This window comes from Zeus faber (assembly GCF_960531495.2).
Source record: "Zeus faber genome assembly, chromosome: 12".
NCBI lineage: Eukaryota > Metazoa > Chordata > Actinopteri > Zeiformes > Zeidae > Zeus > Zeus faber.
Window position 1 is genome coordinate 4432931 of NC_137196.1, and position 61873 is coordinate 4494803.

Sequence of the window (61873 nt, forward strand, 5' to 3'; positions counted from 1 at the left end):
CAATAACACTTTTACCGAAAATAGGCAAAGACCGTCTCCAGTGCGTCTCCTATCATCCCATCTCTCTATTGAATATAGATTATAAAATATTATCGGTAATTACAAATGGACAACGATCTGAATATTTCCTTCTTGGCAGAAGTTCTCACCAGGGCTGCAATTTATCCCGTCTTCTCTTCGCCATTGCGATTGAACATCTAGCTATTTCTCTTAGACAATCCAACGACTTTCTGGGCATAGAGCGAGGGGGCCTAACACACAAATTATCCTTATACGCAGACAACGTTATTTTATATGTTTCAGACCCAGTAAAATCTGTTCCTCAATTTTGAAAAAAGTTAAATGTTTACCATTATTCAGACAGCTGGTCTAATCCCTCCTTCATCTTTTCCATTTAGAATTGTCAGTAAGGTTTTTAATATCTCTGAGTCAAGATCACATCCACTTTCTCATCACTTTTCACCAAGAACTTTAACGTTCTATTTGAAAAATGTGAGAAAGATATGGCCAGATGGATGAACCTCCAACTGTCCGTAGTCAGGCAAATTAATCTGGTAAAAATGATTGTGCTACCAAAATTCCTTTACCTTTACCAAAACATTCCCATTTTGATTAAGAAATCATTCTTTTATTCACTGGAGAAGAGCATATCCGCATCCATCTGGAATGGTAGGCCACAAAGAATTAAAAGAAGTTCCCTTCAAAGACCTAAACTTGCTGGCCTGGCCCTTCCCACCTTTATTTGTTATTTATTACTGGACATGTAACAAAAAGGCGATGTTACACTGGATTGGCAGAGACCTGCCGGGTAAGTGTGAGGCCTGGGTACAAATGGAGTATGCCTGTAGCTCACTTAACCTAGCCTTCATATTATGTTCTCTCATTCGATTAACCCAAGTCTAACTTTTTTAGATATCTTCAAATTAGAAACTTTGTCCGGAAAAATATTACATCCTTTCCAGACCTTCCGACAGGCAACACTATTGATAACATTCTCTCATTGTCTCCTCAACGCAAGGGTTCCATTTCCATTCTCTAACAATATTTGTGATCTGATCCCTCATTCACTGCAAGATGTGAAGAGACTTTGGGAGAACGATTTGGGAGAGGAAATAACAGCAGATCAATGGGAGAAGAGGGAGCTTGACCTAGTATATACCTCCTCCCCGTGTGCTAGGCACAACTTGATACAACTTAAGGTTGTGTTGAGATCACATTTGACTAATGCAAGACTGGCGAAAATCTTCCCTGATGGAGACCCCTCATGCCCTCGCTGTAAAGGTCAACTGGCAGATATTATACACATGCTAAGGTCCTGCCCTAAACTCTACACATTTTGGTCCAACATCTTTAGCGCCTATACAGAGATGTTTCGAAAATAATTCACCCCTACTCCTAAATCAAAGTTCAAAGTGTTTTCTTTGTCAAGTGTACAGTACAACACAAGGTCATTCAGTATAATGAAATTCTTGGGGCATGACAGGCAAGAACTGCGTAGTGGGCATAAAAAATAAAATAAGGCAAATATAAGGAGGAAATAATTGTTTTTTAAATAAAATAAGAGTCGAATATCATTTTTTTTTTTTTAAAGAGTAAGAGTCGATGTAACAAATACGGGCAAGAGGTCACAGCTTATGTACATAAAATGAAAATAAGAAAAATAATCGTGAAACAGACACTAAAATAATTGGAACATTGTAGCAGTTCCAACAGAAATAGGATAGTCTATTGCACAAGATATGGATATAAACATAAAGTGAAGGAGTGCCGGTGGATATGTACATGTAGTTGTGGTGATGTACATTTAATTTACATAGGTGACTACAGATGTTGCAGGCTGAGAAGCCTGATGGCCTGAGGGTAAAAACTGTTTGTGAGTCTGGTAGTCCATGCCCGGATGCTCTGGTAACATTTACCAGACGGCAGCAGCATGAACAGTCGGTAGCCTGGGTGGCTGTAGTCCTTTATGCTTTTCCGTGCTTTCCTAAGGCTTCGTGTGTGGTAGATGCCTTGCATGGAGGGGAGGCGGCAGCCAATGATGCGCTCCACTGTCCTCACCACCCTCTTGAGCGCCTTGCGATCAGCAGCGGAGCAGCTGCAGTACCAGGCGATGATGCAGCCAGTGAGAATGCTCTCAATGGTGCATCGGTAAAAGATGGTGAGAGTCCTGACAGACATGCCAAACTTCTTGAGTCTCCTCAGGAAGAATAGGTGCTTTTGGGCAGTTTTTATTGTCGCGTCCGATTGCCTGGACCAGGAGAGGTCATCACTGATGGACACACCGAGGAACTTGAAGCAGGAGAGAGCACTCTCTCCACTTCAGCTCCATCGATGTGAATGGGGGCGTGCCCCCCCCTGCTAACGTTTCCTGTAGTCCACGATCATTTCTTTAGTCTTGCAGACGTTGAGAGAGAGGTTGTTATCTTGGCACCATGTGGCCAAGACGCTGACCTCCTCTCTGTAGGAGGACTCATCGTTGTTGGTGATGAGACTGAGGATGGTGGTGTCGTCCGCAAACTTCAGGATGGTGTTGGTGCTGCGCATAGTCACACAGTCATGTGTGAACAGGGCGTACAGGAGGGGACTGAGTACGCACCCCTGCAGGGCTCCAGTGCTCAGGATCAGTGCAGAGGGGGAGATCTTTCCCATTCTCACCACCTGGGGTCTACCCGTCAGGAAGTACAGGATCCAGTTACAGAGGGAGGTGTTAAGACCCAGAATCCTGAGCTTGGGAACAAGCTTAGCGGGCACAATTGTGTTGAATGCTGAGCTGTAATCTACAAACAGCATCCTCGCGTATGTGTTGCTCTTGTCCAGTTGGGAGAGGGTGGTGTGCACTGCCTGGGCGATGGCGTCGTCCATAGATCTGTTCCGGCGATATGCAAATTGAAGGGGGTCCAGGGTGTCAGGAAGGGAAGAGCAGATGTGGGTTCTGACTAGCCGCTTGAAGCACTTCATGATGGTAGAGGTCAGCGCTACGTGGCAATAGTCATTCAGGCAGGTGATGGATTGTTTCTTTGGTACCAGCAGCACCTGTTTGAAGCAGGTGGGGACTGTAGACTGGATCAGGGAGAGGTTGAATATGGAGGTTAATACCTCCGCCAGCTGGTCGGCGCACGCTCTGAGGACATGGCCTGGAATGCCATCAGGCCCTGGAGACTTCTGAGGGCTTCCACTAGCCTTGCAGCCGGGATGGTGTTGCTCGCCTCAAACCATGCGGAGAAGGTGTTGAACTCATTGGGAAGAGAGGCTGCTGGCTGGGCATCACTCCTGATGGTGTGCAGTCCACACCACATGCGTCTGGGGTTGGAACTGTGGTAGTCCGACTCCAGCTTGACCCTGTAGGCTCTTTTGAGATCTCTGATGGCTTTCCGAAGGTCATATCTGGACTTCCTCTAGGTCTCCAGGTCCCCAGAGCTATAGGTGGAGGACCATGCTCTGAGCTTAGCACAGACATCACCATTAACCCAGGGCTAATGGTAGTTGGGGAAAGTCCTGACCTTGACTCTCGGGACGACATCATCAATACACTTGTAGCTGTAGGCTGAGACAGAGTCTGTGTATGCATTGATGTCCCCATCAGCTGCAACACAGAACATCCGCCAGTCCGTGGTTTTGAAACAGTCCTGGAGAGTGGCAGTGGATTCCTTACTCCAGCGTTGGACTGTTCGACAAACCGGTTTTCCTTGCTTTAATTGTTGCCTGTAGGTTGGTAGGAGAAGAATGGAGGTGTGATCCGCCTTACCAAAGGCATGGGGCGGGGGAGGGGTTTGTAGCTGTCCTGTAGTTGTGAATAACAATGGTCGATAGTCTGATCATCCCTGGTAGGAAAGTTGATATGCTGGTGACATTTACTTTCCTCATATTAGCCATACTGAAGTCGCCACAAACAATAGAAGCTGCCTCAGGGTGAGCGTTCTCCAGTCCATTGATTACTCCGTAAAGGTCCTCTAACACGCACGTTTTATCCACCTGCGGGGGTATGTAGACTGCCGTGATTATAGCGGAGCTGAATTCCCGTGGGAGGTAGAAGGGACAGACTTTTCTAGTTAAGAGCTCCAGGTCCGGAAAGCAGTGTTTTGAAAGTACGGATATATCCGAACCCCAGCGAGAGTTAACCATAATGCAGACCCCACCGCCTCTGCGTTTACCTGACTCTGTGGTTCTGTCGTGCCGGTAGATGGAAAATGTGCCCTATATGGATTAACCCCTGAAACTAGCTCCCTTAAAAGCAAAGCTTGTATGATAATTGCATTTACTTCCTTAATTGCAAGATGTCTTATTCTTCTTTCTTGGAAGGAACAAGCACCTCCTAATTTCTCAAGATGGGTTAGAGATACCATGCATTTTTTTGAAACTTGAGAAATCAGATATACTCTTAAAGGCTCCTTGCAAGAATGTAGAGAGATTTGGACCCCATTCTTAGAATACTACAAGAGTTTACAAATACCATTAAATAAGGACGATTAGAATACCATTATTAAAGTGAGGCAGCAGAGGACCGACCCTCCCCCACCTCCTCCCTCCTTTTTTTTTTTTTTTTAACTTTTTGTATTTTTTTTATTATTACTATTATTATTAGCTATTTAATTATTGCTTTCTTTGTTCCTATTTTCTTCTCTCCTTTTATCCATACACTTTTTCTGCATCCCTTGGTTGGGAAAACTCTTCATAAGACAATTATCCCTGTAATAATCAAGACTTGAGGGGACAAGTGGGCATGGTTGGTTGGATGGATGGGTGGGTGGAGTGGGAGGGAACGGGGAGGGGGGGGGGTTCTTTATATAACTTTAAGTATTTGGATAACGCAGCAGATCCATGCTTGTGTACATTCGAATTTCAACTCAGCTGCAAATGTATGATGTTTAATGAAAAATCAATAAAAACTGTTAAAAAAAAAAAAAAAAAAAAAAGGTTTGATACGGGCCTGTAGTTACCTCAGATACCACAGTCCAAGTCAGGTTTCTTCAATAGTGTTTTCACAACAGCAGTTTTAAAAGAATCGGGAAGGAAAAAAACGTGGTCTCAAGAAATTATTTTCAAAGCAGAGCTTGAAAAACTATTGAAAACCCTTTTAAAAAATATAGTTGCGACAGGATCAAGAAAGCATATGGAAGGTTAACTCTCTATTACAATCCTACCGAACTCAACAGAAATAGTCCTCAAGATCCTCATGGATGCTTTCCTTTTATAGGGTTGACTATTGAAGTTTCCATAACTGGTAAGTAATAAACGCCCTGATAGCTATTATTTTGCTTGTAAAGAACATAGTAAATGCCTCACATTTTGCGACAGATGCTTGGCTTAAAATATCAGGACTAGGGTCAGGATTAAGCAGTTGATCAATGGTGGAAAACGGTATTCTAGGGTTACTCCCACTCTGTAATAATCTTTGAAAATGTGTCTTTTCTTGCAGCAGGTACAGCATTGTTATATACAAATAAGGATTCCTTCTAAATGCTATGATGGACCTTAAGTCCACATTTTCTCCACTTCCTTTCAGCCGCTCTACATGATCTCTTGAGCTTCTGGACAGAGCTATTTATCCATGGTGATGATTTACCACTATACCTCTTTTTGACCTTGAGTGGAGCCACTTTGTTCAGTGTAATAATCACATTGTTATTGAAAGCATCAGCCATTTGAGTACTAAGCAGTTTAGATGACAAGAGTCCAGTTCTCTTATAAGCTCTGAGAACTTCAGTTCTGCTATTGCATCTAGGAATCCTTTTTGATCTAGTTTCTTTCATGTTCCGGTTTACTTTCAAATGAGAATCAAAGAATATACAATAGTAATGAGAAACATTGATATTAGACACTGTAATGTGGTTAATGTTTAACCCTTTCGTCACAACCAGGTCAACCAGTGTGTTACCGTGTTTATGTGTAGCCTCAGTGACATGTTGTGTTAGTTACAAACTGCCCAGCAGGTTGATGAACTCCATGACCTAAGGCTCAGCCCTGTTGTTTATGTGAATGTTTAGATCATCATTCAATATTATTCTATCATAACTGGTGATGATAAGCGATGCAAATTCAGAGAATTCTGGGAGGAAATTTAGTGAAGCTAACTTTGAAGTGTTAATAACAAGGCCTGAAACTGATCTTGTGTGATGAGGAATGCATATCAAATTTGATAGGTTAGCAGAGTGAGTTGAGTACATCTTGTTTGGCCTGTTGCTAGTTAAAGCAGGAATGGGGAAGGTTGCATACACTGTCTTTCAATGTTGATAGTGGGCTATGTGTGACTCAAGGGCTTGGTATTTGAGAAGTTGTAGATGTCATCTCTACAGAAGCAGGGACCATTAAAACGTCAGTTGTTATGTCTTCTGGGATTGATATGTGTACTGTTGGCAGCCGGTGGTGATGAACACAGAGGAGAACAATGTTGTGGTGCCGTCAGGATGGAGCGGAGTGGGCGGCATTGAGCTGGGCAGATGGGTGATGAAGAGAATAGTGAAACCCTGATCTGTTTGGACAAAGGCCATCAGGTAACTCCAGATAAGTGCCATTGGGAGAAAATTGGGGGGAGAGGTAGGAAAAAAGGGGGGAGCATGAGCTGGAGGGAATGGGGCTGATAGTTGTGATCTAAATGAGGGTCATATGGGATATCCTGGCTCTGAGAGTGCCCCTGGTCTGTTTGTTGTGGGTAGACTGGAGACAAGTCAGAGTAGGTGGCCTAGAGTTGCTCATACTGGGACGGAGCAGTGCATTAAGGCGAGGGACAGATGAGTGTCGAAGGGAACAGTGGAAATTCCCAATGAGTAGTTTCACCCCAGATCTATTTAGACAAAGGCCATAACTTCCAAAAAAGGTTTTTGCGCCCTCAGAAATGATTAAAGTTGTCAATAAAACTCAGCCTTTTTGAAATGCAGGTTGTCGAAAGCCGTGAGCTAAGCGCCAGGAGTCCACTGAACTTCGCCATTCCTCTGTCCACTGACGATAGGGGACCACTGATAATGACTGAATCTTCAGTTGGGTGAAGCTGTCAAGCGATTTAACAAAGTCCTGTTTTAACGGTTCTGAATGCTTTCTTCGGGTATCATTAGTCCCAACATGAACAATGATTTTATCAATCCTTGTGTAATCAGACAATATCTTGGGAGATTTTCACATTGATGTCACTGACCACGGCACCTGGGAAACAACATATTTTTAGAATCTTAGCACTAATGTCTCGAATAACAATCTCCCACGATAACAGCGGACAGCTCGCTCACTTGATCCAATGGGGATTCACAGTTTAGTCCTTTGACAGGATGAGCTTTTTTTGGTTGTTTGCTGTTTGTTTGCTTTTTGGAATGAGCTGGCCTTAGCGCTGTTCCATTCTGGATTACAGCTCTGCTTTCGTCCTTGGATTTTGCTCCCAACTTGTGCCAGGAGTTAGTATTCTCTCGAGTCGTAGAGGGCTTTACTTGTACTGGCTCAGTTTTAACAAGCTAGTTATAGTGTCAGCTCACCGATAGGAGACATTGGTAGTGTGTTGTGAAGTTCTCCAAATTTTCCCAAAACGATGATCCTGGTTTAGAGCACAGCAAACTACTATAACAGTCGAGAGCAGTCTGTGCACGTTGACGACTCCGAAGCGAGGGGAGCCATACTTTGCCCACACACCACACTGTAGCTAGTGGTGGTTTAAAAATAAAGGGTAATCCTTTTTAAGCAGTTTTAAAATAAGTGACCAGTTGTTAGATTGAGCCACTGTTTCTTATTTTTGCAGCACAAAACAAGTGCTGAAATTGGCAAAAATAGAAGCAAAGCTGGGAGCAAGGCAGAGAGAGGAGAGCAAAGCAAAACACGTCTGCTCTGTGTGAAGGACATGTCTGATGACATTATATGAAAGATGTGTGCAATGGACACAGTATAAATAAAGATATTTGGTATGTGCAGGTCAAGTACAAATATTATAATTTCAATTGGGGCGTCAAATCGAGTTTTAGCACGTTTCTTAGCTCATAATTTTTAGATTTTTTTAATATTATCTCTTTATATTATCTTTTTTATATTACCTTCTATGAAAATTCTAAAGATATGGTGTGAAACCTATGCACCGACAAAGTGCACAGTGTGTGTTGTGTGTTGACATTACTTAATTTTGTTGTAATTTGTGTTTGTAAATTTGATTTGAAAAGATGGAAAAGCCATCTTTTAAATCTTGTTAAAAATGTGAAAATTATCTGTGTTCTAAACCAGATACCAATTAAGTTCCTGTTAAATGCCTTGTTTTCTTTTTCACTTTGGGACACTGTTGTGTTATATCTAATTGAGTCTTAAAGGACAACTTGCAGGTTGGCATACCCAGTAGGGCTGTATCCGACTCAGAATTTTGTAAGTGGAATCGGATTTCGCTGTTCTATGAGAGCACAGATTGTGCCCCCATCGCCCCCTCTCCATAAGTGATGCACTGAGAATAAAGCTGTCTTAATTCTGCTCTTAATTTGTTTTTGTTTTTCTCTTAAGAAATAGAAAAAGAACCAATAAGAGTATTGTTAAAGTACAAGATCAATAAACAGTATTGGTAAGAGTAGTAGTACCGTTAAAATCTTAACGATACCCATCCCTACTAGTGCCCCGTGCCCCGTCCCCACACTGTTTTTAGTTGTTATATTTGGAGGAATGGGGCACGGCTCACCGCGATCACGGTGCACTGAGAGTTGTGTTCGCGTCCGGACGATTCACACAAATAAAAATATATTGATGATTCCCCTTATTTATAATTCTCCATAGAAATGTTTTCCCTGTGTATTTTCTGTAAGTTTCTATCAGTTTCATCCTGTTATTGTAATGCACACTGACTAAAAAAAAAAAAAAAAGCTGCTCAACTTGAAGAATCTCAGTCTGATGATTGGACTCGTCGACTTTCAGGGGGCAGCCCTAATACTCCGTGAATTGTGTGGGGATATTATGTAGCAATTTGATGCAAGAATTATTTATTTATTTATTTTATTTAGAATTACAGCTGGACTCATTTTTCTAATGCAATTAGCCATGTCCAACTAAAAATCTGACATTGCCTGCAAACTTGAACGTAAAGTAACAGGTGTGAGACAGGACAGAGCTAGTGCTACAGTGAATGGAAACTTGCCAAGTACAAGAGATGTGGAGAGAGAGACGCTCAGTGTCATTTTATTTTAGATGATTTTTTTTTTTCCGAATTTACTACATGTATGAAACGAAAAACGTAAAAATCCTCTCTGTCCCACCCGGAGTGCAACGCCCTGTCTATCCGGGAAGAGAACTTCTTTTGCAGTGATCTCTCTTGGGAGATGGGACTCTGCGTCATCTCTTGCAGAGTCTCCACCAAAGACAGGGTGTGTTTTTATTTTTATTTCAGATTTAGATGTATTTGTTTACCTTTGTTTCCTACTTGAACTAGGTAAACAAAACCTTTGTCTCACCATTGTTCTCTTTAACTTTACTGCAGTCTCCATTTGTATGGGACTTTATTTTGAAATAAATTGATTTTTTTTGTGTAAATACTCTTTTACTTCTAAATAATAAATCCTAAACACAGCACTTCACCATCCTAAATAGCTGTGAAACTGACCGACCTGCTACTGCACTGTGGCAGTGAGACGACCACTCCCGTCGTGATGTTACCAGCCGAGATGTAAAGAAATTGCCTTTTTTACCCGCAAATTTAAAGCACTGTATTTTTTCCTGTATGTTTGCCCTTTCTGCCTGTAAAAAGGTTTAAACCATCTTCTCCATGAGCCCAAGATTGTAAATTCATGAAAAAAACAACAACCTGATAGTTGCTCTTTAAGACTGCTTCGCATCGAATTTGTGATGTACCTGACAGTCAGATCATCCCCTAGTGGCAATGGGATAAACTGCAAGTGCAAGAAAAAAAAAAAAACTTATTTCCTCAAATAGTGATCGAGGGTACCAGGCCTTTATTGGAAGAAGGCTTATGTTAGAGGCAGGCTATTATTTCTAATTCCCTCTGTTTAATAAGTATTTTTGATCATATTTTAGTATGAATTTTAAATCAAACTTCCAACTAGATGCCATGCCATGCAAACACACATATATAGGGAAAAAAAGAGAACGAGTAGCTACCCTAAAAATCGCACTTGTGGTGGTAGCCAACGGGGTAATTACAGTTTTCCGAGTTACACCACTTCCTGCTTGGAACGCTTGAGAGCAGCAGCGCTCAGAGTCGGGCATTTGCCCCAAGGAGTGATCTGTGATTTGCTATGCAGCAGTAGGAAATGGAGTAAATTAAATTAATCTAAAATAAAAACACACTGTTTTTATTTGCTTTGTTTGGGAGCTGAGCTCTGCACCGGAACAGTGCCACAGCTCTGATCAGTTTCCTCCACCCCCGGTCTTTATTTGAGGCGACTATGGCGGGCCAAGGGGGCATGGTCAAGCCGCCACTGCAGACAGGCGGCTCCACCCGGAGGCCGCTCAGCTGCTGCTGAACAGGCGAATCAACGGAGGGACTATGTTCAACTCGAGGTAACATCACAGAGAAGAGCGTCTGGAGGTTGCTTACGCATACCTACCTGCAGCCAGGCCACGAGCTGATGAACCATCGGTTCCTTGGGCAGGGCCGCAGCTTGTTCCTGAAGTTTCCGTCTGAGGTCCTGACACTGACCCCGGGACAGGAGGGGGGATGAGACAGACACGTTGGGAGGGCAGAGAGGGTAGAGCGGGGGCAGATGGAACGAGAGGCTCACCTCCGCCCTCCTCGCATCATGGCCCACCGCCGTCTTTATCTGGACCACCAAACCATCCACTCCTAGACGAATGAAAATAACACGTTCGCCATTTGAGCATTTATTCACTTTTTCAAACTAGTTGCAATTTTGATTAAACTAGTTAGAAATGTACATTTGGATATAAAAAAACATACTGATGATATCAAAAACAGACATTCTTAATATCAACATTTCAACTGCTGATAAAACATTTTTAAACCGCTCCCCATTGCTTTCAACGCAGAATCACAATCATGATATCAAGAATGTGTATTATTGATATCAAGAATTCCATGTTTGATACCAACAATTGGTATTGATATAAAAATCCATTGTTGACATCCACAATTTGAATTGTTGATATCAAAAGTTTTATGGTCAATATCAACAATCCCCATTCTTGATACAAACAATAGGAACTTCTGATATCAACAATTGAAATTGTTGATATCAAAAGTTGTATTGTCAATATCAACAATATACATTCTTGATATCACAATTGCCTTTCTGCATTGAAAGCAATGGGATGCGGTTTCAGTTTCTTTATGTCAAAAGATCTGTTTATTCATACTGAAGTGTACATTTACAACTAGTTTAATAAGTAATTGCAACAAGTTTGAAAAGAAAATTAATAAATGCTCAGACAACTTTGCCATACTTAGACACACCTTAGACACAGATTTGGACTATGTAATTGGGTGCAGTTGGTTATGGAACGAAATGAAATGATAACAATGAATTCTTAAAAAGCATAGAAAGTGAGAGACAAAAACATATTGTGAAATTGTTAGAAATGTAATTAAGGAATTAATGTTGAAGATGGTGTGGCACACTCTAGTTAATGACTGCGTTATATCAGTCTGCTGTTGGATGGATGGATACACTGAAAAGGCTGTTATTTCTAAAAATCCACTCAATTATACACTTTTTTGGGGGAATTATTGTACAAATTGTTGGTGTATAAAAAGAAAGAAAAAGCTTTTTTTTATTGTGCCATTCCCAGTTATACCACTAGAGGGAGTGAATTGAGTCACATCCAAACGTGTTAGCAATGCTAACTTGGGTGTTTTGATATGGATTATGTCCTTCTCTTGTATGTTAGCGTGCTAATGCTGCGCCTTTTATAACGACATTTGAACTTCTTGGATCTTGGGGGTAAAATTAAAAAGTGAAAAGCGTCATACCGGATCCGTGTATCAACTCATACTCTCCCTCTCCGCAGTAAATCGAAGATAAAGCTGCAATCTCTTCTAGAGCAGCTTCAGACATTGCTTGAACGTTCGTCTATAGCAAATACATGTATTTTCTCCATTGACGTTCTGTTGTTAGCGGTGTCGTTTGTATGTTATGTTCCGGGTCGAAGAAGCTGAAACGTTTCCATTGTGTGCGCAGTGTTTATATGTCCGACGAGCGCTGTTTCCCGGTTATCATGGTTCCGCTTCATTGTCGCCAGATGCCCAAAAACAAATAATCGTAAGGACTCCAGAATGTTCGTATTTCAGGGCAAACTATCGGACGTACATTCAGATCCAGACTGCGGTGCAACGTATATGAATTAGGAGTAGGCGGATCGATACTACCGATACTACGTCTAGTTTTGAAGATCGATTCTAGCGTCAATAGGATCTGTTGAAAAAAGGGATCAGTTTCTCTCTCCAAAATAAGTAAAATGTTTTGTTTTTTAATTCTTGAACGTTGCTAGATTTGGCTGAAATACAAAAGCCATAAGTGGTACTCTGCTTTACAAATTCCTGTAATTATAAACCATAAACCAAAATTTCGTAACTTCACTGTAACATACGGGCATCTAAACAATTTACTACCAGTTCGGACTCAAACTATCAGCCCCCCACAAAGCCATACACCCAGAACAATAAAAATGGCTTAATTAAATTGTCATGAGGCCCTGCCTGTCCTGATCCCCTGTCTGTTGCCTGGTCTGGGTTCTCTGGGTCTTCTCAAACTCCTGTCAATACTCCTTCAACCACATGTCTTGCAATTGGGTTCCTTATCCTGACCATCCCCCCCTAACAAGGATTGACTCAATCAATACAACATAGAAATTAAACAGGTCAGACAGTCATTCTTCTCTAAAATCATTAAGGAAAATATCAACAATGGTAAAGTGCTCTTCTCCACTGTTGATCAAGTTATTAATCCACCATCTACAACCCTGTCAGATGCTCTCCACTGAAATGCGAGGTGTTTGCTACATTCTTCAGTAACAAAATGATAGCTATCAGACAATTTTAGTACCTTTAAAATCCAGAAATGAACCTACCCTCCAGTTCTCCAGTAATATGACTGCTGCCATGTCTCACTTCATCCCCCTAGACTTAAAAAGACTGGATGATATTGTTAGTCAGCTCAGGTCCCCCACCTGCTGCCTTGACCCCCCCCTCCCTACCACATTTTTAAAACAGTTTTTAACTGCCAAGTTCATGAGGTATTACACATTTTAAATGGCTCTCTTTTCATGTATATTTTCTGCAGCATTTTAAAACAGCTGTCATTAAACCACGCCTGAAGAAGTGCAATCTCGATGCAACAGATATTGCCAACTATAGGCCCATTTCCAACCTGCTGTTCCTCAGCAAAATACTTTAAAAAACAGTTTACCTTCAGCTTAACAACTATCTAACCTCAAACAGCCTTTTAGACACCTATCAATCTTTCGACCTCACTATAGCACAGAAACAGCATTTATTAAAGTTCTGAACGATCTACACAAACACTGATACTAAAACTATCTGTTCTGCTCCTGGATTTCAGTGCTGCCTTCGACACTGTTGACCATCATCTTTTATTAGCAAGATTACAAATAATGGGTTGGCCTATCTGGCCCGGTTCTAAACTGGTTCAAAACCTACCTACAGGACAGGCAGTTCTTTGTGTCCATTGGGGCTTTTGTGTCGAACAAAGTGGAGATAGAGATATATAGAGATCGATAGATAGATAGATCCTTTCCACTTGTGCGCAAACAAGGTCTTGGCATCCGTCTACCCGTAGCCAACTCACGGAGCCCACTTGAACGACACAGCATTAATGCTAACGGAAGCGCCTCTGCCCAATTCAGACCTGTGTGACAGATTTTATCAATACGATTTTACAGCACACCATTCATTTTTTTTCACAAACACCTTGGCTTTGCGGATGATAAACAGCGCCTAGACATTGTTTAATTCCCAATTTCTGCAGAATTAATTTTACTGTTCTATCCACAAACTCTTTCCCGTTATCTGAGGATATGCGATCTCACAACCAACTCACGCATAGTACCTGTCAGAGTTGGCATGTGACTGGGTGGACCATCACACCCCTCCGAACACTGTTTTTAAGACAGATTGTACATCTGCCTATGACATAAATTTGCTCAAGCAAGTACGGGTCCCAAAAGCCATTCACTTTCTTGATTTTTCTCCTTAGTTCCCCCTTGCAACATGGGCTAACCCATGTGCTTCCTGAATCATCAGACCTAGTAGGTCAGGGGTTGCTACCATCAGTCCTTCATGATTTCTCCACAGACCAGGAGAATCTTGTGTGGCCCCTCGGTCCAACCATAATTGTTTATCAATGGCTGACACAGCTTCTTGCATCAACCATCTCTTAGCGTGTGGTTTTTTTTTTTTGTTTTTTTTTTAATCTTCCAAATCCACTTCATGGGTGACCAGAAGAACCTTGCCTGCTTTATTTGCTCCTGTAACTGCTTTTGCAGCCTGATCAGTTTGTTACCTTGTGTAACCCTTGACGTGTCCATTTTGTGTGGTGCACACTTAGCTACAGCTATTTCCTTTGGCTTCATCATTGCATGCAACAATTTCATTATCTGAGCATGATGCTGTATCGAGAACCATCGGTTTTCTTAAATCCTCGATTTTTCCACACTGATCCAAATAAATGACACATGTGCGTATGCAGAATCTGTATATATTGTCACTCGCTTGCCTTCGGCCAATAGACAAGCTTCAGTCAGGCCCGCAAGCTGTGCGTATGCAGAATCTGTATATATTATCACTCGCTTGCCTTCGGCCAATAGACAAGCTTCAGTCAGGCCCGCAAGCTGTGCAGAAGCAGGTTGTGGTATTACTTCTGCTTTCTCAACAACAAATTCAGTTCCCTGGACTTTGACTACTGCATAACAGCACTCAATGTATCTCCTATTCGATAACAGGACCCATCAGTCCAATACTCCACATATGACACATGCAGTGGGAAAGCTTGCAAGTCTGATCTGAGCTTTTCATATCTCTACTTCCTGAACACAATCATGTGGCTCTCCATCCTCTGGTGTTGGCAAATTCTCAGCTGGATTTACTGTGGCACACCTTACTAAGGTGTCCTCTTCTTGCTCTAAGCTTTGAGATCCATGGACGTGCTCCATCTTGAAGAGTGGGTAACTTTTCAAGTATGTTAGGCATGTCTATTCTATGTATTCTGCCAAGGCTTGTACTCTAAATTTTGTCCGCGAATTATCACTGAACACATTTTGTCGGATCTCTTTCCTTTTCTTGGACGTAGTCATACCTCAAAGTGTCTGGCTTTTTCTTCAGTAGTTTCTTCTTTATTATTTGCAGTTCTTGTAATTTGTTTTTCCAATACTTGTTGGACAGGTGGAGACACTTGGGTCCCTGAGGCATTTGTCTATACTCCTCTCAATCTCTCTTAAAACCATGCGTCTGTCATCTCCTACCCCTGTACTGGCTGCTAACGGGAGAAAACAGGAAGGACCTTTCTCCGATTCTGCATCAATTTCACCCTGTTCACTCTCATCCGTGTCGTCCGTTCCTGGAACCATTTTCCTCACTGGTCGATCTCCTCTTTAGCCAACATCCGTCTGACTGCTGGGTCGTATCCCCCAATAGCTTCGTCTGAATAACTCACAATTTCCAGACTTCTGACTCGTTGTCTGCTTCCCAAATGGTTCCTTCTCTTTGTACTGTTGGAGCTCGGGTACATCTTTATGGTTGTTTTAGCCTTGTCCATCTCTATTTGCTCATCCTGATCTTTGAAGAGATCATTGCCCTCCTGTGTAATCACTGGAAGCTGGGGATAAACATCAGTGAACTTCACCTCCTTCTCATAAGACGGGGGCTTCTTTACAGATGCAGTATGTGAGAAGGGTGCCTTAATCTTTTCCATAATTTTTTCTGTTTCCTTATTTTTCTTTACTTGTATACTCCGTTGCCTTTTTTATTTTGCAGTTTCGAACAATTTCTCTCCCTTTTCGAACAGCTGCAGAATGCCAAGTACTGTTTGTCTTTTCTCCGTGCATCTTTCCTTCCTTTTGATTTACTTTATACGTGGCCACAAGCACCTGCATTGTTAATCACATCCGGGTTAAGAGTTCCTTCAACTGGCCACGGTTGTTCAATGTCAGGCCAACGCTTGCTCCTTTTCCTGATATTTTTGCAATATCTTTAAGGGGATTATTCTTTCGCACTACATCAACAGGAGTGATTGCTTCTGTAATTTTAATATCCATTTTTGACATAACCTTTTTTCTTTTATTGTAAATCGAATCAAATGATTTATAAAGCACCGCGTAATCACACTCAACCAAAAACAACTGAATTTACCAATAGCTTCCCACTTGTGAAAGGAAATTCACTTGTTCATCATCTGATCACACTCATTTATCTTAAATTATCAAATAATCTCAATGTTCAATCTCAAAACAGCCTCAATAATAATAGTAATATATGACAAATAAATACTGTAAGCCTGTGTGAAAACAAGCTAAACATGTGTCAATTATGTAGGTTATAACTAAATGTATACACATAGGTAAATGCAGGTGTCTATTGAAAGTTTGTGGATAAAACCGCACTGGCCTTCAACTGGATTCAGAATTCCTATGCACGGTCATTCGCAAGATTCCAGTGTCGGTGACGCACTGCCAGATGTCTTGTAATCTGTCCCTTGGATGGTCCAATTCAGACTCATTCCATCTTCTGTCTTTCCCCCAGCTTTCACTCAGCATAGTAAAAGAGAGGAAGGAAGAAAGAGAACACAAGAGTTCAGTGTCTTAGGACCACTCTAAATTCTTATACACACTGTAATACAATTCAGTGAGACATGCGTTATCAGCTTTCTCATTTCTCACGCATTTGAAATAAAGCAATGTTTACTTCTATTCATGTAATGCATTTAAATCTAAAGAGTATATTAGTCAATCTGATATCACCTTCAATTAATTATTTTTCTATATCTATTTTACTTTTTCTTCTATCATTACTTTTTCTTCTATCATACTGAGAGAAAAAGAGAGGAGGGGGCTTCTTCACAGCCCCTCTTGTTAGGAAGAGTTAACTAATCTCCACTCTGTATGAAGCACCACCCCTTGCTCCACCTCTTAAATTTAGCCTAAACATCCTGTAACCAGCTTCTCCTATTTCAATAAGACTCTGTTCTTTTAACCAGACAAAACTCACAGCAAGCAGATTCACACACAAGCATGAAAAAGACAAAGAACCCACACACTAATCAAACATCCACAAATCCTACTTACAAAATCAGAACAGGAGATTTTTCTTTTTCTGAATGTGTACATGCATGTGGAAGCAAACTGTTGTTGGTTTCTCTACTCCTTCTCTCAGAAGGCTCATATTTTTATCAAATATACAAATGTCCTTAAAGGCTCATGTTTATCAAATGTATAAACATCCTTAAAGGCTCATACAGTGTTTTATCACTAAAGAGGCAAATATCTTTCCTTATGTATTACTCAAACCACTCACCACCTATGTATACCTATTTAATAACACATCTTCTATATCATTTATACCTGCACACAAACATTACACATCTCTCCGCACATCTTTAACCGCATGGCGCACACACAGACTGTCTGTCCAGCAGTACGTCTGATCTTCCAAAAACTCCAACAGTGCTTAACTTTATATTTTAACATCGACTCAATTATAATTCTCTGATTTCATCGAAATGTTCACTTTGGCCAAACTTTTAACAAATTATCTTCAGATTCTTTTATCATGCATGTTCAATGTACACTAGTTCTCCTAGGCTGGTTCAGCCCTGTTTTTTCCACTTTTCTCAAACTTTATTTTTCATCTTATTTCCTCTTTTAAGCCTTTAACATTTAACTATTTCACTTTCATATTTAGCCAATTCCCCTGGCCAGAGTTAATTCCTCTGTTTTTCTTACACAGATTTGACTATACTATATTTTCTTACGGCCAACTTTCACACAGCAGCTAATGTACACATGTCTTACCGTTAAGATACAGGCCCTGTCTTCTTTAATCTTGCATGGTTATTTAGCTACTTTTGTTACTAGTTCTGCCAGTCTATTACTTTTTACTTCAACTTAATTCTCTTAACTTATTTCTATTGCTCTTTATCTTTGTTTATTCTCTTATTTACATTTTTTACAACTTAATAAACCGCAATTTAGATGGAAACTCACTTCACACATCAACACCTCATCTCCACACAATTTGCTCTTGTCAATGCAGCCTACCTGCACAAAACACTACCGCTTCACAGACCACACAGCAGCTCATATTTGTGAGAGAACACTCACCCTGAGGTGTTTAAAGTGGTAACTTCATTGAAGCTGACGACAGTGGCAGGTGAGGCCCAACAGATTCTGTTCGTGACGCCAATTTGTAGTTTCTTTGATGTCTATGTGCAGATGAAGAAGGCATCTCCGCTGACGCCAACTTGATTATAATACGTTTATAACAAGGAAAAACAGCATCAAACCAGACTTGCCATGGATGACTGGGAGAGAAGGGAGCCAACGCGTTCTCTCCTGAATGGACCTAGGGAGTGTCCTTTATCAGAATTGGAGCATCAGTGGTGAAATTAATTAAGCTAATTTTTTTTTAAACATTCAAATTTGGCTGGGTGGTTAACACATTTATCTGTGGTGTGACAAACTCAGAACACATGTTTATTGTTGCTTTACAAGGACTTTAGATAACATTCATAAACAAAGCACATCAACCACTGCCAGCCATGTGTCCCTGTGTCTTTGCTATGGAAAAACACAACGAAAAAAATAAAACAAAGACTTTCGTGAGACTTTCACGAGACTTCCGCTGCGGGCGGAAATTGTATTGGAGGGGGCAGCGGCTGATTGGTACATGGGACACTGCGGTGCTTTCGACTGGTGCAACGGGCCTTCAGAAGGAGAAATATCCGGTGGCGGTTTAAACACACACACTGGTCAGAGGACGGGTTGTTGAAAATGGTCACCCGAATGGCCACGAAAAGCCTGACATGCAGTACGGATCCCTGCTCACCCTTGCCGTACGGAAGAGATTGGTGTTAAGCTCAGGGGAATGATACCATAATCAGTATGGAAAAAGTAGTTCTCAGGGAGAGGAAGAGGTGCTGTAGACTTCAGAGGAGTTTGAACCCTTCCAGAGAGTTTAAACTTCTTAAGGGAGACTTACGCCTGAGAGACAGCAGGGCACAGTGCAGAGCATGGTTTTTCACGGACTTTACCGGCTATGTGGTGAATCGCCTCACATGCATCAATGTTGTCGTAGAGAGAGGATTATTGAAAACAACAGCAATTTCAAAAATGCAATACCATCAATGCTTATTTGTTTTATGTTTCACACAATAACTTTGATTTCTGCTTATTACTTGTTTAAATCATGTCATAACGTGTTGATCTTGTTTAGACTCTCACAATGTGTCCGATGATCTCTATGACTTTAAGTTAAACAAAGTCTTGCAGTTATCCAGTTAAAGTATAAAAAAAATTTTAGTCTGCCATAAATAACTTTTTATATAATTTAAATGTGAGCTGAACATTAATGGGGATAAATAGTGTGTTTTTGTACATTATGTGTGTACTGTCATGTATGTCATTGCTGCTGCAACACTGTATTTTCCCTTTGGGGATTAATAAAGTATCTTATCGTATATACTGACTTGACATCAGAAGACAAACTATATAAAGTGGACAAATATAAACTTATGCTGCTTGGCAAAAAAATAGTTATGGGTAAGGAGACATTATGCATTTTGCGAAAGATGTACAGGAAACAAACGGGGTTAGAACTGTGAAACAATGTAGACATGGGTAACCATAGACTGTGAGGGATGAACAACAGACACCACTGAACTATTAAAGAACCATTTGAACCGTACATGTACTGAAGTGTTCTAAGAAGTACAGGGTATTGGCAGGGCCATGTGGACTATGTGGGTGCATAGGGCCCTCGATGCCACCAGGGGTCCTCAAGCTGGCATTTTAGTCTTCTTTTTTTTAATTATTTTTTAGAAATTAAATGAATGAATTAAAATAAAATGTTGCTCTTGGTAACCACCCTATTATTCTGTGCAATGCCCTAAATGCCTAATTAATATGGCTATTTATTTATTTTTTCCAAGGGCGGGGGGGGGGGTGTTATAGGTTGAGTATTTATCAGTTGCAATGTTTGCCTTAATTTTGATTCATTATCAAATTTGTTCCTAACATTCAAAATAAATATTTTACGGAAAATGCAGCATCTGTCTCATTTAAATCATTACGGAGATGTAATATGCAGCTTGGGTAAACCCTGTAAGTTTCCTGATGTAGGGGAGCCTCAGTGAGTTACAAGTGAGTTTTACACAGATCTAGCCTCTTTTCCCTCTTAAAGTGCACCAGATTGATGCATTCAAATGTTACATGCATGCCCCCGGACATCCTTAGAGGGTTTGGAATCCCCCCCCACCATAATCTCACAAAATATTGTAGGGTCCCAATAACATTTTGGATAGGGCCCCCAAAAAACTAGAAACAGCCCTGCCGTCCCTGCTTTTGAACACTTCAAGCACAAGGAGCTGGTTACAAGCAGAGGACGGGACGTGAAGAGAACCGCGTTGGGCATGAACGAATAATTCCCCCGGGAGATCAACAACTAATGGAAGGTAGCTGTACACCATCCTGAAGGAGAACCGGCAGAAGGGTAAATGGGTTTTGCTGGTTGTCGTTAAACTATATATAGACTGTTTTTCTTAAACTCCTCTACCACACCTTGGCTATTCTGATATCCAAGATGTAGAGATTAGCATTTTATCTATGTCAGTATTAGTTTTCTCAATCTCTCCCCCCCTAGTCTGAAAGTGGAGTCAACTTCTCAACCTGCAATGCAGCTCTTTATTAATTCTTAAATCATCAAGAACTGCTGCAATAACTCTGTGCTGTGAGCGCAAAAAAAAGCACGTTTTTTTTGTTATACAGAGCCACCACCAATCCCCCTCTTTGGAGAACTAGTTTACCATGTTTGGGTCTATAAACAACTAATCACTACTCCAAGAGGGGAGAATCACCACAGGTGAGACAATTAAACATAGAACCAGACATGTCCATGGAAAACATAAACTGAAAAACAGAGTTATCAGGTCCAGGTAAACTTGAACTGTGTGTGTGTGTGTGGTCCACCCGTGAATGTACAGGACTTATCCCAATTGGTTCTGGTGTATAAGGTTGGGATTATGTCGTGGCGCCTCCAAGCAGCGGAAAGGGCCCCAAACCCCCCCCGAGCTCCGCAGCTGTATAGACACCCCAAGACTGCAGGACAGCCCAGAGCACCCCGCCCCACAGCCACAGAAGACCCGCCAGGCCCCCAGAGAAGCCCGCGGAGCAACCCCCATGCCCGGCCCCAAGGAGCATAACAGTCCCTGGAAGCACGAGGAGACCCCACACACATTGAGCCCACTCCTGCAGGCACAAGACACAGCCGTAGGCGCAGAACCCCGGGCCGTGGGCGCCAGGCCCGGCGCCGACACCCCACCCGTCCCGCAGGCGAGTCGGCCGGGCCACAAGCCCCGAGTGCCCATCCACGTAGCAGAATGTGCTCAGCGCAGGGCACCTGGATGTTGCCCCCCCCCCCGCCGTTGCCAGCAGGCCGCCAGATATATGGGCCCTCCACCACCCGGGGCACGCCTCAGCAGTGCTGAGTGGGAGAAAAGGCCGACATTGCTCAATCTCTCATCTCACTTTCCTCATCCCTTCCTCCCTACTTTTCTCATCACTCTCTCTATTCACTCTTTCACTATATGTATGTCTGACTCCAATGTTCTATGTTTATCTTTGTCTATATGTCAGTATTTTGTGTAGATATGTATCCCTACAAACTTCCTGCAATACCAGGATTGTAAAATGGAATGTAAGAGAAAAGGAGAAGAAAAGACAGAGGAGAAAAACGCAGAATTATCTGAGGGGAAAAAATGGGCACAGTAGTATAGCTATTGCCTTGGACGCACAGTGCCTTCTTAAAAAAACAAGCCCACTCACCCACTGAGCAAATCCGAAAAGAGATCCAGACAAGTAAATCTCAACTTGATAATATTATTCATGAAAAGAGAAATTCCTCATGTAATGAACGGCAATGAAGAGTCAATTATTTGGAATTCAATGACAAATCAGGTAAATTTCTTGCTAATAAATTGAAATACCGCCATCAAAGACTCACAGGGTAAGATGTCAAGTCAAATTCCATTCATGTAGATTTTAAATTGTAATCATTAGGGATGTAATGGCGACTACTTAACCAGTCGTTCCCATTGTTGGGTTGTGCTACAACCCTGGTTTTAGAAATGAAAGATGAGAGTTCTTGCTATTCCTTAAGCTGTCTCCACCGGGCCAAATTGAGCCTTGGTTGATTTAAAGGGGGATGGTAGCTTAGGCGGTGGAGCTGGTGGTCTAATGATCTAAAGGTTGCTGGTTTGATCCCAGGCTCCTCCTGCTAGCATGCTGTAGTGTCCTTGAGCAAGACACTTAACCCCTAGTTGCTCCTGATGGCTGCATCCGTCGCTTTGGATAAAAGCGTCTGCTAAATGTAATGTGATGTTAAAGGGGCTTTCAGCTTTATTCAGTGGAGCTGTCTTCAGACAGCTTAAAGCACAGAAAGAATTCAATACAATGTTAAATCCTCCATGATGCAGACTCCCAGGTTCTACATTATATATACAGTATATACGTTATAATGGTATTTCCCACATGGCACATTTGCATGGCACATTTTTTAGGAGATTGATTTTATAGTTTCAGATAAACTGAGAACTGTAGAACATTTTTATTTTTAATTGATCAATTTATTTTAATTAATTTTCAAATGTAATTGTACATTTTTGACAAATCTTTCATTTTTTACAGATGCCTTGGCCAGACAATAAATGAAGTTCCAACTGTATAATTTTCTCTCTACCTATGGCAAAATTAGTTTATTCTAAAAATCAAATTTTTACTTTTACTTGAGTCATTTTTACACAAGTACTTTTACTTTTACTTGAATACAATTAAGTAACAGTACTTATTGAGTAGAATATTTCTTGTTTTTATAATTTGACCTGTGCTGTCAGCATGCTGGGCATACAATACAAAGTATTTGTATGCCATTGCATGTAAGACGGAGTTGATCGGCAAGTGGATTTCAAGTTCTCAACCTGCAGTGCAACTCTTTATTCATTCTTAAATCATCAAGAACTGCTGCAATTAACTCTGACCTGAGGATGACAAGAGCACAGTTTTTTGTTGTACGGAACTGCCACCAACCCCCCTCTTTGGTGAACTATTTTACCATGCTTGGGTCTATTAACAACTGATCACTTCTCCAAGAGGGGGAGAATCACCACGGTGAGACAAATAAATATAGAACCAAACAACAGCATGTACATGGAAAAACATGAACAAAGAAACAAATAACATGTACACGGAAAAACAAACATTGGGTGACATGTATCCAAAAAGTGTGTGTGTGTGTGTGTGTGTGTGTGTGTGTGTGGTAATCACCGGTGAGTGTACAGCACTTATCCCAATTGGTTCTGGTGTATAAGATTGGTATTATATTGTGGCGCCTCCAAGCAGCGGAAAAGGCCCCGAAGCAATGCCGGGGGTTCCCCCTAGACAACAGATCCACTCTGTGGTTGAGTCTGCCAGGGATGTGGACCAGCAGGAGGGAGAGGAGTTTCCGCTCCACATACAGCAGTACGTGGTTCGCCATGTGGTACAGAAGGATGGACTGGACCCTGCCCTGGCGATTGCTGTATGCTATTGCCGACGTGTTGTCTCACCCCACTTGAACATTTCAGCCAGGGCTTGAAGGAAGTGTTGAAGAGCTAACAAAACTGTGTGCTGCTCTCACTTTGCCTGCGTCACCGTCCACCTCCCGTTGGCTGTCGTACCATTGTAGACGTCTCCCCACCCTGTGGTGGATGAGTCGGTTCGCTCCGAAGTGCGGACCCCGCACGAAGGGAATGTGCGCTTCTCCCTGATAATGCGCTCTTGCACCTCTAACACACTGTTATTTTGCGGTGTCTGTCCTTTACTGGGTGAAGACATCTGGCTGCATACCACCTCTTGAACGCCCTGCCCCTAAACACGCTGAGGGGCAGCACCATAGCTGCTGATGTCATCATGCCCAGCAGTTTCCGGCACAAAAGTGATGTCACTAACCGTCCGGGTTCGAACTGTGACGCACATGACTTGATGGCCTGAACTCTGGCTGAAGAGGGACGGGCCATCATTGAAACCAAGTCTAGCTCCATGCCTAAAAAAGGGGTGAGCTGCTTCTGGGTTAACACACTTTTCTCCATGTTGATAGCGAAGCCTATAGACCCCACAGGTGAGAAGAAAGGGTTAAATTGGCTGCCTGACTGACAGAGCATCCAGTTGTCCAAATATTCATACACTCACCCACCGCTGGCGTAATGGTGTTATACCCACCTCCAAACATTTTGTGAACACCCAAGGAGCTAATTACAGCCCAAAGGGGAGTATGAGGAATATGTAAGCTTTCCCTCTGGAAGGCAAAGCACAGACCTTTTCTGTACAGGAGTGGATGGAGATGTAGAAATAGACATCTTTCAGATCTAGTTTCACAAACCAGTCATTTGGTTGAATAAATCTTGCCAATTGATGTGTTGTCAACATCTGAAATTACATTTTCATTAGATGTTTGTTTAACATCTGCAGGTTTAATATCATGCAGAAGTTTCTGTCTTTTTTGAGAGGGACCTGGGCACAGACCAAATATGGCAGACATCGCACATGGATGTCCATGGTCGACAGGAAACACAATAAGTCAACAGCGGAAGTTGGCGTGAACATCTGCTCTGCACATGTGCATAGTCCCCTTGTGGAAAAAGGAGACAATGACTTTGTAGCGGTAGGAGACAGTCTTTTAAAAAGCTTGTTTGCTTTTTTAAGGTTTTATTCATTGTTGTCTATTAAACTTTAATATATGGAAGAATCTAGCGAGCGTAGGCGACTCTCTCTTTCAATGGGTCTGACCACAACTAGACCACAACCAACCATCTGTAGGGAAAACCAGCTCATAATGTAATCTATGTGTGTGTTAAGTCACTTTAAAATAAAAATCTAAAATAACAAGAAATAATAATGCTAATAATAAAACTAAACTGTTTTCCAGAAACTCCTTTGAGAAATCCTATTATGAACCCTGACCCAACTAGCAGCTATATGCTAATCTTGGAAACCCAGCTGTATTATAATAACGTTAATAACTGTTAGTTATTCTTTTCGGGAATTCAGCCGCCCATCTTCTTGGCATGGAAAAAAAATGTCCCTCACTCAGCTCTACAATTAAATGGGGAATAAAAAAACAAAAAACATTGAGCCGCCACAAATTTGTCTATGTATGGGTAACCCTGGACTGGCAGGTCAAAGGTAAGGGTGGGGGGCTAGGAGTATGGGGGCTTAGGAATTTGCTAGACCAACTAAAAGGTTTTTAAGCCCAGTACTTTCAAAATAAAGAATTGGGGGGCATATCACAGATCGACTGGGAAGCTGTTTCAACATGGGAGCATAAAAACAGAAGGCTGCATTGCCAGCTTCAGTATTACCTGACTCATATACATATACTGTAATTTGGTGCCATGCCAGTGAGAGCTTTGTAAATAAACCCTCATAGATATTATTAGTGGATAAGTAATAATGTAATTGTTTGTGAACTTCTAAAACTTTTCAAGAGTTTTACTGAGAAATGGGAGGTTATTATCGGGTTAGTGTGGTCAATCTTTTACCGCTCTGGGAAAAAAGTGCACCATCTAGGCGAGCACAAGGAATGATTGGATCATTTGCTTACTGTTTTTCTGATTATCATCAAAATCCTGGGGGCCCAAGGACAAACCTGGTACCAAGCAGAGGTCACCATGGCCAGAGGGAGACAGTTTTAACCCTAGAAGAAAACAATATCGTCATTGCACTGCAAGTAATGTGTTTGTTAAAATGAATAAATGGATAACAGTGAGTTGTAGTGATGTTTGATGATTCTCATGTCAAGTCCTCTCTCCATGTATACATGTGTAAGGAATAAAGACTTGTACAGACATCTGAATGAACGTTTCAATCCAGGTTACTGATCGTCTTTTTTGCCCTTCTTCTTGACCTGGAATTATAGAGGTCCTGAAGAGTGGGCAAGTCACAGCATGATCCTCTCTGATGCTCTGATGACCGCTTGAGTTCAGGCTTGAGTTGAGTCCTGGACGTTGGCAGGCCCATACCAGACACACAGTTTTAATTTCGTTTTTATATGCTTTTTATTGTTTTTTTCATGATTGACTAACTACTATGTGTTAAACGATCTCGCTGATGTGTAAACTTGGGTACACTTTTATTTACAGTCATTTTTTGTACATTTAAATTACTGGGGTGAATTTGATCCCAAACATAAAATATTTTTGTTTATTTTAACATAATAGCTGGGTTAATTTTGATTTTGACAACAGAGGATGCAATAAAAGCGCTAAGGGTGACTTGGCTTCCTCCGATGGAAGATTCCAATGGTTCTGGTGGCCTACCCTGGTCCCTGATACCCAAGCTTTCGTCGCAGCCTGCTCCATCTGCACACAGAACAAGACCTCCACCAGACCCCACTCCGGGCTACTTTGTCCCCTCCTGCCCTCCAGTAGCCGTCCACCCGATTCCGATTGGCATTCTCCCAACTCCCCACACCCAGTGATTTCCTATAAACCCCCTCCGTTAAACTTCTGTCTGCCTGCTGTCTCTGTGTTGTGCATTTAAGTCCCCCTAGCACGGGTCACAACAGATTTAAACATTTTGAGAGTCAATTGACTTTGAAAATATATTTCTTTGAATATACTTTGTATATATATTTTTTTTCAATCCGTGTGCATACATAAGATAAAATAAATCTGGTGAGCACCAGGTTGGGCCATGGGCACGGCGCGCAGTAGGTTGGGTGCACACCTCTCAATCTGTGGAACCACGGGTCTGTTATGCAGGCCCTTTGAGCCCGAACACTCAATGTGCTAGGCGTGTGTCCACTCATGGCCAATTGTTGGCTCGGGGGCGATATGTTCAGATAAAGGTTTAGCATGACACAATGGGATACCAGGGTTTATGAGCCTCACACGTTTTATTGTTGAATATGTTGTGGCAGTTTCGCCACCACACACCACCCAAGTGACGTTTTCAGGGCCCTCCGGCACAGACGACGGGTGGTTGTTAAAACCAGTTTCATGTAGAGCAGGGGTCTCAAACTCAACTTACCTGGGGGCCGCTGGAGGTAGAGGCTGTATTCCACGCATCAAGTATTCCACAAAAAAAGGGCTTCAAGTATTCCAAAAAAAAGTACAACTGATCCAATCTTCTCAATCTTTATTAATAACAGTTCAGAACATGAACGGTTCTTCAGAACATAGGCTTCTCTTACCTACTCCTTGCTGCCAGAGACCTGGCAGTGCTTCCTTTCACACAGCTGAGCCAGGTTTGGCTTGAGGGAGGAAGCAATTGAGACCCTCAGTGCGGCTTGAAGATGCTCATCAGTAAGTTTGGATCTGTACTTTGACTTATTAAAGTTCATGGTGGAGAAGAGCTTTACACACAGATATGTCCATGTTACTCCACCTGTCTTAATTCTTAACATCAAGTGCATTGTCTCATGTATTATAACTTTTAATTTCTTGCTCTTTTTGCTCTTGTAATAATAATCTATAACTTCTTCTTTATAATATTCAGGTTCTAACCACCATTTGGCTTTTGTTCTTGCCGCCCATCTCATGCTATTTGCTATCCATGTAATTATTTTCCCTTTCCTATTGCAACACTATGCTATCTTTATTAGGTCAGTGATTACTCTTGTTGAGTCCGCTCACTTCCTAAGTCCTCTGCACCTTGCACTGGGCGACAGGATATATTTTCCTTCCACTTGGTGTCACTCCGGAATCATGTTTCAACCAAGTGACTAACGTTGCTAATTTGCGTTGGCTTACTTGTCAACAAACACCACCGGAAGCTGTCACAAGCCAGAGCTACGGTGGCCCATAAGTGATAAAACGCCCAGGGCAACGACGTGGCAAAAAGGGTGAGAAAAATGCGCGGGCCGCACTAACACTAAACTTTGATGTCAAGTAGGGGGCCACAAAATATCGTCCCGCGGGCCTCAATTGGCCCGCGGGCCGCGAGTTTGAGACCCCTGATGTGGAGAGAAGACTAGGGGGAATTAGCCAGGAGCAGATTGAACATGTCATGACCTATCCTAACCTGTGTGTGTGGATGGGGTTTTAAACCTACTGGCCATTAACCCAACCAATGAGCATCATGTGTGTTTGCTCAAACTACTCAATCCACACACCACATATGTGACTTGACTCAAACGGCGCTTTGTGTTACTTTGCGGCTTTGTGCGTAGCAGGCCAGCATATTTAATGGGGGTCTGCTACACAATCAAAATGGCAAGTGTGGGGGAGGGGCGTGTGATTCATGGTACAAACATTGTGTGGTTTGTGTGCGCTGTTCCCCTGTAAACACTTGTTTTCCGGCTGTAAAGATGGGGAGAATGGAGCGCTTTGAAGGGAAAGTACAGGGTGCCCTGCTTTCCCCCCTCAGCCCATTTCTTCTGGGATCAGGGCCTGTATGCCATGACAGCAGGGTAGGGCCGCGCTAGCGAGAGGTCCATGGCATTTGGTAGCTCCACCAGCGTCTCCTCCTTCAAAAAACACAACATTTGTCTGAATGAGCGGAAGGAGCCGAAAATCATGGCGCAGAGCGCATTGTGACATCATCATCCAATCTGTTATAAATGTGCAGTGTATGAATCCGAGACGCCGTTCTCGTCATTGTTGCCATTGGTGCAGTTGCTGCGACTGACCTCGCCCCCATGCATTGCTGCCTTCAGCTATATTTATTATTATTATTGGTTTTTTTTTAAATTATTATTATTATTATTTTTTTTTCATTATTATTATTATTATTATTATTATTATTATTACTATTACTATTATTATTATTATTTCGGGTCATTCTAGATTCTTATTTTAAAGTGACTTAACACAAACATAGCCAACATTATGAGCTGGTTTCCTGGACAGTGATCAAACCAGGCCCCACACTACAGATGGTTAGTTGTGGTCAGAACCGTTGAAAGAGGGCGTTGCCTATACTCGCTGGATTCTTCAATAGATCTGACCGACAACATTGAATAAAAACCTTAGAAAAGCAAACTTTTGAAAAGACTAACTTACCACTGTAAAGTCATCGTCTTCTTTTTCCACAAGTGGAGTACGCACATGTGCAATGAGGATGTTCACTCCCAAACAGAACACCTTCAACTACTGCTGTTTGAAGGGCCGTTGCCTTCCTTTTTTTTTTTTTTTTTTTTTAACCTGTGCTGTCAGCATTCTGGGCATACAACATGGAGTATTTGAATACTATAGCATCTAGGACAGAGTTAGTCTACAAGTGGAGTTCAAGTTCTCAACCTGCAATGCAACTCTTTTTGAATTCTTAAATCATAAGGAACTGCTGCAATAACTCTGTCCTGTGGATGACCACAGGAGAGATGGCATGGCATGGATGATCAAGAGATGACAAGAGCACAGTTTTTTGTTGTACAGAACCGCCACCAATCCCCCTCTTTGGTGAACTACTGTATTTTACCATGTTTGTAAGTAAGTAAGTAAGTAAGTAAGTAAAAATGTATTTATATAGCACCTTTCCAACATTAAATGCAACTCAAAGTACTGTACAACAGCGCATTAGAAAGTAAAAGATTTAACCAATAATAAAACTCAAAAACATTAATCAGAGAATAAAAGATTAAAATCAAGCCATTAATCATAGACAATCAAGCCATTAATCATAAGAATTAAATAGACACAACTTCCGAATTTTGTCTAAACTCCTGTTTTCTATAGGACTTTAACCTTGTTTAATTAGGGAAGGACTTTATCCCCCTATTTTATTGAGGACTTCAATAAAGACGGAGACGCAGGCGGCTGTAGTCCGTTCATTACGAACTGTTCCATCCTCTTCGCTCTGCAGCCCCACACCTCCGCCTCCGAGGAAGCCAGGGTGGCGTTCACCGTAAATCACCTGACGGGTCGCGCTCGGCTGTGGGGAACGGCCGAGTGGGAACGACGCACACCAGCCTGCACCTCCTTCCACGCCTTCGCCGCCGAGCTCCGCAAGGTGTTCGGGGTGACATCACAAGGTCCCGATGCTGCTGGTGGTCTCCTGGGTCTCAGTTAAGGGTCCGGCTCCGTGGTTGATTACGCAATCGACTTCCGCACCTAGGCTCTGCTGAGCGAGTGGAACCCGGCAGCCCAGATTGACGCGTTCCTGATGGGATTAGCAGAGTACATGAAGGATGAGCTAGTTTCCCACGACCTGCCCACCTCTCTCGATGGCATCATTGAGCTTGCTTCCCGTATCGACCGACGCATCCAGGCCCGGCAGCAAGAGAGGCGTCAGAGGCAAGTGGAGCGCCACCCAGCAACCCATCTTCCAGGTTCCTCCGGGCTGCCAGCTCTTCCGGCCCGTCAACCCACGAGTGAGGCCTCTCCCATGCGGGTTGGCCGGTCCAGCCTCACCCCAGAGGAGAAGGAGAGACGCCGGGTGGGGAACCTTTGCCTTTACTGTGGTCTAGCTGGATACTACATTTCCGGGTGTCCGGTAAAAGGGCCGGGCTGCAGTTCTGCATCCTGCACTCACCTCGTCACCCTCTCCTCCTGGGGTTCCCCTGGCTCCGGCGTCACAACCCACACCTCAACTGGACCACAGGGGCTATTCTGGGATGGAGTCCTGCATGCTATCAGGTCTGCCTGAAGCAAGCCACCGCACCTCAGCCACCCACCAGCTCCAGCTCCGCACCCGACATGTTGGGGATCCCCGCCGAGTACCTTGACTTCAGGGAGGTCTTCAGCAAAGCCAAGGCGACATCCCTTACCCCGCACAGGCCGTATGATATTGCCATCGACCTCCAGCCCGGCTCCTCCACCCACCAGAGGCCGCCTGTACTCCCTGTCCACCCCGGAGAGAGAAGCCATGGACACCCATATTAACGATTACATTACATTACATTGCATTTAGCAGACGCTTTTATCCAAAGCGACTTACAATTATTAATTATTAACACCGAGATTCTCCAGTGGGCCCACAACTCCCGACTCACCTGCCACCCGGGGATCCAGCGGACGAAGGAGGTTGTCCGGCGTCGCTTCTGGTGGCCCTCCCTGGGTGAGGATGTCCGAGGGTTCGTCAATGCCTGCCCCACCTGTAACCAGCACAAACCCTCTCTTCTTGCTCCTACTTGTCTCCTACATCCACTGCCGGTTCCTCATAGCCCCTGGTCTCACATCTCCGTGGACTTTGTCACCGGTCTGCCACCGTATAGCAGCAACACTACCATCCTGACCGTGGTGGACCGGTTTAGCAAGATGGCTCACTTCGTGCCTCTACCGAAGCTCCCGTCGGCCAAGAGCACCGCCGAGCTATTATTGTACCACGTCGTCCGCCTCCATGGCATCCCGGTAGATGTTGTATCCGACCGGGGTCCCCAGTTTGCCTCTGTCTTCTGGAGGGAGTTCTGTGCGCTCCTGGGGGCCACCGTCAGCCTCTCTTCAGGGTACCACCCCAAGTCCATCGGCCAAACGGAGCGGAAGAACCAGGAGATGGAGACGGCCCTTCGCTGCATGACATCACAACACCCGTCGTCCTGGTCCGAGCAGCTTTTGTGGGTGGAATATGCCCACAACACCCTGACCAGTTCGGCCACAGGCCTCTCCCCCTTCCAGTGCGCCTCCGGCTTCCAACCGCCTCTGTTCCCGGCCCTTGAGAAGGAGGCTTCCTGCCCGTCCGTCCAGGCCTTCATTCGCCGCTGCCGCAGGACCTGGACCCGGGCCCGGGCCGCCCTCCTCCGAGCCGCTGGCTGCAACGCTTCTGCTGCCAACCGTCGCCGCTCCCACGCCCCGGAGTACCAGCCGGGCCAGAAGGTCTGGCTCTCCACCCGGGACCTCCCCCTTAAGGTGAAATCCAAAAAGCTGGCTCCTCGGTTCATCAGCCCGTTCATGATCGAGAAGGTCGTCAACCCGGTGGCAGTGCGGCTCAAGCTCCCCAGGTCCATGCGCGTCCATCCCACCTTCCATGTGTCCAAAGTTAAGCCGGTCCGGGAGAGTGCTCTGGTCCCCTTGGTGCCTCCCCCGCCTCCTCCGCGCTTCATTGACGGGGGTCATGCCTTTTCTGTCCGCCGTCTCCTATGTTCCCGCCGGCGTGGGAGAGGCCTGCAGTACCTGGTGGATTGGGAGGGTTACAGCCCGGAGGAGAGGTCCTGGGTCCCTGCGAGGCACATTCTGGACCACACCCTCATCAGGAGGTTCCATCAGCGCCATCCTGACCAGCCCTCCAGACCGGGTCAACCCTCCCAACCGCAGACCCCCCACCACCTCTCTGGTCTGCATCCTCCAGCGATGTTTCAGAGGCGGAGGATGTCGACCCTGGGGGCCCCTCCTCCGATGAGGACGTGGCCCATTTAGCGGAGGACGAGGAGATGGACGGGGTCTCCAACTACTCCGATGAGGATCACGTGGCCCATTTAGCGGAGGACGTGGAGATGGACGGGGTCTCCGACGAGTACTAGTACTAGTGTGTGTGTGTGCATGTGAAGTGTCCACCGGTGAGTGTACAGGTCTTATCCTAATTGGTTCTGGTGTATAAGGTCGGTATTATGTTGTGGCACCTCCAAGCAGCGGAAAGGACCCCGAAGCCACCCCCGAGTCCCGCAGCTGCAAAGACAGCCGACGGCCGCAGGAAAGCCCCGAGCATCCAACCCTGCAGCCACAGAAGGCCCCCAGAGAAGCCAGAAGACCGCAGGGCAAACCCCCACACCCGGCCCCGAGGAGCATAACCCAGTCCCAGGGAGCAAGAGGAGACCCCGCACCCCTGAGGGGCACACGTAGTACAACCCACCCCCATGTGCAGGCACATGGGGTGGGTTGTACCTGTTTCAGAGTCCGGTATTTTTTTATGGTTAGGTATAGGAACCCTGTATCAGAGTCTAGTCATTTAGGTATGGAGTAGGAACCCTGTGTCAGAGTCTGATCTGCAGAGTCTGGTCTTTTTAGATATGGGAACCCTGTTTCAGAGTCGAGTAATTTAGGTCTACAGTACACTACATCTACATGCCTTTATGATTTCCTTCTCTATATAGACTGCTTATCAATCAATTTTAAGCTCAATTAACACAGATAATATTTGACAGGAATTCTTTTTCGTTTTTCCGGGGAAAAGGAAATCTTCCAGGACACGTTGACCGGCACCAATTTTTTCTAACGGAAATTGCCACAAGTGTGCTAAAACCTCAGCAGTGAGATCTGTTTATCCTCAATTCCCTTGAAACCCTATCTGACCCATTGGTCAATCAATCGACAAACCCCCGCAATGTTTTTTTTTTTAACCTGTGCTGTCAGCATGCTGGGCATACAACACAGAGTATCTGTATGACATTGCATCTAGGACAGAGTTAGTCTGTATGTGGAGCTCAACTTCTCAACTACAATGCCACTTGTTTTCATTCTTTAATCATCCAGAAATGCTCGCAGCAACTCTGACGACACATGGTTGACAAGAGCACAGCTTTTTTCCCACGCAATGTTAGCACGGGCTCCTAAGTCCCGAGAGTCCCAATCCGTGCAGTACATTAGTCCGTCTGGCTAGATCTTGAATTAGCCACAGAATGTCCAGTGTTGGATTCTCAAGAGGACAAACTTTAGAAGGTCGTTCAACTGAGTCCACCCCACCCCCCCCCAGACGGTACGGCCTGACAGTGGTACATTCTGTTGCTTCCAGGACACAGTCACATGGCATGATCGCTCACTGCTAGAGAGGGAGAGGGAGAGTGGCCTGAGTTACAAATGAGCCTCAGTGTCTAGACTCTGTGCATTTCCTTATGTCTCTCTGCGCACACGTTCCCTGTGCAATAAATAAATAAATATTCTGAAATATGTGACTGAGGTTCTTTTTCCAACATGGAGTCCAATGCCATTTGTTTCCATGAACTAATAAGGGTGTGGGTGTGTGTATGGGGGGGTGGGGGGGGGGGGGGGCAGAGGCTGAAACAGGCAACTCAACAGAGACAAAGTGAGCATGTTTGGGTCGGTGTACAGACAGTATTTGTGTGTTTGTGTTTGTGTTTGTGTGTGTGTGTGTGTGTGTGTGTGTGGAAGACGGGGTGGGCCAGCTGGAGAAATGTGTGTTGACCATGGTAGACGAAAAGGCAGAATGGATAGAGGGACACCGAAAGAGAGAAAACAAGCTAAGAGTCATTTCCAGATACTGATGTTGGGTATTGGTATCCATCGGAGTCGGCCTATTATCAGTTCTCCCCTATCTATAGCCCTTCTATGTAATAAATGTGGACAAAATAATCAAGTGATTAGTAACACATTTCGGTTGCGTAAGCGCAGGAGACAGATGACAAGTAATGTAACTGCCCAAAAATTTTAATTTTGCTGTCAGTGGAACAAATGTCTCTTTTTCATCGCATGGAGGTGGCTCAACTCAACTCGACTTGACTCACTTTGGTACCAGGTACTTCGTTTTCCACTGCAGATAGTACGACGCCGCATTAAACCACCGCGACATCAACTTCAATGCGACACACACAGGAACAATGGAGGGTACTGACTTTTGGAGGGCTTTTCTGGTTTTCTTGGCACCCTTTTTTTTTAAAGCACTGAGTACGATAACTAGTGTATGTTCAACTTTCCAAGAAAAAAAATCTCCGTTCTCCGATGTCTCTGCTCAGCAATGTCTCTGAACGATCCCATGCGTACCCGTTCCCTGTTTGTCCAAACAAAACCAATAATAACAGTGTCGTTTTTAATTTTTATAGTAGATGTAGTTATTGATTTATTGATTCATTGATTTATCCTAATTGAGTGAAACAAAAAAAGCCCTGGGTGTAACAGGGAGATGTTCTCAGTCCTGTTCTCAGTCACTCTCTTACCCGTGTGGTGCAATGATGATGCAGTAATGCAAGGACACAGTGACGATTCTCTGACCAATCAGTAGTCTGCAGGGTTTTTGACATGATCTTTTGGTATTGTCTCAGCTCACTTGAAACCTACAAAGAAAGTACCAGGTACCAAGTACTATCCACAACTTTTGCCAGAGGGAAAATCAAAGTAGGTTCGAGTTGAACCGGTTCCATGCGGTGGAAAAGCACCAAAAAACACAGTAACGTGGGGGTTGAGGATACTCGTGGGAAAACGAGGCCAACTTCAGAACCTGACATGAAGGACATTTATTGGATATCTCAGCATTCATCGGGTTGGGGAATTGTAGAGTATTTCCATACGGTTTCTGTCTTGCTGGAACATGACACCTCATACGTAAACAGCACAGCACAGTACAGTTTTCGGCACCAGTGGGATAAGGGAGTTCGTTTCATGAAATATGTTAATTATGAAAAGCTGAGCCTCTCCAGCGTTACTGTCTAAACATTCTGGAATGTGTTGGTTTGCTCCTTATGTAAAAGGTCGGAGTGAAGCACACTGGGCCTGAGAAAAGACTCTTTTCCAGTCTGGTGTGTGCAACGTATGTAGTACCCCATATTATAGATCTAATGTATTTATGGTCTTGGTTTTTCATTATCTTTGTCTATTTCCCTCTATGGATATCATCGCATGACACAGGCCGATGTTCCAAACTAGAATCATCTTCATGTGCATACGAAAATACAATCAATTACACATCTGAAAAATATTGCTAAATGTACCCTGTATGTCCATCAACAGAAGATAGAAGCAAATGATGATCGGTAAATTCAGTTCAGTTTTTGGTCAACGTCAGTTTGGGATGAGCTAAGGCGTAATTGTACAATCGCATCCATTTTTGTGTCCGTCAGCTTCGTTTTACGCGTCGGCATCAAATTGAGAAGTCTGTTAAAAACATTTAGAGACAAAATTGTCACCAGAGAGAACGTAGCCACGGTGAAGCAGATTTCTAGACTTACTACTGATGTCTATTACCTACATGTCTCATTGTCCATTACCTATATGTCTCACTGTCCATAACCTACATATCTCACTATCTGTTACCTACATGTCTCACTGTCCATGACCTACATAACTCACTGTCCATAACCTACATATCTCACTGTCCATTACCTTCATGTCTCACTGTCCATGACCTACATTACTCACTCTCCATAACCTACATGTCTCACTGTCTATTACCTAGATGTCTCACTGTCTATTACCTACATGTCTCACTGTCCATTACCTACATGTCTCACTGTCCATGACCTACATAACTCACTGTCCATAACCTACATGTCTCACTGTCTATTACCTAGATGTCTCACTGTCTATTACCTACATGTCTCACTGTCCATTACCTACATGTCTCACTGTCCATGACCTACATAACTCACTGTCCATAACCTACATGTCTCACTGTCTATTACCTAGATGTCTCACTGTCTATTACCTACATGTCTCACTGTCCATTACCTACATGTCTCACTGTCCATGACCTACATAACTCACTGTCCATAACCTACATATCTGACTGTCTATTACCCACATGTCTCACTGTCACGTTATCTCAGTGATGTGGAAGACAGAATCTCTGCCGACTGTCTGAACATCCCAATCCCTTCCCGTCATCAGACGAGATCACTGGAAAGAGGTTGAAAGGTTACACAACAATAATGTGGCACACTCCCATCCATAAACTTCTCGATGCTCACACCCTCTCGCTCTTTCCCACATATTTTTCATCCTTATATTTGTTGTCCTTACCAGACCTGGTTATTTGTCATGAACCTACTGTAGCTTTGTTGCTAATCAGTGTACTACCTAGTATTAGTATGTCAAAATAACCGCTTGATAAAAAAAAAAAAAAATTAATAAACTTTTGGGGACAAAAAGAATAAATCTAGTGATTTACAGTGGGCCATTGCTAATTCATATCATACTCTAAATAATGTCCACTTAACTGCTCAACAGCTTAACTTGACCACAAATTTGAATCCAGGCAGTTCAAGCGTATTTCAAGGTGTGCAGGCCTGTTTCAACCCCTTATGCCTAGTGTCTGCCAAAGGACTTTAGTTTGGATTTTCCAAGATCATATTTCAAGATCTTAAATGTTTACTCCAAAGTTTTTAGGGGTATATTTGCTTGTTGTTTATCATACCCAGATTCAGAGGAGAAGGTCAACACCAGTTTCATCCCACACACGCTAACTGTGTTAGCTCAATGCATGGCTGTGGGGGATATTGACTAGAAATACACCTTCCTGGATCCTTGTTGTTTTAAATGAAAAAAGACATGACATTAAGGACATTTTTTTTCAAAGAAAATAATCAATGTTGATATCCTTACCACTATTTATTCTGGTGAAATGGCCACTTAAAAATCCCCTTTTCTAATCTGTTTACACAAATGGTTCTCATTAATGTAATCCTTTGGTATGTGCCTCTATATATTTGGATTCTCTGGATTCAGGAATTTTTCCAGAATGTGGGATTTGTTGGGAAGAAGAAGCACACGAGAGTAGTTTTAAATTAGTTTTTATTATTATTTGTTTTTATTTTATTATTATTATTATTATTATTATTATTATTATTATTATTATTATTATTTTATTTTATTTAATTTTTTTATTATTATTATTATCTTTTATAATTTTTATTTTTTTGGAATCATTCTTAAATTTGTTTTGGATTTTCAGCGTGAACAGACGACAAAGACATGGTCTTATATATATATATATATATATATATATATATTATTGATATTACTATTATTACAGAAATGTATCAAATGAAATCGATCATTTATAAATTTGCCTGCACAAATATGTTACAAACCAGATGTGTTTTTTTTGTAGTTCATTAGCCCGAAAACTGCTTCGACATGTGGCCCTGGGTGTGTGATTACAGTGGTTATAAAAATCCTTTGAGGATTCCTCTGTTATCTAAAACAGCTGTCACCGAAGTTTTGGGGATTGAGGAGCAGGGACAAACTATTCTGCCAGCGATGTGGGGAAATAAACAAACTTCACAAATAACATCGCAAATACATTAAGATTATATATATAACATACATATATATATATATATATATATATTCTGTCTGTGCAACACAAAATACAATGCACAGACATGCACACGACATTATTTGCTTTTCTTTTCTAAAATTATTTTGAATTTTTTTTTTTAAAACATTATTATTTATTCTCGTTGTCCAAACAAGGAAGTCGATTTTTTGGCAAGCGAAAGTAAGATCAATAGAAAGTTTCATTTTTACAGGAATGCAGGATCAGCGTCATCGGGACCAAAGGCTGTATGTAACTCAACACGGAAAATCTGGGCTACAAATTATCTTTGTGGAAGTGCTCAGTGCTTTGCTGTTTTGCACGTGTCGACAAAATGTACATTTCACACTGTAGACTGCAGTAATAATTGCGTAAGTACATAATACTTTATACCCTATGGACCGATAGTAAATCAATGACTTAAATTTTAATCATTTCTAATCTGTGTATAGAATCTCACTTTGTATATTCTGCATTTTTCCATATGTTTGGCTAATTTCTGTTCTGTATTTTTTGGCAATTTTTGTTTTGGTTAAATTTTAGATTTTTGGTTTTAATTTTAATTGTATTAACTTTTCGGGCCCTGAAACACACTATTATCTGTTCTGTATTTTTGGCAATTTTTTTATTTTTATTAGGTTTTTGATTTTTGATTCGATTTTGGATTGAGATTTAGATTTTATTTGCTTTTAAGACTTTAAAATGCGTCATTTCTCACCATGACAAATTCCTTGTATTTGAAAATGTATTTGGTGGAACTTTGTGTGTGCGTGTGTGTGTGTGTGTGTGTGTGTGTGTGTGTGTGTGTGTGTGTGTGTGTGTGTGTGTGTGTGTGTGTGTGTGTGTGTGTGTGTGTGTGTTTATGTGTGTGTGGGTGTGTGTGTGTGCTAGTTTTAGCGAGTTATGTAAGCCGGAATGTCTGGGTAATTTTTATAATCACTGCCAGGATGCTTTGCTCCCAAATGATTTTTCGCCATAAATCGTCCACCAGGATGTTCCCACATTTTTTCACATTTCTGCTGTAACGGTCCAACGGGTACTAGGAGGTTTCGGGACGTTATTCAGAGGAGATTTTCAAATATCAGGAGCAATATAAAGACAAATCTCCAATGGACAAACGGCAACTGAAGGCCACTGGGTGCATAAGCTTTGACTCCGCTCTCCTCCCTCCCCCACATTCCTTGGTCTCAGTCTCGGGGTCTACCCGCTCCCAAGAAAGAGCGAGACGGTGAGATCTCGGTAACATCGCTGTGTGCCCAGCGATCCTGGGTGTTCTGCAACAAACCTTTTAAGAATCCTGTGTGTTTGTTGGACAGAAGTTGTTAGACTGCATTTCTGTTCATTTGTTAAATTACACCAGAGCTGTCTGTTGGAGTTTGTAGTTTGGAGTTTGTTTATTTTCTTTTAGGGCAATATTATTGCCCTTAAAAGCCTAATTGGCAGTCGGCCTATAAGCTGTTTTTGGCAAGTTTCATTTTTGTTAACAGCTTGGTTGAACTTGATATCAAATTAGTCAGGACAAACAGAAAAATGGCAAAAAAAAAAGCCTTCACGCTCCCCCTGGGTAATGTCATCAGTCAGCACAATGTCAGTTTTCACGTATTAACCCTTATCCCAACCCAATTCAAACACAACATTTTTAGACAGAAAGATTTGTAGCCTAATAAAAAAAAATTTAAAAAAGTAAACGATTACCCTAAATAAGGCATTCCCATTATCCTAATCTTATCTCAAAACCCGATTCTTACACAGTGGGACATTTTAATGAAGCCCATGGCCCAAAGGTTCCTTTTCGGCAGATGTTCTTCAGGGTACCTAAAATGGGCAAAACAAAATTACCACTGGACTACCACTAACTTACTTTCTACTACTACATCCACTTCTTCTATTAGTAGGCAACTTTGATCGTACGAAAGTACGAGAAGAGAAAGACTGTTAAGAAATATGATTTGAACAATTTAGAGTATGAACGTGAGGTCATGGCCAAGAAGGCAAAACGCATATTTGACTTATTTGAGTTTCATAGTATAGTAGCGACGTGATCATTTTCTCCAGAACTGACTGACTGTCTACAAACTGGACTTCTTCTCAGCATGAGTAGTTGGTTTTGTCTGCTGGATCCAGAACTGCGAATGGAGAGGGGAATGAATGTGTCCGTTTGAGTGATTCGGCTGAGTGAAATGAATTATTGAATGACATGTGGCTGAGGGAGCATGCCTCTAGCTTCTCTCGAGCTTGATTCATGTTGGATTTCTCTCGTTCTCTTCACAGTATTCACTCCCTTTATAGGTCATAGTGACTCAGCAAGATGCTGCTGACAGTGCGCTTGAATGGATAAACAAACAATTTATAAAAAAATGAATATACTGGTAGCCCAGTAGCTTCCCATGCATATGCTCGACAGATGGCTGTGGAGGGGGTCGGTTTGGTATCACTTTGGGCCTTTGTTTCTATAAAGTTTAAATCCTTCAATGTGTCATTCAAGACAATGTGCAAAAGTCAATATCATATACATGGCTAGCAATTGCGTATGGGAAGTCAAGCAGAAAAACTGAAGCTCCCCCGTTTACTCATATGTGTTTCCAGGCCAGTCTTGCCCGTTCCAATATGGCTGCAACGTAAATTTATCCCTGCAATGGGCTGCAGCAGTCAATGCAGCAAGACCAGCACCAAATCAAATTGAATTTAATGACAATTTTGACAATTTCAATTGTCTTTCTGACAGCGGTGCAAAAGTGTCTATTGCCCCCTTAATTCAAATCTTGAATTACATAAATAAATTGAAAAAAAAAAATCCAGTTTTTTACAGCTGTATTTGAAATACAAATACATTATTAATTAATGTATCAATTAATACATCAATTAATTAATTAATTAATTAACTAATGAATTAATCCGTGTATTTATTTATTTTAACTGTTATTTTATTTGACGTGGGCTTTTTAAAGCTGTATTTGAAATAAAAAAAAACATTTATATTCGTTTATTCATCAATTCATAAATTTGTGTGTTTATTTGTATATTTAAATATTTGTATTAAATTCAAATTTTGGATTAAATATATACACTTTTTTCAGCTTTTTACAGCGGTCGATGAAATTCAAATCCATTATATTATCCAGTTATATTGATATATTTATCAATTAATTCCTTAATGTATTTATTTATTAATATCTATTGCAGTATGTTATTTATTTCAATTTCTGAATGAAATAATGCGGGTTTCTCCCCAGGCTTTCTGAATGCGGGTTGGTGTGGGCGGGGTCATCGGCTGGCGAGTCAAGAGGGGGAAACTCTGACAATCTCCAAATCCGATCCAGCCTCTCTGAGATATCACAGCTACAGCACAACTCGCAGGGAAGTTGTTTAACGCGTATTTTGACCACATTGTGTGTAAGACCGAGACGTACCCGGTTCCTCTGCAGGGGGAGGGAGAGAAAGCAGAGATACAGAGAGTACAAAAACAGATTGAATGTAACTGGGTGAAATGGACTCTTTTCTAAAACTTGCGCTGTATCCCGGAGCCCTCTTGTCTATGGTGCTGTCAACAACAGGTAAGACCAGGGTTCTGGGATCAGTGAGTCATGGATGGATGGATGGATGGATAGACCGACAGACAGACAGACAGACAGATGGATAGATGGATGGATGGATGGATGGATGGATGGATGGATGGATAGACCGACAGACAGACAGACAGACAGACAGACAGACAGACAGACAGATGGATAGATGGATGGATGGATGGATGGATGGATGGATGGATAGACCGACAGACAGACAGACAGACAGACAGACAGATGGATGGACAGATGGATAGATGGATGGATGGATGGATAGACCGACAGACAGACAGACAGACAGACAGATGGATGGACAGATGGATAGATGGATGGATGGATGGATGGATAGACCGACAGACAGACAGACAGACAGACAGACAGACAGACAGATGGATAGATGGATGGATGGATGGATGGATGGATGGATGGATAGACCGACAGACAGACAGACAGACAGACAGACAGACAGATGGATGGACAGATGGATAGATGGATGGATGGATGGATAGACCGACAGACAGACAGACAGACAGACAGATGGATGGACAGATGGATAGATGGATGGATGGATGGATAGACCGACAGACAGACAGACAGACAGACAGATGGATGGACAGATGGATAGATGGATGGATGGATGGATGGATGGATAGACCGACAGACAGACAGACAGACAGACAGACAGACAGATGGATGGATGGATGGATGGATGGATAGACCGACAGACAGACAGACAGACAGACAGACAGACAGACGGATAGATGGATGGATAGATAGAGGGAGTACTAGTTTAGGAGGTGGAGCGGGTCTAGTAGCCTGAAGGTTGCTGGCTCCTTCTGATAGCATGCTGAAGTGTCCTCAAGCAAAACCCTTAACTCCTAATTGCTCCTGATGTATGCGTCCATCGGTGTATGAATAACTGTAAGTTGCTTTGGAGAAAAAGCGTCTGATCAATGATCATGTCATGTAAAGATAGGTAGAGAGACATCGATAAATATAGATAGATAGTAAATAATGATCTATCTATACTGTAGATGGAACGATGTTTCTTATGCTACTTCAGAGTGTTGAGTCAAATTCTTGTTTAATTTTTTTCTTTCTTTAAAAAAAAATTCAAAATAAACAAAAGTGGAGGAGGAAGGAACGAGCATTTGAGCGAAACGCGATAGAAAAACGTTTAACGTAATTTTCAAACGTCTCTATAACCGAACATAGACGTACATTTCTGTACATTATAGGATGCATTATACTGAATATTAAGCCGCGTTACATGATCGAACACAGTGGTCCTCAACCTCATTATGAATAATACTGCATGAAAAAATGTTATTTAAAGTGAATAAAAAAAAACATTTTTAATAACTTTAAAACTACTGTTTATTTCCATGTACGTATATAGTCATGGACGTTTCATCACACATACTACAGAATAAAATATATACTACCATTTCGTTATTTTCAGAAGTAAAACTGTTTCCCCATCCACACAGCGCAGATTAATTAAATATCAAAACCTAATTTTTGAATTAAAATATGACTAATAACATTCATTGGTGTCGAACAGCTTTGCTTTCCCCGTCACGCCAACAAAACTTGTTTTCTCTCTGCAACTAATGAACTGTTGCTTTAAGTGACACGATAAAGAGGAAGTGACATAATTGAAGCCTTCAGAGGAGCTCATTTCGAAGGCAGGTATATTATGAAATTATGAATTACTGATAATTTGATGTTTTATATTGTTTGATGTAACCCTGAGTATATTTGTTGTGTGGCAGACGTTTTAGGATGAAATGTTTCACCCCCCCCCCCCCCCCACACACACACACACACACACACACACACACACACACACACACACACACACACACACACACACACACACACACACACACACACACAGACTTAAAGCTTTGGTGCCTGAGGTTGGGAGATACTGCAAGTTTACTGTTTTGCGCCCGTGTCCCAGGAGAGGAGTTGGTGTCCAGACCAGAAAATGTGCACTGGGTGTCCTTCAATTTCAAAACGCTGCTCACCTGGGGTCCAGCACCAAGAAACTACACGTACACTGTCTTGCTCTCTGAGTAAGTACAGTTTACGCATATATTTTTTTCCTCGGGTTTATACTGCTAAAAACTTTATACTGCTTAATTTTACAATTAACTGTGAGGTTTGTTGTTTATTTCACTTTTTCCCCCAGATATTGACATTTTTCATTTTTATATTTCTACATTTTTATTCTATTGTTTGTAAGTATTACTGCCTATTGTTTTTTGATGTGAGCTGCTGGGACATTGCAATTTCCCATCTATCTATCTATCTTTACAGAATCATGCATATTTACATATAACCGTGTAATAACTATTTAACAAACTATAAAACAAACTTTGTTTTTAATCACATTGTGTTGCTATGCAGGCTCGATGCAGACTCGGTTATTACCCCCGACTGTCTTCACATCCCAGAGACAGAATGTGATCTGAGCAACTACCTCTGGCCGCTCAACAGGTAATAGAACCACCCGTGTTTGCATTTTTCTTTTTTTAATCAAACCATATTGTTTGTTTTTCACATCATATCCTACATTCGTTCTGTGTTACTGTGAGCTTTATTTCACTTTATTGTATGTGACCAAATTCTTCCAGTTATTCTTTTGGGTCGTTTCTATTTTTATAATTTATTATAGTTCAAAATGTTTTGGGTTTTTCGTAATGTTTTTCGTAATATTTTATTGGGTTTTTATTTTATATTTTCAGATTGTTCCATATATTGCCATTTTATTTTTTCTTTCACATCCTATCTATCTATCTATCTATCAATCCATTCATCTATCTATCATCTATCATATTAGATCCAATTTTTGTTCGGTTGGATGGTTAAATAATGTTCTCCATGCATCAGTGCTCATCATTATTTCCTGTTTCTCCTCCTCTCTTGCTCCATTCATCTTTTATTTTCGCCTACCTTAAAAAATAAAAATTGCTCAATTAAGCATGTGCGTGTTTCTTATTTTGGCTTAAACGTTTTATGAAAATCAATTTGGTATTTATTTCAACTTCGGACAGGACCTACTTGGCTGACATCCAGGCAGAACCTACAGACTGGATGAAGTATGACCCGGAGGAGTTTGTCCACTCATTTTCCCCCCACTTCAACCCCTATCGACAAAGTATATGTACACACAAACACACTTATAACACTCACACACACACAGACACACAAACATGGCTCAAGGACAGTCACACACCATGAGCGACTCTGAAGTGACCCCATTTTCGAGATTCTCATTCTCATTGAGATTCTCAAGACGCTTGTTTACCTGGCTCACTTTGGCGAATATAAGATAAGATAGGATAAAACTTCAAATTCAGGTGTCACAGCAGCAAAAACCAATTACACATCCATCCACTGAGTTAACATGGAGTAGAACTATGCTAACTAGTAGCATAAAGCTAACTAGGAGTGTCATGATTCTCCAAATCCAAGATTCGATACGATTTTCAATTGAAATGTATGTATTTTTTTTCAGCACTGATGGCAATGCCATTGTCAAAGCACCTTTCACACATACTTCCCGGTTAATTACAGGGATAACCTTTCTGGCACCACTAGCGATTTTCACTGGTCACACATGCAGCTACATTCCGGAACATTCCCATCTTGCGCCTTTTCAAACATGCCATGATAATGCCGGAATAGAAAAGGGCAAGGGACAGTCCTGCAGAAGTCATCCGGTGCGGTCCTGGTCCACACCCCTGCGCCAGATAGTGGCAGATGGAGCAGCAGCACACAGAGCGACGCACGGACAAAGCTCATTCACTTGCATACACAAAGATAACGTATGTGGAAGTAGCACGCAAATAAAAATAAATGTAGCCCTTAAATAAATCCTGAAATAAATAAACGATATATAAATAAATATAAATATATAAGTGAATATGCACCTGAGAGACTGGGCGGAGGCGCTGGTGCACCTGACGGCCAAGGTGGGATTTTTCATTCCAATTCATGGGATCTTTCATCACTTTCATGGCGAGACCCTACAAATCTTATGCAAAGTTGCCATTTTCAAGCACGCAAAGTGAGAAAGCCAAACTTCTGCAGCGCACACTGTGGTGGCAGGGCAGGTGCACAGTTGCTCCCTCTCTCATTTGGAAAACAGTACCGTTGTTTTCTATTTATATATTTTGAACATTTTGAATTAGCTATTATGGAAAACCCCAAAGTTTTTACTTTTAACTTTTATTTGAAACTGTTTTACTGTTGACACGGAGAACAGGGAGACGTCGGTCGTTTAGTCGGCTCATTTCAACATCATTAGTTTATACTTGTGTTCAAATAGCATCAATGGACTGTAAAGACTGACATAACTCAATTTCTATACTTGCCCAAGACACCTATAGGGGGCAGTGTCACATCAATTTCATGTTTTTTATCCCCTTTATACATGAAATGGCTCCTTCAGTTACAAATACAATGTGATTCCTCCACACTAGGTCAGATTACGGCCGCATCCTTTCGACTAGAAATGCGAGAGGTGAATAGCAGCGTGGCTCTCCACATCACGGACCCCCCAACCACCTTCTACCACCAGGGGAGGCTGCTCACTGTCAGAGATGTACTCAAGGCAGACCTCAAGTACAAGATCAGCTACCATAAGGCCAGAAGTACTGGCAAGGTATATCCTGCCACACACCAGATACAGTATGTGGCACTGGGCCACGCCCCTAAGCTACCTGATCCAAAAAAAAAAGAAGTGCATTAATCAAGAAAGGAAAACTTAATTTCTCTACATAATTAAAAAAAATGCAACCCTCTGCAGGCCCTTTTTTGACCCCATGTTTGACAACCCAGAGAACCCAGAGAATTGAGTGTTGATTTTTTTGCTCTTTTTGCACTGTATTTCCCACATGTTAGAATAGCATGTAACATAATGAGCTTTACGGTTGCCATTGGAGAATTCAGTCAGCTTGCCTCTGGTATTACAACGATCAGTCAATCGATCGATAGATAGATAGGTAGATAGAATGATAAAATGATACATAGGAAGATATAATGATAGATAGCAAAGCTAATAAACTGGAGTTTCTTCTTAAGGAAACCGATTTGAGACATTTATTACAGCTCTCTCTCTTCCAGAAAGAGTTGGTGTTTGAGTCCAGCGTCGCCGAGATCCTCCGCTTAGAGCCGGGGCAGAGCTACTGCTTCAGCGTGGCGGCCTTCGTTCCCTCCAGAGCTGCTGACGCCCAGCTGGGGGCCTGGAGCCAGCAGCAGTGCACACCCGTCTACAGAGGCTTCCTGGAAGGTACCTGCGCCGTAAACAAACACTCCACAAACACAGCTGCAAACACCACAGGCCGTATCCCAGCTGGTTTATGTTTCCACCACAGCCCAGAGTTCACATATGTCGTTAATGTAGTCGTAGTGCAATAACTTCTAATCCAGCTTGTTATGGCTTTGTTTATTCATTGTCTCATTTAGATTAAAATGTATTTTCCAAGAGAGACCTAAGATCAAATAACGTATATTATTATTATTATTATTATTATTATTTGTTATGGCGATTGCACAACATATGTATGACTATTTCAAGGATTTCAACCCTCACTCACAACTGAAAAGCAAATATATAAAAATCGAATCAGAATCGCAGTTCCATTTTGATAGCAATGCCTTGTAAATGGACATGGAGATATTGACAGGGGTGCACATAACTTTTTTTGTCGGGTTCTCAGGGGAGCACCAGGAGATTTTTTTGTACTCACCCTTTAATGCGGAAAAACTAATAATAATAATAATAATAATAATAGCATTAATAATACTAATAAATAAATAAATAACATTACTCCCCAAGTACACACCACTTGTCCAATGTGTGAAACCCTCAGTCAGAACAGTTAAAGTATGGTCAGAGGGGGAAGACTCTGTCCTACCAGACTGGTTCCAACACCGATTGGAGCATGTTTGCTACTCAGCCCACCCTGGACTCCCACACAGACATTGACTCCTATGCCGCCTCCATTCTGGACTACCTCAATACTAATATTAACAGTGTCACCACCCTCAAACAGATCACAACATTCCCCAACCAGAAGCCGTGGATGAACAGAGAGGTCCGACTACTGCTGAAAGCAGGTGACATCGCCTTCAGATCAGGTGACACACAGGCCTTCAGTTCAGCCAGTGCTAACCTGAAAAGAGGCATCAAGAGAGCCAAGCACAGCCACAAGCTAAGGATCGAGGAGCACTTTAACAACAACTCCGAACCCTGACGCATGTGGCAGGGCATCCAGGCCATCACAGATTACAAGCCCACCAACACCAACCCCCCCCAACCAGCAACACCTCCCTCCCTGAGCCCAACAACTTCTACGCTTGCCTCGACAGTGACAACAAGGAGGCAGCCATCGAGGCCTGGTCCTGTTGTCTTCTTGGGGTCACTGAAGATACCTGGGGAGCAGAATGGCAGGTGCACGGCCCTTTTATAGCGGCAGGCAACCGCTGATAGGCTAAAGGGTACATTCAAATTTTACATTCAAAGGCGGGTATGTGTGCGGGAGAAGCCATTAAAGACAAAATTAGAGGGCTTTGAAGGCCTATGATCATAGAACTTGAGTTAGAGTAAGCTAACTATCATTAAGTGCACCCCTGGATACAGATGCCTTCTAGTTGTTGATAATCACAACCGGAGGACCATCCAGGTTTTCTGTATACTCTGAAATTTGTGATCTTAAAAAGCTTAAATTGAAATGTATTCCCATGTTTCTCCCATTTCACGTCAACGGCAAGAGCTCAGCGTGGGAGCACTGGTTGGAGGTTTCTTCGTCCTCCTCGTACTCCTCGCCGTCATCACCGCTTTGACCGTTGTCTGCTGCAGACGCCAACGGCTACGACAGAACAAGAGCCTGCGCCATCCGCCTGCGATGGCCTAGGAGGAGTATATACTGTATGTATGCATGGGTGGTGGAAAGTGTCATCGTATCGTGCGACATGTGCCAATTTTGAATGGGAATCAATAGGGGGTGACGTACGTACAGTACATGTGTAGGAACATGGGCAGGCGGTGACGTCACGTAGGCGTAGCAATGACATCTACCAAAAAATGGACGTCTACAATAGCGTGTCCCGTGATACATACATGTCATGTCATTTCTTTCTTAAATTTGTGAGAGAAAAATCGAGAGTTATAAACGCAGAATTAAAGCTCTGCAATGGAAATCACTGTCTTCTCTGGGGAATTTAAAGTTTAAAGTTTAAAGAATTTAAAGTCTATAACAAGGACAGAAGCTGTGTTTTTGCCTTCCACAATGCAAAATAAAAAGGTTACTGTTGAAATTAACTAAACCAATTTTTTTCAAATTTAGCCGAAATAAAAAATTATGTTATTTAATATTATGTTTTTGTTTAGAAACAAACATGTGATCAATACATTTCCATAAATTACTGATGTATCAAATATGATATATTTTAGCTATTCTTTGATGTATCAGCATTAACAACATAGTTTCCAGAGGTGCTTTCAAGGACATAGATTCTCCCAGGGAAATGTAATACATTTAAATTGAATCCAGCATGGTGTGATAGACACTTAAATTAATGACAGATACTTTATGTACAATAGATATACTAATATAAATAATAGACAATGAGACATTAGTGCTTAATTGTACTCAAAGGCCTTGAATTTCATTTTGTAATGCAAATATGAGTCATTTCACAGCAACGGTATACCACCTAACAGTAACAAAATAATATAAATATGACAATTATACAATTATTTTAAGAAGGTCATACAATGCGATGTCAGGGCAGAGTCACACATTACATGACACATGATGTCTCTGTCTGTGTTAGGCTTGACCGATCGTGTAAAATAAATTAAAATCTTTCTCACCTGCCCCCCATGGACCCATGGTGCCCCTGCGATGTGCCATTTGCCCATGCCCAGATCAGCAAAATGCCCCAAACCAGACCTGGGGGTCCCCGTGCCTTTTTTTTTTTTTTTTTTAGCACCTGCCCCTCACAAAGTCTCTGTAAAACACGGTTAACTGCACTTACACCGTTGTAATGCTCGGATTTTTCCCTGCCGGAAAAATAAAACAAAAAAACCTGTCATCAATGTCAATCGCGATAGACGGAGTGGATCAACAATAGACAATTTAATCGTAATTCTGCCCAGGCCTAGTGTGTGCCTGTCTGCGTGTGTGTATCAGGGAGAAGTCTCCAGTTTTTACAGTTTGATTATTGTCCATTTTTGTGTGTTGTAGAAGAAAATATATTTTGTTATTTCAGTCGCAATATAATATTTTCAATATTATTTGAATTTATATACTGTATCTTCATATTTGTATTGTATTATCATCATACAACACTGAAATTCTGTTTTGTATATTGTATGTATGCAAACCCAAAAGTGCACCTTTTTTACAAGGATGTTTTTGGATTGTTTGTGAATGTATAAACGTTTATTAATATACATTTTTATGATTATTTTATTTTATTTATTATTATTACTAGCCAGGTATACTACAAAAGAAGTGATGCACAGAGATAAATTACATTACATTACACTTTTAGATCTCATCCTCTCATGGGAGGAATGGTAACCTTTAAATTCATATATAAAAAAGGAAAGTGGTATTAACCCAAAAACTTCAATAAGATTCACCACAGAAGATATGTTTGTATTAAAAAGGGATTTAAATAGAATTAGAAGGAGGCAAATCGTCAAGCTTCAATGATAACCATATATCTTTCAACGATTGTATAGATGTTTAACATCTTCATGACAAGGACAAAAAATATATATTTTTATGAACAAATAACTTAATGATAAATCAATTATTTATAACTTCCACATGTGACAACTGTTTTGCATATTTGGCTTTATTTTGTGTAATTGTAGTGAGCCCTTTTGGTACCTTCCCTCATCTTCTAAACATTTCTAACCTTTGAACATCTATGGTGATGATTATTCTAATTAGCACTGTAATTATCGTACACATGTAATAATTGATTTTTTTGGTCATTTATACATTTACATCACATCTGTGGTATGTAAAATAACATGAACATTTGAAGTTATATACCTCGTCCACTTAAAACAGTAATTCATTTGTTGTTACCTCGAGGAGTGTCCAAGTACATTTTTAAAACAGGAAGACTTCACCGGTATACTTAGATACAGCTTCTGAACCCCCCCCCCCAAAAAAATTACTTTGTAGGAAGCGGTTTAATTATATATTAGTTCTATTTATTTATTGTTCCAACACAGAACGACACATTTAACAACTATACATACAGCATCACACCAAAGATATTGTAATTACGCCAAATCATGGCGTAACCATGGCAACAAAAACAAAAAATAAGTTGTTTGGTCATATTACTCTACCTGGCCATGGCTTTTAAAGTGCATATACACCTGGATCATAGAAAACGCACCCCCACACACATACATACACATCCCAAAACAAAAAAAAGCTGAGGAAGTAATTCTATCTCATGGATCCAACTAACTTATAATACCTATAAGTGGACATGACTACACTGACAAATGTCAAAAGGTTGGATTTCTTTGACGTTCTCACATTTTTTTAACCAAATTATTTCTCGTTCACATGCTAGAAGCTGTGACGTTTTTTCTTCAGAAACCAAGGGAAAAAAGATGCAATATCTCATTACTAATGTCAAAATTAAAAACAAAAATTGCGGTTGAATCTCATGATTTTTAATGTAATTACTTTTTTTTCAACAGTGCAGCAGGTTTTGGATATATTAGTGATGCTACATGCGTCTTATGTACAGTGAGGAATGGAGCAAGTGGGACAAAGGGATTTTAATATAAAATTTTTACTTCCTTTATAACGCAAATTCATGGACTTGATTATTCTGCAAAACGAGTCAACACACGATAAGTTAGGCTTGAAATCTAACACTTAATGAAGTTCACCATATTCTATCGATAATCAATATCAATGAAAATTCCAGGTTCAGGAAGTAAGATTCTTCTCCGGGATTTTGAATCAACTGTGTGGATTTGCCGATTAGCATAGACTCAAAGGTCCAACTAGATCACTGAATGGCTGGAGCAAAAACGTCTCCAAAAGATAGCTAGTATATTCAGCGGAATGTGAGCCAAAAATATGGGGTTTGTACGGTAATGTGATGTCATTTTCGCAAAAAAAAAAATTTTTAAGCGAGGAAGAGATGTATTTGTTTAACTCAAATATACTTTAATATATATAAAGTATATCAAATATTTAAATAAGACCAAAAAAAAAAAAAGTTGTGTTAAGGACTTGGTATCGAAGTAAGATATCTGTATTTGTTTTGTTTTTTTAACCGATACCCTGCTCTAGTGATCAGTGGGCACCATAACTGAGGATATTACCTCTTGTTTTAAATTTTATCAGCGATATGGTACACACTTTGGTTTTGTGGAATAACCGCAAATAACATAAAAAATAAAATGTAGAGTGAACTGGAGCTAGCAGCTACCATTAAGATATTAATCACTAGTATTGTAGTACAACACTGCACAACAATACAACCACTGCCATTATTGCAGTAGTTTTTCAGTATTTTGTAGAAATTAGTAAAGGAAGTGAAGAGACAATCTTCCTGCCTTCCTTCCCCCCCTACTCTTAAGACTATTTCATATTGGTAAAATACAAAGTGAAGAAATGGGGGGAGATATTTTAAAATCTGTTTTGGACTTGGTATTTTGCCAGCTGGGCAGCCATTATACCTGTGATGGTCATGGTCAGCTCCACTGGTTTTTTTTTAACTGATGGAAAGTAGGTTATCAACACACCTTGGTTTTATCGAATCAATAAGAGTGCTTTTAAGATTTTCTTTCCTCTTCTTAAGCTGCTTTCACACATGAACTCTGGACAATGGATAATCAAGTCCAGGTTAATGTCCAGTCCAAATGATTAGGACATTTGTGTTCACATACAGCTTTTCCGGGTAATGTCCAAATTATTTCAGGGTTGCAGTGTATGTGTGAAAGCAGCTTTAGCTTAATGACTGAAGCTCTGACAGTAATTTGCTTATTGCACTGCGACCAACCTTTAACGCAAGTAAAGCAATGTAATGTATATTGAGTTAGTCTGTAGACAACTGATGAATAGATGGTGTTTTGCTGACTTTTAAACAAAGAAAAGGTTCGCTGGGATATTGCGACCCACACCCGAAAACCACAGCATCTTGACTATTTTCTCTAGCAAAATACCAATAAATTACAGAATTACAGGAAATGTAAATTAAAGAATCTTTATAAACCACTTTATATAAAGGCAAAAGACCTAATTTTGGAATCAAGTGTGATTTAAAAAAAATTGAAATTAAATAAAAAAATATTCTTGTTGTGGTATTTATGGTCGAAAGGAGTGAATCAAAATGTATTAAACATGTCATGGGTGCTGTGTTAACGCATTAATCTGCAACTTACTGACGTCAATTTGCGGCAATTAGGAATAATAAAGATGTGTCTTAAGCCTGCTTCACACCGAATCAGACAAACAACAAGAACAATTTCATTGGAACGTTCATTCGTTCCTACGGCAAGATATTGTTATTTCAAGATTCAAGATTCAAGAGTTTTATATTTATGTTAACGTTGGATGTCACCATATTCATTATCAATAAATATCTTTAAGGATAAGTGAATTGAGTGAGCAAACTACTCGCAGTTGTACTGGAAGAAAAAATTCCCTGACATTTTTGGGATGAGAAACGGAGTTAATGTGAAACGCAGTACATCCAACGATCATAATTTTGAGTATTTTGTCAGTGAGGCTAAATAATGCTTCTTCTTTGCAAGTACTTTTTGCAGATGTTTGAGTGTGTGAAGTAAAGTTGTGTGTGAGGTAGCAATTAACTGAAAGTTGATATTAGTTTAACTTTTTTCCCCAATGCAAACAATAATGGGTTTCTGTCCGAAACCAGTTCTGCGTGTCAGCACACATCTGCACTCCTATTGTTTTTAAATACATTCTTAGTGACAGGCTTAAATGCATTTGTAAACGACATAGATGATTGCTCATGTATTTCCTTTTAAAGAGAAATACCTTTTTGTATGTTTGAATTTCAACTTCACAACAGAACTTGAGAGCAAACCACACTTTGCTGTATGAATTCATACTTTCAGTATGTTACTCTCATTGCTTTCATGCTCAGTGATTTCCTGCAATCGTTCCCCCTTTAAAATGCAAATTAAACTTTGTTCATGCAGTTTGATCTACAGGCAATTTGTGACGTGTTAACCAACAAGGACTAGCTACATATGTCATTCCACTAGAGGCCCTCGGTAGACAGAGTTTGGGCATTGCAAGAGTTTGGCAGCGACCATATTGGCTCCACGATCACACTTTGTAACTCAGTGGCTGCAGCCTGTGTGCACCTCAAGAGTACAGTATGGTGGGTTGCACCATGGTAATGTTGTGTACTGCATAGTTACTCTACATGTTTAGAACCACGGCATCCTAACCCGAGAGAAAATGGAGGAGACTCCCTCTATGGCGCTGAACTAAGCTACACAGAAAATGGCTGACTACTTAATGAGCATTCTCAAAACCCACAATTTTACTTATTCTTGAGAGTAGATAGTTTATGTACAAGTTGAGACAAAAACAGTCTACTTACATGGCTTCCAACACCGCAACGTTGAAACAAGGGAGGACTGTTGATTCAAATAATCATTGAAACTAAATTAGAATAGCAAGAGACTCATGACAGTGTTGTTGGTAGCTTTGTACATAAATAAAAAAATAAATTAATAGAAAGATAAATACTTTATTTCGGATACGTTCGTTAACTTAACGGAACTTGGCAAACTCTCTTGGCAAAGGTTATTTTCTCCAATTTCCTTGTCCAGCAGAGTGAGCTGTGGCCTCTCAGCATGGCCCCAAAAAAGAGCACAGGTTTGGCAAGCCACAGGACCAGAATGCTTTTCAGCAAGCTCTCTGGTTCTGCGTCACACTGATCCCCACGGCAGCTGTAGGGGTAAAACTTCCGTTAAACTATGAATGTACCTGGTCGTTTCATAGAACCTTGCGTGATCATTCTTCTTTGTATTTTTCATTACTAATCCTCTTCATCTGACTTCTCTTTCTCCATACGCCTTACTTCCTCTTGTTTTCCTCTTTGCCTCCTCCATTTTGCAAATCCCTGTAGGATTTATTGGGGCGTCATGGTAGCCCTCACGTTAAGTGTTGGTCAGGTTGGTGACATGCTCAGGGCAGAACTCACTTCAAATCAATGCCCTGAGTCTGGGACTGTTTCTTCTGGGGAAAACAAACAAATAAACAAAAAAAAGTATAAAATTATGGCAGAAACAAAGCAGAAAATGCGAAATGTCCGGATGTAATAGTTGTTAACAAAAACATAGGGCAATAATAGAAACCCAAGTTCATCAAAAATATCAATTTGTCAAAAGTGGGAAAGCCTTACCAATTCATATAAATGTATAACTTCTTAATATTTGGGGTTATGTGTGTTTTTTAACCTGGACTCTGTCTATGAAACCAGAGCCTGAGCAGAGTGATTTATATTTCAAACCAATTCTTAGACTTAGATCTGTTAACACATGTGAGAGTCACATGAGGAGAAAGAATATACACATTTGGAACTATACTAATGGACTTGATATACAGTATTTTCCCCTGTACAAAAAAATATGTAGTTGTGTGCTGCTGTGAGGCTAATAAAAAGATTAGATCCCAGGAACCAAAAAAGATAGAGCTTAGTGTAATTTGAGACTGTTGCTCATTTTTGCATGGTTCATAGACAACCAAATCCAATTATGGAATTATCCCGCCATATCAGTCCAAAATGACCAACTGAGATGGGGTTCACTTGGTGTGATATAGTCGGGGCATGCTCACGATTCGATTTTGTTTTGGTGATTTGACACTGTGCACATAAAAAACTGTGGGTGCATGCGTGCAAAGTTAGTCTCTCCCACTCACCCTGAGTGAAGGCCGAGGTGGCCTCACAGGTCTTACTGGCTCTGCTACGGGGTTGCCTCGTCTGCTGTCGAAGGGCTCCAAGTCGTCAGCTACATCGGGACAGCCTACGTAGCCTCCGGCGCCAAACACCGAACCGAGATCCCTTTCTAACAAGTTTTGGCCAACAGCGACATTAAATTCTGCAAGGCCCTGGTCGGCGGCCATATTGAGTGTGGCAAGCTCTTGGCTGGCGGCTGCATTAACAGGGTCAACAGTGTGAGTGTTGGTGCTATTTGTACTGTCTGTCACACAGGTTGTGGTGTTACTGAGTTCCAGACCCAGCAGGTCCATGGTGGCCGAGCAGTTAGAGAGCTCTGAGGCCAGAGTGCCAGCTGAGCTGTTAGCAGGGTTAGTGCTAGTTGTGTCTGTGTTTGGAAGAACATCACTCGTCTCTGATTCCAGGGAACTGCAATGGCTGTTGTTGTTAGCTTCAGGAAAAGTCTCATTGCTTAAAAGGCCCAACACTTCTTGATTGCCATAGCTCTCTAAATCTAGCATTTGCTTAAATTCATTACTGCAGAATTCTGGGAGTTCTTGGTCAACATGGCTACCGAGATCAAGCACCTCCTGGTTTTTGTCGCTACGGAATTCTGGGGGTTCTTGGTCGACCTGGCTACATAATTCAAGCACTTGCTGGTTTTCATTGCTACAGAATCCTGAGAATTCCTGGTTGTCATGGCCACCTAAATCCAGCACTTCCTGATTTTCATTGGAAGTAAATCCGGCAAATTCCTGGTTGACATGGCTATGTAATTCCAGCACCTCCTGGTTTTCATGACAAGATAAATCCAGTAGTTCCTGGTGGTTGTTGCTACGGGTCTCGAGCACTTCTAGGTTATCATAATTAATAAGATCCACTAACTCTTGATCATCATAGTTATGAGACTCAAGTGGTTCTTGGTTGCAAAAGGGTTCCAGCACTTCCTGGTTTGATGGACTGCAGAGCTCTACCAATTCCTGGTTCTCATTGCTTAACAAGTCAAGGGCATCCTTGTCAGCAGATCTACACAATTCCAGCACCTCCTGATTCCCATTGCTACATAAGTCTAGCAGTTCTTCGTTGACTTGAGTGCAGGGTTCCAGTACTTCCTGGTTGCCACTGCCACAGAGCTCAAGTACCTCTTGGTTCTCTTCCTCTGGGCTGATCTTAAAGCCATAGGGGTCAAAAACATCCTCGCTGACCATTCGAGAGGAAGTAAGGTCAAACCCATAGGGGTCAAAGTTCAGCTGGTCAGGCTGAGAAGAAGAGCACTCGGGCTCGAATGCCAGATCAGAGTCATTTGATTCTGGGCTCAGGCCTACCTCAGCAGGGTCTAAAAGGCTGTGGCTGGAATGCTCTGGACTCAGTTTGAATCCATATGGGTCGAAGGAGGAATGGGTGGACAGTTCGTAGCTCATCTCAAAGCTCAACTCTCGGTTTGTCTCAGTGCGGGCCTGAGCTAAGGGATTCTGGACGTCCAGTGAATTTTGGGGGTTAACTGGATGCGTGGGATCCACTTCAATGGCGTTGTCCCATTGTGACTGAAAGTGCTGGGCGCCCTTGTAAAGAGGGAACTTGGGAGGGAGGGTCTGCTCGTTGCCACCTGGTTGAGTCGTGTCAGGGCTTGGCTGGGCCAACTCGGAATAGGCACCAAAGGGATGGCTTGGGTAGTCAGGGGCAGTAGGAGCCAAATGAGCAGCCAAAGCTAGGAGTGGAATACAGAGACATGTGAGACAAATGGAACAGGTTTCAAGCATCATTACGATAGCAAAAGACCTTTGAGTCCAAAAGCACAGTCAACAGCTTTGAAAAACCAACTCCTTTGAATAATCTGAGCCGATTTTCACAAATTGCTTGTGAAATAATCATTTGATCTCCAGCTAAAAATTCCAACAGATGACAACTTAAGCATGACCTTAAACCAATAATTGTATAATAAGCAAGCTGGGTAGTGACTTACATCCAACCTTTAAGATGAATAAAGCAATTTTTATTGTAGGTTCACAACATTAAGTTTAAAAAAATCTAATAACAAATGAAGATCAACATGTGAGATAAATGTGCACATATTATTATTATATTGCATGTGATAATATTCAAAAAGATATCACATAGGCCCATATTAATTATATAAATCCAGCAACCCCAAAACAAGGCTTTTAAAGAATACTCTTTCGTACATCACAAAACATCAGGACATTATATATGGATGGTTTCCAGTCGCTGGAGCGCCATTTACCTTGTTCAAAATCTGGTGGTTTTTTGTCAGCTCCATCCCCGGCTAGAGAACCCAGACTGAGCTCCTCGATGTCGGAGGGCGGGGAGATGGCCTCCAGGTCCAGCTCATAACCATTGGGGTCCGACTCCAAAGAATACTGTCCTTGAGACTTCCAGCCCCGACAAGCCTCCATCCCCAGCTCCTCAGACGAGCTTTGGATGGGTTTGAAACCCTGGGCCTTGTCAGACGCCATGATGTCTACAGCAATCGCGTCCAGGTCCTCCCGGCTGTAGCTGATCTCGATGTCACTGTCTTCGTCTGGGAACTCAGACTCGAAGCACTGAGTGCCTGTGGAAGCTTTGTTGTCGGCGCACGATAGGCTGGTGTCTGCCTCGTCGCCGGCAGCTCCCGCCACCTCAATGGTGCCGACACCGGCCTCCGGAAACAAAATGTCTACACCAAAGGGATCGGTGCCTTTGAACGGGTCGGAAGCGAATACATCTGGTAAAAATGCAATGTTAAATGAGAGTTAACTCAAGGCTTAACAGTTAACTAAAGGGCAGTTGAAATGGATTTCATTTTGGGTGTTTCTAAACAGCCTTGCCACTGAATGAATTTGGTGCTTACTCACCAGAGGATTCCGTCTTGGGGAAGAGATCTTCATTAAAGAGGTCATCTGTAAAATTACAATATTGTTTGATGAAATGTGACTTAAGAAAAATGAAAAATTGGTGACTCCACGAGTCCTGGGAGATTTCAATGTCCCGGACAAATGGGAGAAATTCCAGTCAATTATTTTCTGTGATTATTGAGCTTAAAAACAATTGATATACAGGCTATTCATATTCATCAAGGCATGTACATTAGATTTATAATATTTTTTCATTTTTTCTCAGATAACATAAAACAGAACAAATGCTTTTTGTAAACAAACAAAACTTACATATAGGCCTATCTGGCTCGTAACATTTTAATTACAGCATGCTGCTGCCGACGTAAAAACAAATAATTTCCATTCGGTATTGGTCTTTTCTCAGATAAAATAAAATAGAATAAAAACTCTTTGATAATGAAAAACAATTACATGTAGGCCAGTCGTAATATAGGTAAGACGTGAACAAGAAGTAAAAAGGTGCAGCTGTTTAAATTAACATTTCACTTCAAAATTAAAATCAAAATAAATAGTCGGCCTAAATATAAATAAATAATAAGGTTTGTGGTGTTGCCTGTCTTTGTCGGCACATCTTGTTGACATATTTTACACAATGAATATTTACCATCTGCTCTGCGTTGGAATATCCAATATAAATATCCAAATAAACATGTAACTACGGATGTATATGACCCTCATTTGTCAACGACACATCATCTTTCTCCTTCTCCTCCAAGTTGTCGTCCAAAATTATTGGTTTTTGGTTGCCACTTGCCTAATGCTTCTATAAATTGACAAATCTGCGGAAAACTTTATCAAAATGATTGAGCCTGTTTTATTTCAACACCAAGGAAAAATATATAGAGATAATTATCCTAATTGTTTTATTGTCCAGCACTTACACAAATTAAGCACAAATTGTGCTTAGAGAAAACTATTTTCATTCTGTCATTATGTCATTATGACCAGAGATTTAAATATGTCTGACTTCAATAGATTTTTCCAGTCAAAAACCAGTAATTACCGGATAATGGAAACTCTGGATAGGACCTAAATGAAGACCTAGGTTTTCAAAAGAGTGATCTGTGGCTTCCTGAATGTTCCCCAACATTCACATGAACTACTTTCCATACCAAAACCAAACGTTAATGACATTGCTGAATGACAAGACGTACGCTCAGACTGACAGTGGACGAAGGGGTCAGCTTGGTAGAAGTCCAGTTGGTGAACAGGGTTTGGGCTAGTGCCAGACTCTTCCTTCTCATTGTTCGCCTGCTCTCCGTTTTGCCTCGAATCCTCTTCAGCGTCACCCTCCACCTCTGCTTCAAGTTTCTTTGGGAGAAGTAAAGGAGAACACAGGACTGACACCTCTATGTGTGCTTTCGCTTGATCAGATCAGGTTTATGTAGCCTACAAATTACCAAATCGAGGCCAATCTCCATTAAAAAGTGTTTCATCCGACAAAGTACAGAATGTCACAGGAAGGAATATGTGACGCACCGCAGCAAAACCCGCATTGTCTCGCATTTCTAAAATTGCCAGGAGCAGCCAAATAAGTTGAAAAAATCTTTCTAGAAGGAAAATTAGATTTTTCCTTTGCGTTTTTTTTTTAATCTCTCAAAGTATTTTCAAAACCGAGTTTGATTTATAAATAGGAGAAAAATGTTAAGCCGTGGAGTTAAATTTTCCCGTTAGATTACATGGGGAAACACAGTTACCGAGACACTGAATAGCGCTGAACAACGGCAATCGATCGTTTCCTTTAAAGCGACTGTCCAGGTGAAGATCATTCCTCCATATCCCATGTGATGTGAAGTCACAGTGTGAAACCGTTTTGATAGAATTCAACCTTGAAATCGTACTACTTTTACACACACAAGGAGACATTATTGTGTAGGGGGTGTATCCCAATGTATACCAATGAAGAAGTAATGCTGACGCAACTTTCGTAAACAAGACGAGGATCCTTCGGTTTCACATGTCTGTGAAGACTCCGACAGCAATGCTGAATCTGAAACCAGCATTATCCCGGGCTTGGAGAACATTTCAAACAGCGAATTTCAACCTGAATGTGACGATGAAACTGAATGTTTTCAAGAACCACCGGAGGAGACTCGGACATGCCCGTTGTTGTTACAATGGAAGAAGTTGATAATGTGAAGAAGTCTGTTGAGGTTGGTGATGTAGATTATGAACAGGTAGCAATGGACAACATTCTTAAGTTTACCTGCAAATGCAGCCAGGGGTGAAAATAAAATGAAAAGAGGCCCCAAACAGGCTCTCAGAGTGTAGCTGGGGTAGGGTTGGGGTGAACCCACATAATAACTCCAAGAACTTTGAAGATATTTGGCATACGCACATTTATATATTAAATGACACATCGAGGCTGATATACAGAGACTCATATTATTGATGGACTCAACATTTCGTTGTGTTGTCCGCACTTTTAAACTCCTAAATAATTCCACTTTTATAAAACATGTATATTCTTACTGTTAAATAAAAGCATTTAAAAAAAAAAAGATGTTGCGTGTCGATGACGCTCTTCAACATTCCCTCAAAGCACAAGAACATGCAAAGATTGCCCCATTCAGCAGGGTATCAAGTGGCCATGTGACAAGTAGCCATGCGGCTCTGTTGGTCCTCCAACCATTTGCATTCTGGGAAATGGCTGAATGAAGCCAAGTGTCTCAGATCTCAGAAACAGTTTGCCACACCCTTGTCATTAACAAGTCATAGCTTTAAAAATATTTGCTTGTTTTGCAAAAGTGACACTTGAAAGTGATTCTTCACTTTGAAATGATGCGAAAAAAGTCAAAAGCTGCCAAATGTACCTTAACTCTGCAGTGGGTCACATATGCTGTGAGGCTTGTATACTGAAATATGAAATATAGTATGTATCCTAAACCTATCCCTAACTCAAGATGGAAGACGGAATGCTTTGGCAAAAAAACTTACCTTTGGTGGGCCACTTGTATTGTCTGCTGCTTCCTCTCTGGTGTCTGATAGATTATTACTGAAAGAGGAACCACTGGTTCTCTGTGAGCAGAGCAGAAAGACAGGCAGAGTCAGAGCTGCTATTTCAAACAGTACGACACACAAAGACACCTTTAAGACATGTATGATTGCAGCCTGTACCATTACAAAGTCAGCGTAGGCTGGTAGCGATTGACTTCGGCCCCATGGCCTCAGGGGAAGTGGGTCTTCTTCGGTGGTGTCGGCAGGGGACGTTGACTCGTCCAGCTGGCTGTCAGGAGTTACCGCTCCGCCTGAAAGAGAGCACAGGGTCTGCTCCTCCTGGAGGAAAGAGAGAACAAATGTGAGGATTAATAGGAGGTGGGGTATATCACTATGTCCACCAAAAACTCATCGGCAGTGATCTCCTGTGCCGCGATGCACTCATGGATATAAAAAATTCCC

General features: G+C 41.7%; 2 protein-coding genes across 5 annotated transcripts in view; one reads left to right on the forward strand and one right to left on the reverse strand.

The window, feature by feature from the left end:
- Nucleotides 1–12056, reverse strand: part of rwdd3 (RWD domain containing 3) — a 21685-nt gene extending 9629 nt beyond the window's left edge. For all 3 annotated transcript variants that reach the window (XM_080011385.1, XM_080011386.1, XM_080011384.1), the window contains exons 1-2: nucleotides 11891–12056; nucleotides 10512–10747 (exon numbers count right to left, since the gene is read on the reverse strand). In XM_080011385.1, coding sequence (XP_079867511.1) covers nucleotides 10512–10747; nucleotides 11891–11975 — 321 coding nt within the window. In that variant the 5' untranslated portion in view covers nucleotides 11976–12056. The remainder of the gene's footprint in view (nucleotides 1–10511; nucleotides 10748–11890) is intronic.
- A 29315-nt stretch (nucleotides 12057–41371) lies between these two features.
- Nucleotides 41372–50067, forward strand: LOC307238481 (tissue factor-like). Of its 2 annotated transcripts, XR_013844433.1 has the most exons (8): nucleotides 41372–41585; nucleotides 43561–43675; nucleotides 44010–44099; nucleotides 44657–44760; nucleotides 46088–46269; nucleotides 46731–46896; nucleotides 47663–48107; nucleotides 48381–48497. XR_013844433.1 is itself a non-coding variant. In XM_080011473.1 (7 exons), the coding sequence occupies exons 1-7, from the start codon at nucleotides 41519–41521 to the stop codon at nucleotides 48521–48523; spliced, it is 867 nt and encodes a 288-aa protein (XP_079867599.1). In that variant the 5' UTR covers nucleotides 41372–41518; the 3' UTR covers nucleotides 48524–50067. The 2 variants fall into 2 exon arrangements, 1 of the variants encoding a protein (XP_079867599.1); XM_080011473.1 differs by lacking the exon at nucleotides 47663–48107 and having other exon boundaries at nucleotides 48381–50067.
- Nucleotides 50068–61873: the final 11806 nt, after the last annotated feature.

Coding starts and splice junctions, on each gene's coding strand:
- LOC307238481 (XM_080011473.1), top strand. CDS start 41,519: ATGGACTCTTTTCTAAAACTTGCGCTGTATCCCGGAGCCCTCTTGTCT. Junction 41,586..43,560: donor TATGGTGCTGTCAACAACAG/GTAAGACCAGGG, acceptor CCCGTGTCCCAG/GAGAGGAGTTGGTGTCCAGA. Junction 44,761..46,087: donor CTTCAACCCCTATCGACAAA/GTATATGTACAC, acceptor CCTCCACACTAG/GTCAGATTACGGCCGCATCC.